At 37.0% G+C, this 64674-nt stretch overlaps 1 protein-coding gene and 1 non-coding gene across 2 annotated transcripts; both read right to left on the bottom strand.

Moving 5' to 3' along the window:
• Positions 1-8224: 8224 nt before the first annotated feature.
• Positions 8225-63163, bottom strand: LOC122690437 (fibronectin type III domain containing protein 3C1-like). Its single transcript, XM_043897416.1, has 26 exons — positions 63083-63163; positions 59895-60014; positions 59520-59595; positions 57238-57314; positions 53180-53777; positions 51766-52593; positions 51197-51249; positions 50717-50859; positions 48911-48970; positions 48417-48555; positions 47830-47883; positions 47602-47723; positions 47342-47516; positions 46618-46704; positions 46272-46410; positions 45603-45671; positions 45079-45197; positions 44849-44954; positions 42811-42917; positions 42493-42606; positions 41340-41489; positions 26636-26910; positions 25427-25639; positions 24815-24981; positions 9035-9156; positions 8225-8563 (listed from the first exon to the last, which is right to left on the bottom strand). The coding sequence occupies exons 1-26, from the start codon at positions 63161-63163 to the stop codon at positions 8225-8227; spliced, it is 4533 nt and encodes a 1510-aa protein (XP_043753351.1).
• On the bottom strand, positions 54103-54207 carry LOC122691129. The gene has a single exon (XR_006340364.1). It is a non-coding gene; the product is annotated as a small nucleolar RNA U13 (small nucleolar RNA).
• Positions 63164-64674: the final 1511 nt, after the last annotated feature.

Below are 64674 nucleotides of genomic sequence, written 5' to 3'. Positions count from 1 at the left end.
AGCGTCCCCTATTTTTATTTGCTAGATCTGGCAACTCTGACCTGGAGCCTGCTCTACACTCAGCAGGCATTTGGTCAGCTGTTCGCAGGCTCAAAGCCCTGTCATTTATTTTTTCTTTTTACTTTAAAAATTAATTTAATTGGCGTCTAATTACAATATTGTGGTGGTTTTTGCCATACATCGACATGAATCAGCCATGGGTGCACATGTCCCCCCATCCTGAACCTTCCTCCCACCTCCCTCCCCACCCCATCTCTCTGGGTTGTCCCAGAGCACCGGTTTTGAGTGCCCTCCTGCTTCATGCATTGAACTTGCACTGGTCATCTGTTTTACGTGTGATAATATACATGTTTCAATGCTATTCTTTCAAATCATCCCACCCTCGCCTTTTCCCACAGAGTCCTAAAGTCTCTTCTTTACATCTATGCCTCTTTTGCTGTCTTGCATCTAGGATTGTCATATAGGGTCATCATTGCCGTCTTTCTAAATTCCACATATATGCGTATTGGTGTTTTTTTTTTCCCTGACTTACTTCGCTCTGTATAATAGGTTCCAGTTTTATCCACATCATTAGAACTGATTCAAATGCATTCTTTTTAATTACTGAATAATATTCTATATTGTGTATACATACCACAGCTTTCTTATCCATTATCTGCCGGTGGACATCTAGGTTGCTTCCATGTCCTGGCTATTGTAAACGGTGCTGTGATGAACATTGGGGTACATGTGTCTCTTTCAGTTCTGGTTTCCTCTGTGTGTATGCCCAGCAGTGGGATTGCTGGGTCATATGGCAGTTCTATTTCCAGTTTTTTTTTTTTTTCATTTTTTTTTATTAGTTGGAGGCTAATTACTTTACAATATTGTAGTGGTTTTTGTCATACATTGACATGAATCAGCCATGGATTTACACGTATTCCCCATCCCGATCCCCCCCTCCCACCTCCCTCTCCACCCGATTCCTCTGGGTCTTCCCAGTGTACCAGCCCCGAGCACTTGTCTCATGCATCCAGCCTGGGCTGGTGATCTGTTTCACCCTAGATAATATACATGTTTCGATGCTGTTCTCTCAGATCATCCCACCCTCGCCTTCTCCCACAGAGTCCAAAATTCTGTTCTGTACATCTGTGCCTCTTTTTCTGTTTTGCGTATAGGGTTATCATTACCATCTTTCTAAATTCCATATATATGTGTTAGTATACTGTATTGGTGTTTATCTTTCTGGCTTACTTCACTCTGTATAATGGGCTCCAGTTTCATCCATCTCATTAGAACTGATTCAAATGAATTCTTTTTAATGGCTGAGTAATATTCCATGGTGTATGTGTACCACAGCTTCCTTATCCATTTGTCTGCTGATGGGCATCTAGGTTGCTTCCATGTCCTGGCTATTGTAAACTGTGCTGTGATGAACATTGGGGTACATGTGTCTCTTTCAGTTCTGGTTTCCTCTGTGTGTATGCCCAGGAGTGGGATTGCTGGGTCATATGGCAGTTCTGTTTCCAGTTTTTTGAGGAATCTCCACACTGTTCTCCATAGTGGCTGTACTAGTTTGCATTCCCACCAACAGTGTAAGAGGGTTCCCTTTTCTCCACACCCTCTCCAGCATTTATTGCTTGTAGACTTTTGGATAGCAGCCATTCTGACTAGCGTGTAATGGTACCTCATTGTGGTTTTGATTTGCATTTCTCTGATAATGAGTGCTGTTGAGCATCTTTTCATGTGTTTGTTAGCCATCTGTATGTCTTCTTTGGAGAAATGTCTCTTTAGTTCTTTGGCCCATTTTTTGATTGGGTCGCTTATTTTTCTGGAATTGAGTTGCAGGAGCTGCGTGCATATTTTTGAGATTAATTCTTTGTCAGTTGCTTCATTTGCTATTATTTTCCCCCATTTTGAAGGCTGTCTTTTCACTTTGCTTATAGTTTCCTTTGTTGTGCAAAAGCTTTTAAAAAAATGTTTATTTTTAATTTATTTATTTTAATTGGAGGCTAATTACAATATTGTAGTGGTTTTGCCATATAGAAATGCAAGAAATTTCTGTATTAATTTTATATCCTGCAAATTTACTATAGTGATTGATTAGCTCTAGTAATTTTCTGGTGGTATCTTTAGAGTTTTCTATGTAGAATGCATTTCTATGCAATGCAGGCAGATTCTTTACTGTCTGAGCCACCAGGGAAGCCCAGTGATATAGTAAGGTTGTTTGTAAATAACATTTTGAGGTGTAATTTACATAACATAAGATTAACTCATTTTAAGCATATAGTTCAATGTTTTTTAAAGTTTATTTTATTGAAGTATAGCTGATTTACAATGTTGTGTTAGTTTCTGATGTACATCAAAGTGATTCAATTATATATATATATATATATATATATATTCTTTTTCATATTCTTTTCCATTATGGTTTTTCACAGGATATTGAATCTAGTTCCATGTGCTATACAGTAAGACCTTGTTGCTTATTCATTCTGTATATAAGACTTTGCATCAGCTAATCTCAAACTCTCTTATTTTTTTTCATTAATTTATATTAGTTGGAAGCTAATTACTTTACAATATTGTAGTGGTTTTTGCCATACATTGATATGAAGCAGTCATGGATTTACATGTGTTCCCCATCCCGATCCCTCCTCCCACCTCCCTCCCCATGCCATCCCTCTGGGTCTTCCCAGTGCACCAGCCCTGAGCACTTGTCTCATGCATCCAACCTGGGCTGGTGATCTGTTTCACAATTGATATTATACATGTTTCAATGCTATTCTCTCAAATCATCCCACCCTTGCCTTCTCCCACAGAGTCCAAAAGACTGTTCTATACATCTGTGACTCTTTTTCTGTCTTGCATATAGGGTTATCGTTACCATCTTTCTAAATTCCATATATATGCGTTAGTATACTGTATTGGTGTTTTTCTTTCTGGCTTACTTCACTCTGTATAATGGGCTCCAGTTTCACCCACCTCATTAGAACTGATTCAGATGTATTCTTTTTAATGGCTGAGTAATATTCCATTGTGTATATGTACCACAGCTTTCTTATCCATTCGTCTGCTGATGGGCATCTAGGTTGCTTCCATGTCCTGGCTATTATAAACAGTGCTGCGATGAACATTGGGGTACACATGTCTCTTTCAGTTCTGGTTTTAATCTCAAACTCTCAATCCATCCCTACCCCATCCAATTCAGTAATTTTAAACAAACTTACCAAGTTATGCAGTTATCACCTTAATACAATTTTGGAACAGTTCCATCACCCTAGTAAGATCTGTTGTGCCTGTTTATAGTTAACCCAGAAAGGGGGTTTTAATCTAAATCTGGTACATGTATTAAAGGGGAAGCAGTGCATATCTTTGGGACAAACGTGGGAACCCCCAAGGGGCATGAACATATGCTTGAGTTGGTTGTTGACATCATCTGATTTCTACCAAGAACTACTTTTCATGAGCTTTTCTTTGCTCACATCTTGGGTGATTATGTGCTTTAAGAAGAAAGCCATTCACTGATGGGATTTCTTCACTTCTATTTTCTCAGGTAGTGAGCAGTAAACAGTTCTTAGACAATCAAGAAGCAGTTATAGGCTTGCTGCATGGATAAGAAAGTAGCTGAAATGTTATGGAGATTTTTGGTTTTTCAGTGGTGTAGAAGAAAAAAGAAAAAAATAGGCAAGGCAAATCTGGTGTCCCCTAAAGAATAGGGACTCCAGTGAATTGGACCCAAGATGGTACCTATTAGGTGTCTACTGTTCTTTGTGACTCTGCCTAATTGCTATTTGTCTACCTGTATGTGAAATTATTGACTTAATCTGCCTGAGTTTAGTATACTAGCATTATAGTTGATGTATCAGGATAGACTCTTGGATGTGAAAAGAACTTTAAAGATCATCTACCTGCAAGTTTTATTTATTAATATTTTACACAGTTGATGCCTATAGAGGGGAAAGGGTTTTCTTTTTTCCCTTTTTAAAATTCAATTATAGGGACTTCCCTGGTGGTCCAGTGGTTAAGACTTTGCCTTCCAATGGAGGGGGTGCAGGTTTGATCCCTGGTTAGGGAGCTAAGATACCACATGCCTTGTGGCCAAAACACCAAAACATAAAACAGAAGCAGTGTTGTAACAAATTCAATAGAAAGTTTAAAAATGGCCCACATCAAAAAACTTAAAAAAATATTCAATTATAGTTCCGTTGGATCACAAAGAGTCAGACACGACTGAAGTGACTTAGCATGCATGCATAGTTGAATTACAGTGTTGTGTTAATTACAACTGTACAGCAAAGTGACTCAGTTATACACATACATATGCATTATTTTTCATATTCTTTTCCATTATGGTTTATCAGAGGATATTGAATATAGTTCCCTGTGCTATATATACAGTAGGACCTTGTTGTTATTCTATTCTTTAAAAAATTTAATTGGAGGATAATTGCTTTACAATGTTATATTGGTTTCTGCTATACAACAGTGCAAATCAGCTATAAGTATATGTATATCCCCTCCATCTTGAGCCTTCCTCCCAACTCCCCATCCCACCCCTCTAGGTCATCACAGAGTACAAGCTGAGCTCCCCGTGTTATACAGAATCTTCTTACTAGTTACCTATTTTACACATGGTAGTGTATATATGTCAGTGCTACTCTTTCAATTTATCTCACCCTCTCTTTCCCCCACTGTATCCACAAGTCCATTCTCTATGTCTGTGATTCTATTCCTGCCATGCAAATAAGTTCATCAGTACCATTATTCTAGACTCCATATATATGCATTAATTTACAATATTTGTTTTTCTCTTTCTGACTTACTTCACTCTATAATATGCTCTAGGTTCATCCACCTCAGTTCAAGTGACTGAAATTCATTCCTTTTTATGGCTGAGTAATATTCCATTGTATATATGTACCATAACTTCTTTATCTATTCATCTGACGATGGACATCTAGGTTGCTTGCATGTCCTGGTTATTGTAAACAGTGATGCAGCGAACATTGGGATCCGCTCAGTTCAGTCACTCAGTCGTGTCTGACTCTTTGTGACCCCATGGACTGCAGCACACCAGGCTTCTCTGTCCATCACCAACTTCTGGAGCTTGCTTAAACTCATGTCCATCTACTTGGTGATGCCATCCAGCCATCTCATCCTCTGTCGTCCCCTTCTCCTCCTGCCTTCTATCTTTCCCAGCATCAGGGTCTTTTCCAAGGAGTCAGTTCTTCGCATCAGGTGGCCAAAGTATTGGAGTGTGTCAAAAAGACACATTGGGATGTATGTGTCTTTTTGAATTATGGTTTTCTCAGGGTGTGTGCCAAGGAGTGGAATTCCTGGTCATATGGTAGCTTTATTCCTATTTTTAAATTTTTTTAAATTGGAGGACAATTGCTTTACAATATTGTGTTGGTTTCTGCCATAATCAATATTCCTAGTTTTAGAAGGAATCTCCATAGTGGTTTTATCAGTTTACATTCCCACCAACAATGTAAGAGGGTTCCCTTTTTCCCACATCCTCTCCAGCATTTGTTATTTGTAGATATTTTGATGATGGCCATTCTGGCCTGTGTGAGGTGATACCTCATTGTAGTTTTTATTTGTGTTTCTCTAATGATGAGTGATGCTGAGCATCTTTTCAAGTGTTTATTAGCCATCAGCATGTCTTCTTTGGAGAAATGTCTGTTTAGGTCTTCGGCCCTCTTTTTTATTTAGTTGTTCTTTTTTTATATTAAGCTGCATGAGCTGCTTGTGTATTTTGCAGATTAATCCTTTGTCAGTTGCTTTATTTCCAATCATTTTATCCTATTCTGAGTGTTGTCTTCTCACCTTGTTTATAGTTTCCTTCACTGTGCAAAAGCTTTTAAATTTAATTAGTTCTCATTTGTTTATTTTTGTTTTTATTTCCATTCCTCTAGGAGGTAGGTTAAAGAGGATCTTGCTGCAATTTATGTTAAAAGTGTTCTGCCTATGTTTTCCTCTAAGAGTTTTATAGTTTCTGGCCTTACATTTAAGTTTTTAATCCATTTGAGTTTATTTTTGTGGGTTTTCTTGAGGTCACACGATTTGTTAGTAGCAGAGATGAGACTAGAACCTTATTCTCCTGATATTTAGAATATACAATGCCCTAGAATTAGAAATAAGTCAGAAACAGGATTTATAAAACAATGTTGTAACAGCCAGTTAAAGACATCTTGATATATATGAAATCTAGAAAGATAGTACTGATGAACCTATCTGAAGGGCAGCAATGGAGATGCAGACAAAGAGAACAGAGTTGTGGACACAAGGTGGGAAGGAGAGGGTGGGAAGACTTGAGAGAGTAGCATTGAACAATATACATTACCACATGTAAAATTAGATATCCAGTGGGATTTTGCTGTATGATGCAGGGAGCCCAAGTTCAATGATCTGTGACAACCCTGAGGGGTCAGATGGGGTGGGAGGTGGGAGGGAGGTTCGGGAGGGGACATATGCATACCTATGGCTGATTCGTATTGATATATGGCAGAAACCAACAGAATATTGTAAAGCAATTATCCTTCAATTAAAAATAAATAAATTTAAAAAAGACATCTTGAATTGGTTTTAATTTTTCTAGTTTCTTTGTGAGGAGATAAATATGTAGCATCAGGGGGATAATTATTCCAAATAAATAAACTTGTGCAAGTCCCATTTCAAAAATAACAGGGGAATATTTTTTTAATTTTTTATTGGTATTTAAAATGTTTCCTATGATAGTAATACTTTAGTAAGTGTAAATTTTAGGTTCTACATTAGTTTGATGAATGTAGGTATATGAAATATACAAGCTGCAAAACATTTACTTTTAGCAGATTAAAGTGTATTCAGTTTAATTATCAATCTCACAAGGTATTCTAAATTGAGAGAATTTTCCATTTTCCAATAAAAGCAAATTACTATATAGGTAAGATTTTAAATACACCTTTACAATATTTTCCAGTAGGTAAAATTTTAATGAAATGTTTGCTTGTAGGCAAAGAAAGACTGATAAGATATATTTTAAAAATAGGCTTTAAAATATTATTTCTGTGGTGTATATAACAAGTTATTACATTAAAACTTTCATTTTTGGTATTCTCTAAAGTTAAAATGTGAAGGTAATATTCTTTTAGAATGTGGATTAATATTGTATCACAATTTACTTTTGAAGAAAACTGTTTTATGTTTTTCATGTTTAAACAATACATCAAGCTCTAAACTGAACAGCAACCACCTAAATAAATTTTCTGTAACATACCACATATCAGTGCAATACCCAGTGAAATATAATATCATTGGGTATGCCAAAATTAGCCCATGTGAAAATGGGCCAACTTATGGTTTTCATTTTTGAAATACAAAGAACAAACTGAAATAGAGATAATATTTAAACATTTTCAATAAAGGTAAGAAATATTCTTTGGAGAGGGTGACATCTCCTTTGCAAGATGGCCAAAACAGCCCCTGAAAGATTGTGAGAATAGAGACAGATGCTTCATTTGTAACTAGAAATAAATATGAATGTATCAATTTTGAGAATAAATCATTTAAATATTCCATGTAAAATATGAATAATCATATGTATCATGTTAAATTATTCCAGTTACAGAATAATCAGCACTGGGTGTATTTGAAAGAGCTTAGAATGGTATAAAATGGCTTCCTACGTCCCTACTTCTACTCCCAAAGTGATGTAAATTACTACTTTCCCACTATCAAAGTAATTATCAGAGCACAAGCCAAACAGCTGAGTATGTTACCTTGAAAAAATTACAGTACAGAATATAAAGTTGGTAGATACTTTTTATTATTTCATATGAATGTAAGTTGACATGTAGAATTGATTTTTACCACTTTGTTCTGTATAAAATTCTGAAATGCTTTTATCCTCTCATAACTCTTAAAACTTTGCAAAATATTCATTTGAAAAATTAAGACAGGGAATAGTTTTCAAGAGAGGTTTTAGGTCATTTTACATAATAGTGGAGTGTTGCTAAAATTTTCAAATTTAAAATATACCTGTTTTCTAAAAAAATCTCTTCTACTGTCACAATGAATTTCTTTTTTTAAAAATTAACAATGAATTTCTTGAAGGCAGTTCTTTTGATGTCAGATAAAAGTTCATAAGGATTTCTACCCAATAAGATTTACTTTTAAGAACTGAGATGCATCTAGCAATTTCTTTATTTAATGTAATTTGTTTTAGAACTTCCTAAAAAAGTTAAAAATGTGTAAAAATAGATTAGTTGATAAGGAAGTACTGAATCATAGCAGCACATTGAATGGCAATTAGTGCAAATCCTATCACAAGGATCAGAACAAAGGTATCATCACTCATCTCTATCTTGAGTTTTTCATGTTTCCCTTCACTAGGGCTGCTTCCTCTCTTTCTTCTAACATCTTTGCCAGGCCCCAGCTGTTGCTTATAGGTTGAGAAAAGAGCACTCTGGCTACAATGTCCCCAGAGCTCTTGTATCCCAGCAGAATTCTGATATTGACGTCCAGCGCAGACTTTGAAGCGGTAATGTGAATTTGTGAGAAAGTTGGAAAAGGTGAACGATGTGTTCGGTCCTTTGTAAATCTAAAAGAAAAAGAGTCAAAATTAAAATTACCTTTTCTTACCAAAAAAAAAAAAAGGTTTTTGACAACAGGAAACATTGCATGAATATGTTCACAACAAAAATAAAAGTTTACTGTTACAGTCTCTAATATCTTGAGAACCCAGTACTATTTAGGTGTAATATTCTTCAATGTAACAAATAACAAAGACTTGTAACTGTTAAACTTTAAATTCCATTTGGTTTGGAATGGGTTGGGCATGTGGTCAGTGGAAACTAAAAACAACTACATCCAATAATATTAAGTTAAATACATAAACAAATTGTTCCCATGTAAGTATTATGTACATAAATATTTAAGACCAGATAGGATTTTTGGATAAAATTTAGTTACTTTCAATATCATAAAAGAATATTGTACTCTTTGACAAAAGCTCAGTCCCCAGCAGGATGTAAAACTGTAAATTACAATGACAAAATTTACAAGAATTTACCACGTCAGTTCCTTTTCCACTGATGAGCTGAAGACTGTAAACTATGGAATCTCCGTTTATTGGCTCCAAAGATTCCCATTTGACCTCACAAGTATTGTTATTCAACTGGTGCAATTTAGGTGCTAGAAAAAGAGAATTTCGGCTCAGATGGTTCCACTTTTCCTAGGTGGTCTTGAAAACATTGAAATCTCTCATACAGTTTTATATGGTCACTAAAAGGCAACCCATGTAAGATTAATCTAAATGATATATATTTATAGTTCTTACTGTAAAGACTTTTGCTGTACCACCAGCATCTTAATACTTGTAATAAAATTTTTAAGCACTTAAAATTGTCAATTAATAAAAATATTTTATTTTCTAGTAATATCTGTTACAACTTTAGAAGTGACAAACAGATTTAAGGGATTAGATCTGATAGAGTGCCTTGAAGAACTATGGATGGAAGTTTGTAACATTGTACAGGAGGAAGTGATCAAGACCATCCTCAAGGAAAAAAAATGTAAAAAGGCAAAAAGGTTGTCTGAGGAGACCTTACAAATAGCTGAGAAAAGAAGAGAAGCTGAAGGTAGGAGAAAAGGAAAGATATACCCATTTGAATGCAGAGTTCCAAAGAATAGCAAGGAGAGATAAGAAAGCCTTCCTCAGTGATCAATGCAAATAAATAGAGGAAAACAATAGATGGGAAAGATTAGAGATCTATTCAAGAAAATTAGAGATACCAAGGGAATATTTCATGCAAAGATGGGCACAATAAAGGGCAGAAATGGTATGGACCTAATAGAAGCAGAAGATATTAAGAAGAGGTGGCAACAACACATTGAAGAACTATACAAAAAAGATCTTCATGACCCAGAGAATCACGATGGTGTGATCACTCACCTAGAGCCAGACATCCTGGAATGTGAAGTCAAGTGGGCCTTAGGAAGCATCATTACGAACAAAGCTAGTGGAGGTGATGGAATTCCAGTTGAGCTATTTCAAATCCTGAAAGATGATGCTGTGGAAGTGCTGCACTCAATTTGCCAGCAAATTTGGAAAACTCAGCAGTGGCCACAAGACTGGAAAAAGATCAGTTTTCATTCCAATCCCAAAGAAAGGCAATGCCAAAGAAATGTTCAAACTACCACACAATTGCACTCATCTCACATGCTAGCAAAGTAACGCTCAAAATTCTCCAAGCCAGGCTTCAACAGTATGTAAACCGTGAGCCTCCAAATGTTCAAGCCAGATTTAGAAGGCAGAGGAACCAGAGATCAAATTGCCAACATCCATTGGATCATTGAAAAGCAAGAGAACTCCAGAAAAACAGCTACTTATGCTTTATTGACTATGCCAAAACCTTTGACTGTGTGGATCATAACAAACAGGAAAATTCTTAAAGAGATGGGAATACCAGACCACCTGACCTGTCTCCTGAGAAATCTGTATGCAGGTCAAGAAGCAACAGTTAGAACTGTACATGGAACAACAGACTGGTTCCAAATAGGAAAAGGAGTACGTCAAGGCTGTATATTGTCACCCTGCTTATTTCACTTATATGCAGAGTACATCATGAGAAACGCTGGGCTGGAAGAAGCACAAGCTGGAATCAAGATGGCTGGGAGAAATATCAATAACCTCAGATATGCAGATGACACCACCCTTATGGCAGAAAGCAAAGAACTAGAGCTTCTTGATGAAAGTGAAAGAGGAGAGTGAAAAAGTTGGCTTAAAACCCAACATTCAGAAAACTAAGGTCATGGCATCTGGTCCCATCACTTCATGGCAAATAGATGGGGAAACAGTGGAAACAGTGGCTGACTTTATTTTTCTGGGCTCCAAAATCACTGCAGATGGTGACTGCAGCCATGAAATTAAATGACGCTTGCTCCTTGGAAGAAAAGTTATGACCAACCTAGACAGCATATGAAAAAGCAGGGACATTACTTTGCCAACAAAAGTCCATCTAGTCAAAGCTATGGTTTTTCCAGTAGTCATGTATGGATGTGAGAGTTGGACTGTGAAGAAAGCTGAGCAATGAAGAATTGATGCTTTTGAACTGTGGTGTTGGCAAAGACTCTTGAGAGTTCCTTGGACTGCAAGGAGATCCAGCCAGTCAATCCTAAAGGAAATCAGTCCTGAATATTCATTGGAAGGATTGATTCTGAAGCTGAAGCTCCAATAGTTTCACCACCTGATATGAAGTGCTGACTCTTTGGAAAAGACCTTGATGCTGGGAAAGATTGAAGGCAGGAGGAGAAGGGATGACAGGATGAAATGGTTGGATGGCATCACCAACTCAATGGACATGAGTTTGAGTAAGCTCTGGGAGTTGGTGATGGACAGAGAAGCCTGGTGTGCTGCAGTTCATGGGGTCGCAAAGAGTTGGACATGACTGAGCAATTGAACTGAAGTTTACAACTTATTAGTCTGGTTGAATCCCTACTGATATCTCTTGCATTGTATTTATATGATGTATCATACATTTGGAAGAATCCTCACAGTCATTAATAATTTTATTTTAAGATCACAGAAAGTGTGTGAGGAAAGTAGGGTAGAAACTGACTGAGGAAAGAAAGACAGAAACTGAGTAGAAAAGTAGCATCTTTATTTCATGTTCTTAATCTTTGTAGTGTCAGACTTTATTTTTTTGGTCTACAAAATCACTGCAGATGGTGATTGCAGCCGTGAAATTAAAAGACACTTACTCCTTGGAAGGAAAGTTATGACCAACCTAGATAGCATATTAAAAAGCAGAGACATTACTTTGCCAACAAAGGTCTGTCTAGTCAAGGCTGTGGTTTTTCCAGTGGTCATGTATGGATGTGAGAGTTGGACTGTGAAGAAAGCTGAGTGCCGAAAAATTGGTGCTTTTGAACTGTGGTGTTGGAGAAGACTCTTGAGAGTCCCTTGGACTGCAAAGAGATCCAGCCAGTCCATCCTAAAGGAGATCAGTCCTGGGTGTTCATTGGAGGGACTGATGCTGAAGCTGAAACTCCAGTACTTTGGCCACCTCATGTGAAGAGTTGACTCATTGGAAAAGACCCTGATGCTGGGAGGACTGGGGGCAGGAGGAGAAGGGGACAACAGAGGATGAGATGGCTGGATGGCATCACCGACTCGATGGACATGAGTTTGAGTAGGGTCCGGGAGTTGATGATGGACAGGGAGGCCTGGCGTGCTGCGATTCATGGGTCGCAAAGAGTCGGACATGACTGAGCGACTGAACTGAACTGAATCTTTCTATGTTTGAGGAAAATGGGGCTTAAATACATAGGAAGAGAGCAAGGTATTGTGATCTAAATCATGTTTAATTGCAATATGTTCCAGTTAGTTTTACACTGAAAACCATTTCAGAACAGTGCTTGGACTCATGTGTGGATGGATTAAAGCAACTGAACTTCACAACTGGAAAGAAAAAGATCCTTAAAGCTTCAGCTTTCATGACTACTTGGCCTCGTTATGTATTACCAACAACACTTTATTTTACTCCTATAAAAAAAAAAGAAAGTGAAGTCGCTCAGTTGTGTCCAACTCTTTGTGACCCCATGGACTGTAGCCCACCAGGCTTCTCCATCTATGGAATTTTCCAGGCATGAGTACTGGAGTGGGTTGCCATTTCCTTTACTTTACTCCTATAAGGAGAACTAAATTCAGAGTTTGAGAAATTATCAAATATGTTGTTGTTAAGTTGTTGTGTTTGTTTAGTCATTAAGTTGTGTCTGACTCTTTTGCAAACCTGAGGATCATAGAACACCAGACTTCTCTGTCCATGGGATTCTCCAGGCAAGAATACTAGAGTGGGTTGCCATTTCTTTCTCCAGGGGATCCTCCTGTCCAGGGATCAAACCCAGGTCTCCTACAGTGGCAGGCAGATTCTTTGCCACTGATCCACCAGGGAAGCCCTATCAAATATGTACTAATTACCAAATATGAAGCTAAAAAATTTGTACTAAATGTGTACAAATACGTACCTAAATCTAAATTTATGTAGGCTTTTCTCAGCTTTAATCAGTATAATCACACCTATTAGTTGATGAAATTTGTGTACTAATCCATTTGAGAAAATATAGATAAAATGGAAAGGAAACTATGATGGGAATCAGGAGCCTACAGTACTAATCTTGCCTCTGCCACTGGTTCATCGTGTTCTTTAGCTAAGTTACCATTTTGGGGACTCAGCTTCTTCCTCTCAAAATGGCACTGGTTATAGTGTGATTGGCTGGATTAGTTTATCTCAAAATATTTAAAAAATATGATTCTGAAGAAGTAAAACTGTCACTGTTGGCAGATGACATGATACTATACATAAAAAATGCTGCTAGAAAACTACTAGAGGTCATCAATGTACTCAGTAAAGTCATAGGATATAAAATTAATACACAGGGGCGGTCCTAAGATGGTGAAGGAATACAACAGGGAGACCACTGTCTCCCCCACAAATTCATCTAAAGAACATCTGAACGCTGAGCAAATTCCACAAAACAACTTCTTAACACTGGCAGAAGACATCAGGCACCCAGAAAGGCAGCCCATTGTCTTCGAAAGGAGGTAGGACAAAATATAAAAGATAAAAAGAGAGACAGGAGAGTTAGGGTTGGAGATTCATCCCAGGAAGGGAGTCTTAAAAGAGGAGAAGTTTCCAAACATCAGGAAACCCTCTCATCGACGGGTCTGTGGGGAGTTTTGGACTCTTGGAGGGCAAAATAACCAGGAGGAAAAAATAAATAAATAAAACCCACAGATTACATACCTAATGGCAACTCCCAGCAGAGAAGTACCCCAGATGCTCGCATCTGCCACCAGCAAGTGGGGGCTGAACAGGGAGGAGCGGGCTGCACTGCTTAGGGTAAGGACCAGGCCTGGATGGCCTGAGGGCAATCTGAGGGAGCTAACATGAGATAGCAACCTAAACTGTGGGATAGCCAGAGAGAGAGGGAAAAGAGAGAGAGAGAGAGAGAGAGAGAGAGAGAGAGAGAGAGAGAGAGAGAGAGAGAGAGAACTATCTCACAAAAAGCCCTAACTTAAGGCACTGCCAGCCAGCTCACAGAACAAAGGACTGAGCGAATACCAAAGGAGAGGTGGCAGGCCTCAGACCGCCCAATCCCCCGCCGGAGGCAGGGGGCAGGCGGGTGCCAGCCAGAGCCTGAAAGGGGCAAATTTGGCCCCAGAGACAGCATCCCCTACCAAACTGTGAACAGGCTTGCAGTTTCTAACCAAGGCTTCCTGGGATTCTGGATGGTTGACATCCGCTGGGAGGGTCACAGCCAGAGATCAGCTTCCAGGAGGAGAAAAACGGCACACCGGAGACGGGCGCGCCTGCTGCAACCCAGGAATCCGACCGACTGGGACCCGAGAGGTGATAAGACGCACTCACTGCCTGCAGAAAGTGTGCTCGCCAAGCGCCTGGTTTCCTGAGCTGCTCTACCAGGGAAGGGCACAAAACGCAGGCCCAACGGAGTCTGTGCCTTTGTGGAGTACCCGAGAACCTGAACCTGAGCAGCTTAGACCTGGGAAGTGCATGCAACCCAGGGCCCGCTCCCTGCAGAGCAACCTGGAACCTGAGCGAAACACTGTGAGCACTCCCCACACAGGCCAGTGATATTTATTTGCAGTGTTCCTCCCTCCCCACGGCACGACTGAACAAGTGAGCCTAAACAAGAGACCATCTTTGCCCCCTTGTATCAGGGCAGAAATTAGACACTGAAGAGACTTGCAAACAGAGGAAGCCAAAATAGACAGAGGGAACCGCTTTGGAAGTGACAGGTGCAACAGGTTAAAATTTCTGTAGTTAACACCGACTACATTGGAAGGGACCTATAGATCTTGAGAAGTATAAGCTGGAACAAGGAACTATCTGAAACTGAACTTACCTCACACTGCCCGCAACAGCTCCAGAGAAATTCCTAGATATATTTTTACTATTACCATTTTTTAAATTAAAAAATATGTATTTTTTAAAGTCCTCTATTACTCCTTTAATTTTCATTTTTATAATCTACTATTACCTCGCAAAAGAATCCTATCTTTAAAGCAAACTTCACATATATTTCTTAAACTTTTTGTAATTTTTTTAATGTTGTATTTTTGAGAGTTTAACCTCTACTCTAGATTTTTAATCTTTGCTTTATGGTATTTGTTATCAATTTTGTACATTTAAGAATCCAAAATTCAGTACCCATTTTTACTTAGGAGTGTGATTACTGGCTTGATTACTCTCTCCCCCTTTTGACTCTCCTTATTCTCCCCCAGGCCACCTCTATCTCCTCCCTCCCCCTTCTCTTCTCTACCCAACTCTATGAATCTCTGTGTGTGTTATGGGCTGTGGAGAGAACACTTAGGGGACAGAGTATTGCCTAGATCTATCTCCTTTTGACCCCCCCCTCTTCTCCTCCTGCTCACCTCTATCTCCTTCCTCCCTCTTCTCTATGTAATTCCGTGAACCTCTCTGAGGGTTCCAGACTGTGCAGAGCACATAGGAAATTATTTACTGAGATAGGGAGGAGATAGCTAGATTGCTCTGTACACTTTTGATTCCCCCTCTTCTCCTCCTGGTCACCTCTATCTCCCTCCTCTCGCTTCTCTTCTCCATGTAATTCTGTGAACCTCTCTGACTGTTCCTCACTGTGGAGAATCTTTTCACCATCAACCTAGAAGTTATACAATCAGTGCTGTATGGATGGAGAAGTCTTGAGGCTACTGTAAGAATAAGACTGAAAACCAGAGGCAGGAGGCTTAAGCCCAAAACCTGAGAACACCAGAGAACTCCTGACTCCAGGGAACATTAACTAATAAAATATCATCCAAAAGCCTCGATACCTACACTGAAACCAACGACCACCCAAGAGCCAACAAGATCCAGAGCAAGACATACCACACAAATTCTCCAGTAACCCAGGAACATAGGCCCGAACGCCAACATACAGGCTGCCCAAAGTCACACCAAACCCATAGACATCTCAAAACTCACTACTGGACATTTCATTGCACTCTAGAGAGAAGAAATCCAGCTCCACCCACCAGAGCACCGACACAAGCTTCCCTAACCCGGAAACGTTGACAAGCCACTTGTCAAACCCCACCCACAGAGAGGGACCTCCACAATAAAGAGGAACCACAAACTGCCAGAATACAGAAAGGCTACCCCAAACACAGCAATATAAACAAGATGAAAAGGCAGAGAAATACTCAGCAGGTAAAGGAACATGATAAATGCCCACCAAACCAAACAAAAGAGGAGGAGATAGGGAGTCTACCTGAAAAAATTTAGAATAATGATAGTAAAAGTGATCCAAAATCTTGAAAACAAAATGGAGCTACAGAGAAATAGCCTGGAGACAAGGACTGAGAAGATGCAAGAAATGTTTAACAAGGACCTAGAAGAAAAAAAATAGTCAATCAATAATGAATAATGCAATAAATGAGATCAAAAACACTCTGGAGGGAACCAACAGTAGAATAATGGAAGCAGAAGATAGGATAAGTGAGGTAGAAGACAGATGGTAGAAATAAATGAAGCAGAGAGGAAAAAAGAATTAAAATAAATGACGACAACCTCAGGGACCTCTGGGACAATGTGAAATGTCCCAACATTCGAATCATAAGAGTCCCAGAAGAAGACAAAAAGAAAGGCCATGAGAAGACACTTGAGGAGATAATAGTTGAAAACTTCCCTAAAATGGGGAAGGAAACAGCCACCCAATCCAAGAAACCCAGAGAGTCCCAAACAGGATAAACCCAAGGTGAAACACCCCAAGACACATATTAATCAAATTAACAAAGATCAAACACAAAGAATAAATATTAAAAGCAGCAAGGGAGAAACAATGAATAACACACAAGGGGATTCCCATAAGGATAACAGCTGATCTTTCAATAGAAACTCTTCAGGCCAGAAGGGAATGGCAGGACATACTTAAAGTGATGAAAGAGAATAACCTACAACCCAGATTACTGTACCCAGCAAGGATCTCATTCAAACATGAAGGAGAAATCAAAAGCTTTACAGATAAGCAAAACTCAGAGATTTCAGCACCACCAAACCAGCTCTTCAGCAAATACTAAAGGATCTTCTCTAGACAGGAAACACAGAAAAGGTGTATAAACTCAAACCCCAAACAACAAAGTAAATGGCAACGGGACCATACTTACCAATAATTAACTTAAATGTAAATGGGTTGAATGCCCCAACCAAAAGACAAAGACTGGCTGAATGGATACAAAAACAAGACCCCTATATATGCTGTCTATAAGAGGCCGACCTCAAAACAAGGGACACATACAGACTGAAAGTGAAGGCCTGGAAAAAGATATTTCATGCAAATGGAGACCAAAAAAAGTCAGGAGTAGCTCATATCAGATAAAATAGAATTTAAAATAAAGGCTGTGAAAAGAGACAAAGAAGGACACTACATAATGATCAAAGATCAATCCAAGAAGAAGATATAACAATTATATACGCACCCAACATAGGAGCACCACAATATGTACGGCAAATGCTAACAAGTATGAAAGTGGAAATTAACAATAACACAATAATAGTGGGAGACTTTAATACCCCACTCACACCTATGGATAGATCAATTAACCAGAAAATTAACAAGGAAACACAAACTTTAAATGACACAATGGACCAGCTACATCTAATTGATATTCACAGGACATTTCACCCCAAAACAATGAATTTCACCTTTTCTCAAGTGCACACGGAACCTTCTCCAGAATAGATCACATCCTGGGCCATAAATCTAGCTTTGGTATATTCAAAAAAATTGAAATAATTCCAATCATCTTTTTTGACCACAATGCAGGAAGATTAGAGGTCAATTACAAGAAAAAAACATTTAAAAATTCCAACATATAGAGGCTAAACAACATGCTTCTTCATAACCAAGTCATAGAAGAAATAAAAAAAGAAATCAAAATATGCATAGAAACGAATGGAAATGAAAACACAACAACCCAAAACCTATGGGACACTGTCAAAGCAGTGCTAAGGGGAAGGTTCATAGCAATACAGGCTTACCTCAAGAAACAAAGAAAAAGTCAACAAAACCCACTGAAATGTTGTGAAGTAATTAGCCTCCAACTAATAAAAAAATTAAAATAAATAAATAAATAAATAAATAAAAGAATAAATAAAAGAATACATAAAGGAAAAAAAAAAAACCTAAACCTACACCTAAAGCAACTGGAAAAGGAAGAAATGAAGAACCCCAGGGTTAGTAGAAGGAAAGAAATCTTAAAAATTAGGGCAGAAATAAATGCAAAAGAAACTAAAGAGACCATAGCAAAAATCAACAAAGCTAAAAGCTGGTTTTTTGAAAAAAATAAACAAAATTGAGAAACCGTTAGCAAGACTCATTAAGAAACAAAGGGAGTAAAACCAAATTAATAAAATTAGAAATGAAAATGGAGAGATCACAACAGACAACACTGAAATACTAATGATCATAAGAGACTACTACCAGCAGCTCTATGCCAATAAAATGGACAACTTGGAAGAAATGGACAAATTCTTAGAAAAGTATAACTTTCCAAAACTGAACCAGGAAGAAATAGAAGATCTTAACAGAGCCATCACAAGCAAGGAAATCAAAACTGTAATCAGAAATCTTCTAGCAAACAAGCCCAGGACCAGACGGCTTCACAGCTGAATTCTACCAAAAATTTAGAGAAGAGTTGACACCTATCTTACTCAAACTCTTCCAGAAAATTGCAGAAGGTAAACTTCCAAACTCATTCTATGAGGCCACCATCACCCTAATTCCATAACCAGACAAAGATGCCACAAAAAAAGAAAACTACAGGCCAATATCACTGATGAACATAGATGCAAAAATCCTTAACAAAATTGTAGCAAACAGAATCCAGCAACATATTTAAAAAATCATACATCATGACCAAGTGGGCTTTATCCCAGGAATGCAAGGATTCTTTAATATCTGCAAATCAATCAATGTAATACACCACATTAACAAATTGAAAGATAAAAACCATATGATTATCTCAATAGATGCAGAGAAAGCCTTTGACAAAATTCAACACTCATTTATGATTAAAACTCTCCAGAAAGCAGGAATAGAAGGAACATACCTCAACATAATAAAAGCTGTATATGACAAACCCACAGCAAGCATTACCCTCAATGGTGAAAAATTGAAAGCATTTCCCCTAAAATCAGGAACAAGACAAGGGTGCCCACTCTTAACCCTATATGCAAAACAGAAAAAGAGACACAGAAATACAGAACAGACTTTTGAACTCTGTGGGAGAATGTGAGGGTGGGATATTTCAAAAGAACAGCATGTATACTATCTATGGTGAAACAGATCACCAGCCCAGGTGGGATGCCTGAGACAAGTGCTCGGGCCTGGTGCACTGGGAAGACCCAGAGGAATCGGGTGGAGAGGGAGGTGGGAGGGGGGATCAGGATGGGGAATACGTGTAAATCTATGGCTGATAAGAAAAAAAAAAAATTAACTCACAGAAATCCCTTGCATTCCTATACACTAACAATGAGAAAACAGAAAGAGAAATTAAAGAAACAATACCATTCACCATTGCAACAAAAAGAATAAAATACTTAGGAGTATATCTACCTAAAGAAACAAAAGACCTATACATAGAAAACTATGAAACACTGATGAAAGAAATCAAAGAGGACACAAACAGATGGAGAAATATACTGTCTTCATGGATTGGAAGAATCAATATTGTCAAAATGACTATACTACCCAAAGCATTCTATAGATTAAATGCAATCCCTATCAAGCTACCAACGGTATTCTTCACAAAAGTAGAACAAATAGTTTCACAATTTGTATGGAAATACAAAAAACCTCGAATAGCCAAAGCAATCTTGAGAAAGAAGAATGGAACTGGAGGAATCAACCTGCCTGACTTCAGGCTCTACTACAAAGCCACAGTCATCAAGACAGTATGGTACTGGCACAAAGACAGAAATATAGATCAATGGAACAAAATAGAAAGCCCAGAGATAAATCTACACACCTATGGACACCTTATCTTTGACAAAGGAGGCAAAAATATACAACGGAGAAAAGACAATCTCTTTAACAAGTGGTGCTGGGAAAACTTGTCAGGCACTTGTAAAAGAATGAAACTAGAACACTTTCTAACACCATACAGAAGAAAAACTCAAAATGGATTAATGATCTAAACCTAAGACCAGAAACTATAAAACTCCTAGAGGAAAACATAGGCAAAACACTCTCTGACATAAATCACAGCAGGCTTCTCCATGACCCACCTCCCAGAGTAACAGAAATAAAAATAAAAATAAACACATGGGACCTAATTAAACTTAAAGGCTTTTGCACAATGAAGGAAGGTATAAGCAAAGGGAAAAGACAGCCTTCAGAATGGGAGAAAATAATAGCAAACGAAGCAAGAGACAAAGAATTAATCTCAAAAATATACAAGCAACTCCTGCAGCTCAATTCCAGAGAAATAAATGACCCAATCAAAAAATGGGCCAGAGAACTAAACAGACATTTCTCCAAAGAAGACATACAGATGGCTAACAAACACATGAAAAGATGCTCAACATCACTCATTATCAGAGAAATGCAAATCAAAATCACAATGAGGTACCATCTCACGCTGGTCAGAATGGCTACTATCCAAAAATCTACAAACAATAAATGCTGGAGAGGGTGTGGAGAAAAGGGAACCTTCTTACACTATTGGTGGGAATGCAAACTAGTACATCCACTATGGAGAACAGTGTGGAGATTTCTTAAAAAACTGGAAATAAAACTGCCATATAACCCAGCAATCCCACTGCTGGGCATACACACTGAGGAAACCAGAATAGAAAGAGACACGTGTACCCCAATGTTCATTGCAGCACTGTTTATAATAGCCAGGACATGGAAGCAACCTAGATGTCCATAAGCAGACAAATGGATAAGAGCTGTGGTACATATACACAATGGAATATTCAGTTCAGTTCAGTCGCTCAGTCATGTCCGACTCTGCGACCCCATGAATCACAGCACGCCATGCCTCCCTGTCCATCACCAGCTCGCGGAATATTACTCAGTCTTTAAAACAAATACATTTGAATCAGTTCTAATGAGGTGGATGAAACTGGAGCCTATTATACAGAGTGAAATAAGCCAGAAAGAAAAACACCAATACAGTATACTAATGCGTATATATGGAATTTAGAAAGATGGTAATGATAACCTTATATGTGAGACAGCAAAAAAGACAGAGATGTATAGAACCATCTTCTGGACTCTGTGGGAGAAGGCGAGGGTGGGATGATCTTAGAGAATCGCATTGAAACATGTATATTATCATATGTGAAACAGTTCACCAGTCCAGGTTCGAGGCTTGAGACAGGGTGCTCAGGGCTGGTGCACTGGGATGACCCAGAGGGATGGGATGGGGAGGGGGGGTTCAGGATGGGGAGCACATGTACACCATGGCTGATTCATGTCAATGTATGGCAAAAACCACTACAATATTGTAAAGTATTTAGCCTCCAATTAAAATAAATAAATAAATAAAAAATTTAAAAAACTAACTCAAAACAGCTCATGGATTTAAATGTATAACCTATACCTATGAAACCTTGAGGAAACAACAAAACAAAACAACCTGGGAAAAATTCTTCAGGATTTAGGGTTTGGTAAAGAATTTCGACTTGACACCAAAGACAAAATAAAGAAAAACAACTTCATCAAAATCAAAGTCTTAAAAGACCCTGTGAAGAGAACGAAAAACTACAAAGTGAGAGAAAATATTAGTAAGCCACATATCCAAAAAAGGACTAATATCTAGAATGTAAGTCCTCTCAAAACTCAATAGTAAACAAAAAATCCAATTGGAAAATGGGAGAAATTATGAAGACATATCACCTAAGAAGTTACCCAGACGGTAAGTAAGCACATGAAAAGATGTTCAACATTGTTAGCCATGAGGGAAAGTCAAATTAAAATCACAATTGAATACCAATACACACTTATCCGGATGACTAAATAAAAAATAATGACAACACCAAATGCTGATGAGAAAGTGGAGAGACTGGCTTGCTCATATTTCGCTGGTGGGAATGTATAATAAATTGGCACAGCCTCCTTGAAAACAATTTGACAGTTTCTTAAAAAATTAAATATGCAACTTCCAGCAATTGCATTCCTAGGCATTTATCCCAGAGAAATGAAAACTTGTGCTCAGACAAAAACCTTTAAGTGAATATTTATAGAAGCTTTATTCATAATAGCTAATAACTGGAAACAACCAGGTATCTTTCTTTGGGTGAGTGTTTAAAAAATTTGTGGCTATTCTATATCATGGAATACTGCTCAGCTGCAGAAAGAAACAAATTACTGCTATATACACACCCAGCTGAATGAGTTTCCAAAGAATTATGCTGAGTAAAAAAATTTCCAAAGACTGAAAAAAACCCTCAAAATTAATACACAGAAATCTCTTGTATTTCTATACACTAACAATGAAAGATCAGGAAGAGAAATTAAGGAAGCAATCCCATTCACTCTTGCAACAAAAATAAAATACCTACTTAAGGAGACATAAAACCTGTACTCTGAAAACTATAAAATAAAAAAATCAAATTTTGATTTGAAAAAAATCAAAGATGACACAAACAGATGGAGAAATATACCACATTCTTGGATTTGAAGAATCAATATTATGAAAATGACTATACTACCCAAAGTAATTTACAGATTCAATGCAGCCTTGATCAAATTAAAATAGCATTTTCCACAGAATTAGAAGAAAAAAATTTACAACTTGTATGGAAATGCAAAAGACCCTGAATAGCCAAAGCAAGCTTGAGAAAGAAAAATAGAGCTGGAAGAATCAGGCTCCCTGACTTCAGATTATGCTACAAAGCAACAGTAATCAAAATAGTATGGTACAGGCACAAAAACAAATAGAGATCAATGGAACAGGATAGAAAGTCCAGAGATAAACCCATATTCCTATGGTCACCTAATCTATGACAAAGGAGGTAAGAATATATAATGGAGAAAAGACAGTCTCTTCAATAAGTGGTGTTGGGAAAACTGAACAGTTGCATGTAAAAGAATGAAATTAGAAATCCTCTAATACTAAACACACAAAAAAAACTCAAAATGGATTAAAGATCTAAATATAAGACTAGATATTATAAAACTCTTAGAGGAAAATATAGGCAGAATCTCTTGGATGCAAATGGCAGCAATATATTTTTCAATCTATCTCCTATAATAATGAAAATAAAAACAAAAATTAGCAAATGGGACCTCATTAAACTCAAAAGATTTTGCACAGCAAAGGAAACCTGTCAATATGAAAAGACTACCCACAGAATGGGAGAAAATATTTGCAAACAAAGCATCCAACAAGGACTTAATCTCCAAAATATACAAGCAGCTCATGCAGCTCAATTTCCAAAAAAACCAAACAACCCAATTAAAAAATGGGCAGAATATCTAAATACACATTTCTCTAAAGAAAACATACAGATGATCAAAAAGCACATGAAAAGATGCTCAACATCACTATTTATTAGAGAAATGCAAATCAAAATTACAATGAGGTATCATCTCACACCAGTCAGAATGGCCATCACCAAAAAGTGTACAAACAAATGTTGGAGAGAGTGTGGAGAAAAGGGAACCCTCCTACACTGTTGGTGGGGATGTAAATTGGTACATCCACTATGGAGAACAGTATGGAGATTCCTTTAAAAACTAAAAATACAGCTACCATATGTTCCAGCAATCCCACTCCTGGGCATATATCTGGAGAAAACCATAATTTGAAAAGATACATGCACCCCAATGTTCATGTCAGTGCTATTTACAGCAGTCAGGGCATGGAAGCAACGTAAAAGCCCATCAACAGAGAAATGGATAAAGATGTAGTACACAATGGAGTATTGTTTGTTGTTTAGTCACGAAGAGTTCTGTCACTAAGAGTTCTTTTGTGACCCCATGGAGTGTGGCCTGCCAGGCTTCTCTGTCCATGGAATTTCCCAGGCAAGAATACTGGAGTGGATTGCCATTTCCTTCTCTTCCTTCTCCAGGGGATCTTCCTGACCCAGGGATTGAACCTGCATCTCCTGCACTGGCAGGTGGGTTCTTTGACACTAAGCCATCATTGAAGCTCATTCAGTCATAAAAAGAATAAAATAATGCCATTTGCAGGAACATGGATGGACCTAGAGACTGTCATGCTAAGTGAAGTTAAGTCAGAAAGAGAAAGACAAATATTCTATGATATCACTTATATGTGCAATTTAATCTATAAAAGACACAAATGAATTTATTTCAAAAACAGAAACAGACTTACAGATATGGAAAGCAGGCTTATGGCTACCAAAGGGAAAACATGGGGCAAAGGGATAAATCAATAACTTGAGATGAATACACACACACTACTAAATATAAGATAGATACCCAACGAGGATCTGCGGAATAGCACAGGGAAATCTACTCAGTTTTCTGGGATAACCTATATGAGAAAAGAATCTTAAAAAAGAGTGGATATATGTATATGTTTAGCTGAATCACTTTGCTTTACACCTGAAACTAACACAACATTTTAAAAATCAACTATACTCCAATAAAATTAAAATATAAAAAATCATGATTCTGGGACATCATTAAATTTTATCTTGCCCTTTTAATTCATAATTAAGTAATTTTAGTGTTCTATTTTTGAATATTTAAAATAAACCTTACTGTGGAATTTTATATACGAGCTACTGGAACTCAAATTAACATAGTCTTCATTATCATGGCTTATAATACTTACCTTTAAGTGTGGCTGGTGGGGTTTTGGTTGTAGTGAAAGTATAGATACCAGACAGTGGCCCCTCACCAGCTTCATTACATGCTTGGATTTTAAATTTATATTGCGTGTGTTCACTCAATCTTTGTACCTTGTGACTCTGACAAGGTCCGTGATAAATAATAGAAAATCTGGAAGTGGGAATCGAGATGGAAGGAAGCAATATTATTAATCAACTGTCCTACAGGTACAAATAACTCTATATGACTGACTTAAAACTGTTTTTAAAACTATAATAAGCCCTAAATAAATAAACTTGAAGCCATAAAGGTAAAACACAAAAGAAAAAAAATCAAATTGTAAATATCACAATGTGAAGGTGCAGACTTTCATATTTCTTTGGTAACTCTATATTCCATAGTATTAATATCTGTTGTATAAGGGAAGAAATGTTTTGAAAGAGGAAAAAATGGAGAGCTGAATTATCAGTAAGAATTTAAGAAAGTATTGCTAGCATGTTAATGGGCCGCTTTAACATCTATTAGTTCATTGAAACCACTTTGGATTATGAATTAAAATAGGAAATTTTAAAATATTTTTATTATAATACATGCTAAATAGTAAAAAATAGTTTACCTTTCAGATCGATCTCCCATTAATAAATTATAGCTTGTAAGGTTAGAAAGTAATCTTTTGCTTGAAGAGTTACCCCATTTCAGTTTGAGGCTTTGGTGCCCATATACCACACAGTCAAGTCGTGGAGGCTCAGGTGGCAGTGGCTTGGTTTTGGTTCTTATTGGCTGGCTAAAAGGACTTAGTCCATAATGATTGATAGCTTGAATTCTGATTCTAGTGGTGAGGAAAAAAAGAAACTGTATTAATTTAGATTAGAAAAGAAAATACATTTCTACATTTAAGTTAACCCCCTAGTAACTCCATGTTGGATATTAACTATCATATTATACTAATTATTAGAGACAAATTTCTGAGACAAAAATCTTGAATTTGCATAGTCACTATTGACAATTCTTAATGAGGAGGAGAAACTGACACTTAGTAATGCCCAATTTTTCTAAAACAGTAGAAATCTGTTTCAAAGAAAATGCTATGTAGGTTGTTCAGTTCAGTTCAGTTCAGTCGCTCAGTCGTGTCCAACTATTTGCGACCCCATGAATCGCAGCACGCCAGGCCTCCCTGTCCATCACCAACTCCCAGAGTTTACTCAAACTCATGCCAATCGAGTCGGTGATACCATCCAGCCATCTCATCCTCTGTCGTCCCCTTCTCCTCCTGCCCCCAATTCCTCCCAGCATCAGGGTCTTTTCCAATGAGTCAACTCTTCACATGAGGTGGCCAAAGTATTGGAGTTTCAGCTTCAGCATCAGTCCTTCCAATGAACACCCAGGACTGATCTCCTTTAGGATGGACTGGCTGGATCTCCTTGCAGTCCAAGGGACTCTCAAGAGTCTTCTCCAACACCATAGTTCAAAAGCATGAATTTTTCAGCACTCAGCTTTCTTCACAGTCCAACTCTCACATCCATATATGACCACTGGAAAAACCATAGCCTTGACCAGACGGAACTTTGTTGGCAAAGTAATGTCTCTACTTTTTAATATGGTATCTAGGTTGATCATAACTTTCCTTCCAAGGAGCAAGCATCTTTTAATTTCATGGCTGCAGTCACCATCTGCAGTGATTTTGGAGCCCAAAAAAATAAAGTCTGACACTGTTTCCACTGTCTCCCCATCTATTTCCCATAGATTGTATAAACCTACAAATGTAGAACTGCTCAAAAGTCTCAAAAAGCTTTCCACCTACCTAAGTAAGATATAAGTGACTTACTTGTATGTTGTATCAGGCTGTAGATTTTTCAGAAGACATTCTGTTACTCTATTAACAGTCAAAATTTTTCTGTCTCCATATTCAATGTTATAGCCAGTGATTGCAGAACCATGGCAATCTGGTTCCTCCCATTGAATAGCAATGCAAGATGATGCCAATTTGGCAGGAACTTTGTTTTCAAATTCTTGTAACACTGTTACTACTGCTGGTACAGTTGCTGGTGTGGTTACTATGCCAGTTTCTCCAAACATTCCAACTCCAACTATATTTACGGCCTGAAAAAGAATATTCTGTTAGAGATTCATTATTACTTGGTTTTTGTACATAAACCATTTTGTTGCATAGAAACAAATTTTCTTGTGTGTATGTGGTTTGGATTTTGCTTGTGGCTTTATTTTCACATGTTAGATCTTCTCATACCCAAGAAACCAGGCCTTGCCTAAGTGACATCACATTTGCAAGAATGCATGCCATCTTGCCCTTCTTTACAATTTTCATGGATCTCTCTTAAGAGGAAGCAGAGAGAACGTTGGGAATGGGAATCACAGGTGATTAGTTTTTTCCTTTCTTTGTATATACAAATTCACAAAATAAACTTTCTTAAACTCTAATTCTAACAATACGGAATAAAAATTTTAGATATAATTGACACGTAACATTGTGTAAGTTTAAGGTGTATAACATTGATTTGAAACATTTATATATTGCAATATGAAACAATATGGTTCTAAGATGCTGACATATACACGGAAGTCTGTAGGTTGCATATTTAAGAAGGTGAAGAGTCTAAAACTGCGAAGGTAAATGAAGAGTGCTAATATGGACAGTTCAGGAAAAATATACCCAAACCGAACTCATTTATCCCATCAAACTTTCTTCCTTTTCTTCAACTTGTAGTTTCTATCTCTGGTGGTGGTAGCCCAAAATTCACATCTTTTCATCAAGTTTCACCAACTTTGTAAAATTTTTTATTTTGAGATCATTGTAGATTCTAGTGTATCGTTCACCCACTTTCCCCAAAGGTAATATTTTGCATAACTATAGTACAATATTATAATCAGGAAATTAACATTAATACATTCCATCGATGTTACTCAGATTTCACCAATTTTACATGTGCTCATTTGTGTGTATATTTATTTCTATTACATTTTATCACATGTGTAGCTTCATGTAATCACCAATCCAGTTAGGATAGAAGCTCCATCACAATTTACCCTTTTATAGCCTCAGTGATTTTTTCTCCCTCCCCCTTTTTTCTAATCCCTGACAACCAGTAATTTGTTCTTCATAACTATAATTATGTTTTTTTAAAAAATATTATTTATAAAAATGTAAATAGAATAAAGCAGTATGTGAATTTTTCAGATAGGTATTTTTAGTCAGCATAATTCTGTGATCCATCAAAGCTGTTGTGTGCATCAATAGTTTGATTCCTTTTATTTTCAAATAGTTAGCCATGGTATGGATGTAGTACAGTTACTTTAATCATTTACCTGTTGAAGGACATCTGACCCGTTTCTAATTTTTGGTCCTTACAAATAAAAGTGCTATGAACATCCATGTACAGGTTTTTATTGTGGATATATGTTTTTATTTGTTTAAGTGCCCAAGAATGTTGGAATATAGTTAAGTGTATGTTTAGTTTTGTGAGAAACTGCCTTACTCTTTTACAGAGTGGATGTAATTCCCATCAGAAATGTATGAGTAATTCAGTTTCTCCATGTCTTTGCCAGCATTTAGTGTTATCACTATTTTTATTTATTTGTTTATTTTACTATTATTTCAACCATTCTGATAGGTGGGTCATGATATCTCATCATGCATTTCCCTAATGGCTAATGATGTTGAAAATCTTTTCATGTGCTTATTTACCATCTGTATATTCTTTTCTGTGAATTGTATTTTCTAACTAGGTTGTTTGGGTTTAAAACTGTTGAGGTTTGAGAGTTCTTTATATATTCTAGATATTGCTCCTTTGCTGGATATGTTTTGTCAAGATTCTCTTCCAGCCTGTAGCATAGCTTTATTTCCTCTCCACAGGGGATTATGCAGAGTAAGTTTTTAAGTTTAAGGAGCTCAAATTTATCAAATTTTCATTTTATGGCTTGTGCTTTTGATATTAAATTTGAGAACTCTTTTCCTAGCTTCAGGAAATCCTGAAGATTTCCTCCTGTAATTTTTTCTAAAAGTTTTGTGTTTTATTTTTCAGTTTTCTATGGTCCATTCTGAGTTAGGTTTTATAAATATAAGGTGAGAGATTTGTGTTTTTTGGGCTATATATTCAATTTGTCCAGCATAATTTGTTGAAAAGGGCATTCTTAACTTATTTGCATCTTGCCAAAAATCAGTTGGGCATATTTGTGTAGGTTGATTTCTCGGTTCTCTATTCTGTTCCATTGACTTATGTGTCTGTCCCTTCACTAATACTACACTGTCTTTATTACTATATCCATACAGTAAATTTTTGACATTAGATAGAGTGGTTTCTTTCACCTTAGTTTTGTTTTTCAAGATTGATTGATCTATTTTAGATGCTGTGAATGTCCACATAAATTTTAGAATGAGATTGTATGTATCTATTAGTAATTTTGCTTAGATTTTGATAAGATTTATATTAAACCTATAAATCATTTTGGGGAAATTAAACATTAAACATGTATTCCAATTTTTTAACACAATATGTCTCTCTAGTTATTTGGGTCTTTGATTAATTAGCATTTTGTAAAGTTCAGCACATATGTACAGAACATGTTTTGTTGGAATTATACCTACATGTTTCATTTTCTCTAGAGTTATTGTAAACATTATTGTGCTTTAAATTTCTGTTTTTACATATTTGTTGTTAGTATATAGAAATGTGATTGATTTGGGGGTATTGATCTTGTGTCATGAAGACCTTGCTTACTTCACATATTGGTTTTACAAGATTTTTTGGGTACATTCCTTGGTATGGTCTGTGTAGATAAACATGTTATCTGCAGAATGTGATGGTTTTATTTATTCCTTTATAGCATGTATGCCTTTTATTTTCTTTACTCACCTTGTTTCAGTGTCTGAAATTTCTGATTTTATGTTGGGTAAGAGTGGTGAGAACATCTTTGTCTTGTTCTTAATCTTAGGGGAATCACCTTTCACCATTAACTATGTTAGCTGTAAGTTTTTTGTAGATGGTCTTTATCAAGTTGAGGAAGCCCCCATCCATTCCTAATTTTGAGATTTAAAAAAAGCATGAATGGTTGTTGGATTTTGTCAAACATACTTTTGGTCAATTGATGTGATCATACGATTTTTTTTCTTCTTCAACTTGTTTGTATAGTACGTCATGTTGGTTGATTACCCAATTTTGAACCAGGCTTGCATACCTGAAATAAATTCCACTTGGTCAAAGTATATAATTCTTTTTATACAATGTCAGATTTGAAATGCCAACATTTTTTAAGGGTTTTTTTTTAAATGTGTTTCTAAATTAACAGTCTATTAATAATCTATTTGTCTGCAGATTTCTTTTTTTGTATTATTTTTGATTTTGGTTTTGGGGTAATACTGTCCTCATAAAATGAAGTGGGAGCTCTCTCATTTTCCATTTTCTGTGAGAGATTTAAAATTAATGTTAATTTTTCTTTAAATGCTTTGTGGAATTCTCCAGTGGAACCATCTGGGCCTGGATATTTCTTTTCCAGGGCCTCTTTATTTATGAATATTTCTTTGATGACAACCTATAGGGGTATTCACATGGTCCATTTCATCTTGGCTCAGTTTTAGCAGATTGTGGTTTTCAAGAAATTGGTCCATTTCTTCTATATTGTTGCACTTATGAGTGTAGAGTTGCTCAGTCATCCCTAATTATGCTTTTCAGTTCAGTTCAGTTCAGTTGCTCAGTTGTGTCCGACTCTTTGCGACCCCATGAATCGCAGTATGCCAGGCCCAATGACTGACAAATCTGTAGTGATATCTGATGTTTTGTTCTTTTAGTGGTTTGTATCTGCTCTTTTTATCTTTGTCTTGCAAGTTGTTTATCAATTTTATTGATTTTTTTTTCAAAAACCAACTTTTTCTTTCACTGACTTTTCTCTATTGTTCTGTTTTTTATTTCATTGATTTCTGCTCATTTCCTTCCTCCTGGTTGCTTTTGGTTCATTTTACTCTTCTGTCTACTAATTAAGGTAGGAATTTAGATTATTGATTTGAGTCTTTTTTTTCTTTTGCAAGATAAGTGTATAATGCTATAAATTTCTCTGTTGGCACTGCTTTACGTGCATCCCACCTATTTTGGTATGCTGTATTTTCACTTTCATTCAATTCTATGTATTAAATTTTTTGCTTCTGATAGTTCCTCTTTGGCAAATGGATTATTTAGAAGTGTATTGTTTAACTTCTGCCTGTTTTCAGTGACATTCTTGTTGTTTTTCTGTTGTTGAGTTCTAGTTTGATTTCATTATGGTCAGAACACACACTTTGTATGATTTCAATTATTTTACATTGTTATGGCTTAGGATATGGCCTATTTTGGGGAATGTGCTATGGATACTTGAAAAGAGTATGTAATCTGATGTTGGGTGGTGTGCTAAATATGTCTATTAGATCTTGTTGGTTGATCATGTTGTTCAGTTGTTCACTATCCTTGATCATTTTCTACTTAGTAGTTTTATCAGTTGCTGAGAGGGGTGTTGAAATTCCCTACTGTAAGTGTGTATTTGCCTAATTTCTCCTTTCTGGTTATCACTTTGTGCTTCATATATTTTAAGGTTCTGTTGCTTGATACATACACATTTAGGATGCTTATGTGTTTTGGTGCATTGATCATTGATCCTTTTAGCATTACTAATGTCTCTTTTTGTTTCCAGTAATTCCTTTGTTTTGAAGTCTTCATTATCTATATACATGTAATCACTCCTGCTTTTTTATTAATGTTTACATGATATATCTTATTCCCTTTTACTTCCAACTTTCTTATGTTATTGTATTTGAAGTAAGTTTCTTGTAGACAGAATATTGGTCTGTGATTTTTTTGAGTCACTATGCCATTTCTGCTTTTTATAAGTATAATTAGGCTGTTTTACATTTAAGTTAATAATTAGTATGCTAGAGCTTAAGTCTGCCTTTAATTTTCCTGTTTGTTACTTCTATTTCTCTTTCCTCTATTTCTTACTTGGCAGGTGGTGACCTAATTCCTCAAGGGGCACCTCCCCCTAGGCTGGGGGCATTTCAGCTCACTGTGTCTCTGGCCTCAGCAGATTTTGTAATGGCAAGGAGTGGGGATAGGGACCTGTGAAACTGAAGCCTGGTCAACAGACCACTTCCTTCTTCCCTGAACATTTCTGGGGTTCAAATCACAAGTTCCTTGGTTAATTTCTTACCTTTATATGGGATAACTTGAATACTTTTTGGAAAACTAATGTGATTTCACTTATTTACACTATTTTTGTGTATATTACTCTATGACATTTTCCTAGTTTTCCCAGGTATTAAAATATACATATGTAAGTTATTAAAGTCTGGTGGTATCAATGTTTTACCACTTTGAGTGAGGCCCGGAAACATTACTTCAACTTAGGTACCTTTACTTTCCTCATTTAAAAAATATGATTTTCATAAGTATTTCCTCCTTGTTTATTGAGCACCACAACAGATGGTGTTATAATTTTTGCTTCAAACATCAAATATATTTTAAGAATCTGTGAGGAAGGGTATTCTACTATATTTATGCCTGTTTTTAACCCATTACAACTTTACGTTTCAGGTTTATTTCGATATAAATGACAAATAAAATTATTACAGTATTTAGATGGTACATTGTGGTGACTTGATAAATATACATTATGAGAGGATTCCTACACCTGCCACCTCACACTTTTTTCTTCTTTTCTGGAAAGGACATTTAAATTATACTTTCTTTGCAAATTTCAATTATATGATAGTGTTATCAAATATAGTCTTTTTCTTTTACATTCAGTTCAGTTCAGTCAGAATCAGTTCAGTCACTCAGTCGTGTCCGACTCTTTGTGACCCCATGAACCGTAGCACTCCAGGCCTCCCTGTCCATCACCATCTCCGGGAGTTTACCTAAACTCATGTCCATTGAGTCGGTGATGCCATCCACCATCTCATCCTCTGTTGTCCCCTTCTCCTCCTGCCTCCAAACTTTCCCAACATCAGGGTCTTTTCAAATGAGTCAGCTCTTTGCATCAGGTGGCCAAACTATTGGAGTTTAAACTTCAACATCAGTCCTCACAATGAACACCCAGGACTGGTCTCTTTTAGGATGGACTGGTTGGATCTCCTTGCAGTCCAAGGGACTCTCAGGTGTCTTCTCCAACACCACAGTTCAAAGGCATCAATTTTTCGGCACTCAGCTTTCTTCACAGTCCAACTCTCACATCCATATATGACCACTGGAAAAACCATAGCCTTGACCAGACGGACCTCTGTTGGCAAAGTAATGTCTCTGCTTTTTAATATGCTATCTAGGTTGGTCATAACTTTCCTTCCAAGGAGTAAGCGTCTTTTAATTTCATGGCTGCAGTCACGATCTGCAGTGATTTTGGAGCCCTAAAAAATGAAGTCTGACACTGTTTCCACTGTCTCCCCATCTATTTCCCAAGAGGTGATAGGACCAGATGCCATGATCTTAGTTTTCTGAATGTTGAGTTTTAAGCCAGCTTTTTCACTCTCCTCTTTCACTCTCATCAAAAGGCTTTTTAGTTCCTCTTCACTTTCTGCCATAAGGGTGGTGTCATCTGCATATCTGAGGTTATTGATATTTCTCCCAGCAATCTTGATTCCAGCTTGTGCTTCTTCCAGCCCAGCGTTTCTCATGATGTACTCTGCATATAAGTGAAATAAGCAGGGTGACAATATACAGCCTTGACATACTCCTTTTCCTATTTGGAACCAGTCTGTTGTCCCATGTCCAGTTCTAACTGTTGCTTCCTGACCCGCATACAGGTTTCTCAAGAGGCAGGTCAATTGGTCTGGTATTCCCATCTCCTTCAGAATTTTCCACAGTTTATTGTGATCCACACAGTCAAAGGCTTTGGCATAGTCAATAAAGCAGAAATAGATGTTTTTCTGGAACTCTCTTGCTTTTTCGATGATCCAGTGGATATTGGCAATTTGATCTCTGGTTTCTCTGCCTTTTCTAAAACCAGCTTGAACATCTGGAAGTTCTCGGTTCACGTATTGCTGAAGCCTGGCTTGGAGAATTGTGAGCATTACTTTACTAGCATGTGAGATGAGTGCAATTGTGCAGTAGTTTGAGCATTCTTTGGCATTGCTTTTCTTAAGGATTGGAATGAAAACTGACCTTTTCCAGTCTTGTGGCCACTGCTGAGTTTTCCAAATTTGCTGGCATATTGGGCGCAGCACTTTCACAGCATCTTTCAGGATTTGACATAACTCAACTGGAACTCCATCACATCCACTAGCTTTGTTCATAGTGATGCTTCCTAAGGCTCACTTGACTTCACATTCCAGGATGTCTGGCTCTAGTTGAGTGATCACACCATTGTGATTATCTGGGTCGTGAAGATCTTTTTTGTACAGTTCTGTGTATTCTTGCCTCCTCTTCTTAATATCTTCTGCTGCTGTTAGGTCCATACCATTTCTGTCCTTTATTGAGCCCACCTTTGCATGAAATGTTCCCTTGGTGTCTCTAATTTTCTTGAAGAGATCTCTAGTCTTTCCCATTCTGTTGTTTTCCTCTGTTTCTTTGCATTGATCGCTGAGGAAGGCTTTTTTTTATCTTGCTTGGCTATTCTTTGTAACTCTGCATTCAAATAGGTATATCTTTCCTTTTCTCCTTTGCTTTTAGCTTCTTTTCATTTCACAGCTATTTGTAAGTCCTCCTCAGACAACCGTTTTGCCTTTTTGCATTTATTTTCAATGGGGATGGTCTTGATCCCTGTCTCCTGTGCAATGCCACGAACCTCCGTCCATAGTTCATCAGGCACTCTGTCTACCAGATCTAGTCCCTTAAATCTATTTCTCACTTCCACTGTATATTCATAAGGGATTTGATTTAGGTCATACCTGAATGGTCTAGTGGTTATCCCTACCTTCTTCAGTTTAAGTCTGATTTTGGCAATAAGGAGTTCATGATCTGAGCCACAGTCAGCTCCTGGTCTTGTTTTTGCTGACTGTATAGAGCTTCTCCATTTTTGGCTGCAAAGTATATAATCAATCTGAGTTTGGTGTTGACCATCTGGTGATGTCCATGTGTAGAGTCTTCTCTTGTGTTGTTGGAAGAGGGTGTTTGCTATGACCAGTGTGTTCTCTTGGCAAAACTCTATTAGCCTTTGCCCTGCTTCATTCTGTACTCCAAGGCCAAATTTGACTGTTACTCCAGGTGTTTCTTGACTTCCTACTTTTGCATTCCAGTCCCCTATAATGAAAAGGACATCTTTTTTGGGTGTTCTAGAAGGTCTTGTAAGTCTTCATAGAACCGTTCAACTTCGGCTTCTTCAGCGTTACTGGTTGAGGCATAGGCTTGGATTACCGTGATATTGAATGGTTTGCCTTGGAAACGAACAGAGATCATTCTGTCACTTTTGAGATTGCATCCAAGTACTGCATTTCAGATTCTTTTGTTGATCATGATGGCTACTCCATTTCTTCTAAGGGATTCCTGCCCACAATAGTAGATATAATATTCATCTGAGTTAAATTCACCCATTCCAGTCCATTTTAGTTGAGATTTAGAGAAATGCAAATCAAAACTACAATGAGGTATCACCTCACATCAGTCAGAATGGCCATCACCAAAAAATCTACAAACAATAAATGCTGGAGAGGATTTGGAGAAAAGGGGATCCTGTTGCACTGTTAGTAGGTATGTAAATTGATATAGTCACTTTGGAGAACAGTATAGAGATTCCTTAAATAACTAGCAATAAAGCTATCATATGACCCAGCAATCCCTCTCCTCAGCATATACCCTGAGAAAACCATAATTCAATAAGACACATGGACACGAATGTTCACTGCAGGACTATTTACAATAGCCAGGACATGGAAGCTACCCATATGTCTATTGACAGATGAACAGATAAAGAAGATGTGGTACATATATAGAATGAAATATTAGCCATAAAAGGAATGAATCTGAGTCAGTTGAACTGAGGCTCCTGAACCTAGAGACTGTTATACAGAGTGAAGTAAGTCAGAAAGAGAAAAACAAATATTGTATATTAACACGTGTATATAGAATCCAGAAAGTGGTACTGATGAACATATTTGTAGGGCAAGAATAGAGACACAGATGTAGAGAGTGGACTTGTGGACACTGTGGGGAAGCGGGAGAGTGGGATGAATTGAGAGAGTATCATTGAAACATATATGTTATTATGCATAAAATAGATACCTAGTGGGAAGTTGCTGTGTAACACAGGAAGCTCAGCCAGGTGATCTTTGATAACCTAGAGGAGTGGGATGAGGGGATGGGAGGGAAGTTCAAGAGGGTGAGGATATATGTATACTTATGACTGATTCATGTTGTTGTGTGGCAGAAGCCAACATAACACCATAAAGCAATTATCCTCCAAATAAAAATAAAATAAAAACAAAATAAATTATTGGAGTGTAACTGATTTATAATGTTGTGTGTTAGTTTCAGGTGTACAGCAGAGTGATGCAATTATGCATATACTTAAATTCATTGTTTTCCAGATTCTTTATCCATATAGGTTATTACAGAATATTGAGTAGAGTTCCCTATGCTATATAGTAGGTACTTGTTGGTTATCTATTTTAAATATAGTAGTATGTATATGTTAATCCCAACCTCCTAATTTATCCTTCTCTGCTTTCTTTCCCCTTTGGTACATGTAGGTTTGTTTTCAGAATTTGTGAGTCTGTCTGTTTCTGTTTTGTAAATAAGGTCATTTGTATCATTTTTTTAGATGGCACATGTAGCTGTTATCATATGATATTTGTCTTTGTCTGACTTACTTTACTGTATGATAACTTCTAGGTCCATCCATGTTGTACAAATGTCATTACTTCATTTGTTTTGATGACTCAGTGTTAATAATGCTCCACTTTATCTATATCTATATCTATCTACCACATCTTGTGTATCTTGTTCATTTGTTGACAGACATTTAGGTTGCTTCCATGTCTTGGCTATTGCAGTGAACACTGGTATCCACGTATCCTTTTGAACTATGGTTTTCTCTGGATATATGTCCAGAAATGGGATTGCTGGATCATATGGTAGCTCTGTCTTTAGTTTTTAAAGGAACCTCCATACTGTTCTCTGTAGTGATTGTACCAGTTTGCATTCCCACCAGCAGTGTAGGGGGATTCCCTCTTCTTCACACCCTCTCCAGCATTTATTGTTTGTAGACTTTTTGACGATGGCTATTCTGACCAGTGTGAGCTGATACCTCATTGTGGTTTTGATGTGCATGTCTCTAAGAATGAGCCACATTGAGCACCTTTTCAAGGGCTTGTTGGCTATCGGTATGTCTTCTTTGGAGAAATGTCTATTGAGATCTTCTGCCCATTTTTTTGATTGCATTGTTTGCTTTTTTTTTGATATTGAGCTGCATGAGCTGTTTGTATTTTTTTGAGATTAATCCCTTGTCAGTCACTTGATTTACAAACATTTTCTCCCATCCTGTGAGTATTTTTTTCCCCATGGAAAACTCTTGATAATGCCTTCAGTTCTGAAGGAAAACTTTACTGGATAGAATATTCCTGGACTTCTTTCAGAGGGGGTTGTTACTGTATAGTTACAGTTTTGGTGTGCCTGTGGGAGGAGGTGAGCTCAGGACTCATATGTCACCATCTTGAGTCAAAATCCCAATGTTATTTATTTCCTGAAGTTACAAACCTTCTTCTGTTATCTTTTCCTTTTTATTTAGAGTACTTTCTGTAGATATTTTTTAGGGTAGTTTTGCTGGCAACAAATTCTTAGTTTTTCTTCATCTGAGAATGTCTTTATTTTCTTTTCATTCCTGAAGAATATTTTTTTACTGGATATAGTTCGCAGTTGCCATTTCCTATCTACTTGAAAAATGTGCCACTTCTTGCTGGTCTCCATGGTTTCAGATGAGGTAACTTTTGTCATCTGGATTGATGTTCACCTATAAGTAGTGTACCATTTCTCTCTGGATACTTTTAAGATATTTTTCTTTCTTTTTTGTCTCCAGAATTTAGTTAAGATGTGACTTAGTGGGTTTATTCAGGTTTATATTATTTTGGATTTGTCCAGCTTTTAAAATCTTTTGGATTATATTTTTCCCCAAATTAGAATGGTTTTTATTGTTTTTTGAATAATTTTTCATTCCTACTCTTTCTCTTCTCTCCTGCTGGGGTTTAATGATATGAACATTAGTTATTTTGTTATTTCATATATCTCTGAAATCATTAACTTTTTCTTTTTTTCTAAATCCTTCCTGGTGTTCAGAGTGGGTAAATTCTATTATCTGTGCTCGAGTTCACTGACTATATCTTTCGTCATCTCCACTCTACTATTAAACCCATCCAATAAAGCTTTTATTTTATTATTGTATTGTCAAGTTCTGTAATTTCCATTTGGTTTTCTTCTATGACTTCTATTTCTTTGTTTAGATTTTTAATATTTTTTCATTTGTTTCAGGATAACTCACAATTACTGGTCAGAATATTTTTTGATGGCTGCTTAAGTCCTTTTCAGATAACTCAAACCTCTGTCTTACTTCACAGAGCCTGTTGTGTTTTTTTGCCATTGAAGTTGTGATTTTCCTGGTTCTTGTATGACAAATGATTATTTATTCTGGACATTTTGAATATTATACTATGAGACCTGGATCTTATTTAATCATATTTTAGTAGACTGTTTAAAAAAAACAACAAAAAACAGATGGTGACTGCAGCCATGAAATTAAAAGAAGAAAAGCTATGACCACCATAGACAGCATATTAAAAAGCAAAAACATTACCAACAAAGGTCCATCTAGTCAAAAACTATGGTTTTTCCAGTAGTCATGTATGGATGTGAGAGTTGGACTAGAAAGAAAGCTGAGTGCTGAAGAATTGATGCTTTTGAACTGTGGTGTTGGAGAATACTCTTGAGAGTCCCTTGGACTGCAAGGAGATCAAACCTGTCAATTCTAAAGGAAATCAGTCCTGAATATTCATTGGAAGGACTGATGCTGAAAGCTGAAACTCTAATACTTTGACCACCTAATGCGAGAAACCGACTAATTGGAAAAGACCCTGATGCTCAGAAAGATTGAAAGCGGGAGGAGAAGGGGACAACAGAGGATGAGATGGTTGGATGGCATCACCAACCCAATGGATATTAGTTTGAGTAAACTCCGGGAGTTGGTGATGGACAGGGAAGCCTGGCGTGCTGCAGTCCATGGGGTTGCAAAGAGTCAGACATGACTGAGTGACTGAATTGAACTGAATTTAGTAGACTGTATCCCTCCAGAGGTATAGTGCAAATGTTGAGTAGGGTGGAAGTTCAGCTTTTGTCTAGGCCCCTTTGATTTCTTTCCAGAAAAAGTAGGGCAACTATTTATACTGCATTGCTGTCTCTGAGTGTGGGTATAAGCTCAACTCCTCACTGGGTTGTGCTGATACCATGGAGAAGGGAAGTGCAGGACTAACACCTCTATTTATTCAGGGTGGAAGTGTAAACTTAGCTCCCAGCTGGGTCTTAATGACACCAAGGGAAGAGAATGGGGTAGCTTAGCTTTCTCAACACCTAGATCCCTCTCTAATGGCTGAGAAGATATGGAGACTGAGCTCTCCACTGGACCCTACTGACAGCAGGTGAAGGCGGATGGGCCTGAGTGCTGACTAGCTATGCTTCCCATATTGTCTTTCAGTCTCAGTGCTGGTAGGTGGACATGTAAGTTCAGCTTCACTCTGGGTCTCACTGATACAGGAGCAGGAGGAAAGTAGAGAGCTAACTAGCCTGAATCATACCACTTTGTTCAGTATGTTGCTGCTGGGTGGGGGTGGAGGCTGAGCTTGCCAACACTACCCTTACAACGGAATTAGAGAGCTGCTGCCTGCTTCCATGAGAGAGGTATGGAAGACTGGAAGCTCCCTGCTTGGCCATACTGACACCAGTTAGCAGGGGAATGGAAGCAGAGTACTGCCTGCTTCTGCCAGGCAGAGGATGGAAGATTAATTACCTGCTTGGCCCTGCCAAAACTGATACCTCTGGCTATGGAAATCAGAGCATGTTGCTTGCTTCTGGGGTAAATTGGATAGTCAGCTTCCTACTTGGCCTGTTGAAATTTCATGGGTGGGGAAGGACAGGGATATGTGTAATTTTTCTGTTGATGTTTGCGTGGGGTAAAGTGGGTATTGCCAACAATATTTTCTTTTGTTAGGCTACCTTATTGCCAGTCATTTTGCTGGGGCTGGGGTGGAACAGGCTTTTCTTGGAGTTTTTGTTCGGTTTGTCCCTTTTGGAAATTTTGAGTTGGAGACTTCTCTCACACCCTTTTTGGGCTGTATGGGAGATGTTAAGGAAGTCTAGGGGCTCACCACTGTGTTATTCAAGTTGTGAGTCCCCCAGGATTTTTTTCCTTCCACATTTTTCTTTCTTTCCACCATTCAGAGTTTTCCTATGTTTGCTTGTTGCATTATGCTCAGGATTTTTTGGTTGTAAGAGGGAAGACCTGGGAATTATGGGGGTACTCTGTCTTGGCTAGAAGCTAGTCCATTGATTTTTACCTCTCTAATATCTTTTAAATTAATTAATGTCTCACCATTAATGTCTGACCCACTACAGCAAACTTAATGTTCATTAACTCCCCTATTCTTTGAACTATTGTGGTGGCTGTCTAATAAATATATATTGTGAGAGCATTTTTCTAGTACAAAAATAGGGGTATCCAAAAATATTACAAAGGATTCTTTTCTTTAAAAAAACTTAAAAAACCCTCCAACTTCCAGTTATGAAAGGCAATCTGGAACATGCAGCTCAGGTGCCAGTATTAGGGTTCCTAGAATTTGATGGCTTAACACTATATGGACAACATATCAGGTAATTCTAAATGTAGGCTGCTTCCCCAAACCTTAAAGTTATAAATTTTCTAATTCTAGTAGAAGATGAAGGGATCACTTCCACCTAAGGTATTCAGGGAAACATTCTTGCAGAAGCTTGGCTTTATGGAACAAGATAGAAGACAACCAGTATGAACAAATGTACAAAACATACTTGGGGTGGCAGTAGACTTGTTTGTTTGGTATGGTTTATGCAGTTTTTCCTAATTAATGACAATTATCACTTTGGGTGCTTCTATAATATACAGATTAGTAGATCTCTGGATTAGAAAATTTGATTCAGTAGGTCTGAGTGGAGGTGCAGAATTCAGTGTTTTATAAAAGCATTTCAAGTGAGTGTTAGTTCAGGGAAATTTGGGAAATATAGAACTGAAGAGAAAATAATGTCAGATCAAGTTGGAATAGAAAATAGGTGCCATCATGTTGATGTTTGAAAGAAAACAACAAAATTCTGTAAAGCAATTATCCTTCAATTAAAAAATAAATAAATTTAAAAAGAGAAAGTAGGTGCCAGATTATGTGAGGCTTTAAAAGCAAGGTAAAGGAACCCAGAATGTTGTTGCTGGATATGATGAATATTTAAGATTTGGAAGTCTGTGACTTCCTTCTGGTCTTTACACTAGAAATGGTATATTATGAATGTGAATAGCATAGCTTAATACTTTCTTTACATTGGAAGAACTGTTAGGATTACCTGAACTCTGCAAAAATACGTAGTGGCAGGAATGAGACCTTTAACTTCATAGCTCAGACAAGGGCCAGTGTATATCAAGTGCATCGAATCTTCAGTTTGTCCCCACTCTAGTCTGTAATCAGTGATTTCAGCAACATTACATACAGGAATCTGAAAAATGCAACAAAAACAAGAAATTTATCTCTTTCTATAAGGATTCACTATACTCAATACTATGGAAAGTAACAATATGATCCTTTCAGGGTCAAAGCCTATAATCTATTAAATGGAATGAAATATAGACAACTACAGAAATAAACATCATGTTGAACACTAAAATTAACATTAAATGGCTCAAATAAAATTAAGAGAAAGGATTGGATAATCCAACATACTAGTGGGATCAAACACAAAGCCCAATACTCTCTGGCTTTTATACAATGGTATGAACAGATGAATCACTTTTTATTATATTTAAAAATTTTTATTGTAATATAGTTGATTTAAAATGTGTTCATTTCAGGTGTACAGTAAAGTGATTCATATCTCTCTCTCTCTATATATATTTTTCTCTATATTTTTACATTCTCTTTCATTATAGATAATCATTTATTATTATCAGACTAAAGGTTTTTTGTTAATTTAAAAATTCTCTGCTAGAATTTGGGAAAAAGGGAAGAAAAAAATCAAAGATACCTAGGCAAATTCTTTTTGAGTTTGATTAGTTTGAAGGGGAAGACATTCAAATGGATGTAAATTTTAAAAAAATCTTCATTTCTTCACAGTCACATTTCTTATGTGTCATACAGTGGTTATATGCAAGCAAACTACCAGAGGTTTCCTAATGAAACTTTAAAAAAACTATAAATAGATTTAATTTTATTATCTCTTATTTTAGTTTAAAAAATTCAATTGGTTGCATATTGATTGTCTCTTTGGTTTTCTAAATTTATTATCCTTCAAAAATATAAGATTTGGAAGGCAGGATTACCATAGCCTTAGCCTTTCTGATAGCACTAGCAACAGGTCTTAGGTGTGTTCTAAAACCATGGTCCAAAATTTATGGAACCCTAATCTAGACTCTGACTCCTTAGGGAGTTATAGACTTTAAAAGAAATTTCTAAACCAATTACTGTGCTTTCATATCACCAAAATTAATAAACTGATAACGTACTTCCCAACTAACAACAACACAGGTTGGACTCTTGCAGGTTAGCACAGGTATACCACATTGAGTAGGAGGGCTTGGGACTGGAGCAGTTTCACATGTCACTGAATGAGATCCAGACTGCAAATAAACACAAAGAAACAAATAAGCAGACATACAAATGACTGTACAGGCATGTTCACTCCCCACCTTGATAAGAAGTAGAAGCATGTTTTCATCCAAAGTGAAATGAACAACAAATGGTCAGCTGAACAATTTAGTTTTCCCAGATTTATTTGTTGCTTTTAACCAGAAACTGAATTCTCTAGGAATGAATTTACTCACTGTGCATCTCACTTCTGAGCCAGAGTGCCCTTGTGCATCATGTTGGTTACCATTTGCCTTTTTGACATTTATAAGTACTTCAGAGTTTCCTTTTGTAGGAGAATTGTCTGTAAAAATATACAATTTTTTTATTTTTCTTTTTTAATTGATGAAAAAGCATAATTTTGTGTTGATTTCTGCCATGTAACAATGCAAATCAGTCATAGTTATATGTTTTTCAGTTGCCAAGTCATGTCCAACTCTTTACAACCCCATGGACTGCAGCATGACAGGCTTCAGCATAATTATGCATGCACACACACATATATATGTATATATATACACACACGTATATATACCTTCCTGCTCTCTCCCCTCCCTCCTTTCCCCTCATCCCATCTCTCTGGGTCATCACAGAGTGCCAGACTAGGCTTCCTGTGTTATTTAGCAACTTCCTACTATCTGAAAAATATGCAAAATTAACTTAAAAATTGCAAATTTTAAGGATGGTACTTAAAAACACAATATAATTTAAGAAGATATGTTATAATAGTTACTTTATGCTAAAGTAACAAAAAGCTCAAATTATACCAGTTTGTGTTAGTTAGCTTTTTAATTCCCAGACATTTAAATTTTTTTCTGATTTTAGTTACCAAGAAATAACTTTCTAGACATTATTTGATTTTGCACTAAAAGAAAACAATTTATTCTGTTTTAGTAGATTTAATATTGAGTTGGCCAAAATGTTCATTTATTTTCTGTAAGATGACTCTAGTGGAGCTTAGTTGCCTTTAACTTCATTGAAAACAATTTTGTAAGCTTGTATTGTAACAGCTATATCAGCATGCATTTAAAAAGACTTAATGAAGTTGGTGAGTTTTTGTAGCTATTTTAGTGTTGAAGATGGAAGAAAAAAAGCAACATTTCAGCATATTATGATTTATTATTTCAAAAAAGGTAAAAACACCAAAATAGATTTGTGAAGTATATGGAGAAGATGCTGTGGCTGATTGTATCAAATGTGGTTTGTGAAGTTTCTTGCTTGAGATTTCTTCCTCGATGATGCTCCACAGTTGGTAGACCAGCTGAAGTTGATAGGGATCAAATTGAAACATTAACTGAGAACAATCAATGTTATACCATGTAGGAGATAGCTGACATACTCCAAATATCCAAATCAAGTGTTGAAAATCATTCACATAAAGCTTGGTTATGTTAATCGCTTTGATGTTTGGGGTCCACAAAAGTTAAGTGGAAAAAAATCTTCTTGATCATAATTCCTCACATGATTTTGTATTTAAACATAATGAAAACATTCCATTTTAAAAAGAGATTGTGATGGGTGATGAAAAGTGGATACTGTACAATAATGTGGAATGGAAGAGATCATGAGGTAAGTGAAACGAACCACCACCAACCACACCAAAAGCCAGTCTTTATCCAAAGAAGGTGATGTTGTGTACATGATGGGATTGGAAGGGAGTCCTGTATTATGAGCTCCTTCTGGAAAGCCAAACGATTAATTCCAATAAGTACTGCTCCCAATTAGACCAACTAAAAGCCACACTTGATGAAAAACACCAGAATTAATCAACAGAAAACATATAATCTTCCATCAGTATAACACAAAACTGCACGTTTCTTTGATGACCAGGCAAAAACAGTTACAGCTTGTCTGGGAAGTCCTAATTCTTCTGCTATATTTACCAGACATTTCACCTTCAGATTTCCATTTATTTCATTTTTTTATAAAATTCTCTTAATGGAAAATATTTCATTCCCTGGAATACTGTAAAAGGCACCTGGAACAGTCTTTTGCTCAAAAAGAAAGTTTTGGGAAGATGGAATTATGAAGTTTCCTGAAAAATGGCAGAAGGCAGTGGAACAAAACGGTGAACATGTTGTTCAATAAAGCTCTTGGTAAAAATGAAAAATGTGTCTTTAATTTTTACTTAAAACCAAAGAAACTTTTTGGCCAACTGAATATATCAATATAAAAATCAGAAGTTACAAAACAGGAAATTTAGGTCAGTAATTAAAATCACAGAAGAAGCCTTACTGCATAAGATGTTGGTTTCTTTGGACTGCACTTTACCATTCAAGGGTGGAGGACAGCAAGATGCAGGAGAAAGATTAGGTGTCTGAACAGTCAATATATCTGAAGGCTAAGAAAAATACAAGGTACCTTATGGCTACTGAATTCAAGTTTAGTTTTGTAAAACATTTAGTAATATTATACAGTTCATTTCAATCCTCAATTTAAAAACTTTTCTTTCTCTCTTTTCTCACCTGGCTATGGCCTATAGGTGAAGTGCAAAAGACTCTTAATTTATATGTAGTACCAGGTTGCAGGTGATTGTACAGAAATTCCCTTGTGGTTCCATTGTAGATTATGTTCCAGAAATTCACTGAAGGGATAGAAGCAAATTTGTCCAATTTTTATAGGTAGCTTATAAATCTGATCTCATGTATATACCATTTTGGAAGTTAACTACTGTCTAATAACCTATTTACAGTAATTAATTATATTCCCCATAGAATTAACCATAAAATCATACTAGATCAGTTAGTAAATATGATTTGTTATAAAAAACTGGAGAAATCCAAGTAAGTTCTAGGGTTTAGCTAATAGTATTATACCAGTGGCAATTTCCTGGCTTTGATAATTGCTCTATGATATTGCATTAAGATATTAATATTAGGAGAAGCTAAGTGAAGGTTGCACATGGGAATTCTCTATACTATTTTTGCAGCTTCTAGGCAAGTCTAAAATTATTTCAGAACAAAACCTTAAAAAAATCATGATGCCTTACCATCCAAATTCTCCCTAACTTCTAAACTGTAACTTGAAATGTTTGTCCCACCATTATCTTCGGGTGGTTCTGAAAAAGAGAAATAAAATTAAAATTATTCTTGAGTAAACTTAAAAGTCTTTCATTGCAATGTTATTTCATAAATTAAGATTTTTCATGGAAGAAAAATGCAAACATGAAACTTAACAGGATATTAATATTCAGATATTAATAAAGATCATAAGAACATAATCAAATTACATTATTAAAATGTTACTTAAGTAACATTTTAAAGTTCTTTGGAGGAGACTGAAATGCTAATTGTATGTACCTTAAAGTGGATTTTCCCAGTTTAGAGGCAAAATAATTTGTATAATATCTTGTCAAGTTGATATTTATCATCAGTGTGTCCTAATTAAAGCCTCTATATTAAATATAATCTTACTTGTAACAACCATAATTTTAAAGGCTCATATAAGGTTCAGTAATTTGTTCATATGTGAATTAATGAGATAGCAATAGAGAACTAGAAAAAAGAACATAGTTTATAATGGAACATTTATATGGTAAAGTATTTAATATACAAATGATTAAGAGACTACTTTGTAAAGCTGAGGGCAATTAGAGGAAGATTTTTTTCTCAATAGTTAATATTTAGAGTGAGTTTTATTTAAGAAAAACATTACTTACCCCATCCAATTTTTACTCTGTGTGCATGGACCTTTCCCTTTATATATGGTTTTTTAGGGGATCCAGGCTTATCTGGACAGGTAGCATATTCTACTTCTCTACTGGGGTTGCTTCTTCCTTCTGTATTGCAGGCAAAGATCTGTTTGAGTGAAAGAGAATACTTTGGTTGACCATTGGGAATAAATGTGTGATTTGAAAATGTGCAGTTTGCAAATAACACTGTAAAGCAAGTTATTTGACTGAAAAAGGTTTCATTTCAACCCCAAAAGACACTCATTTTTATCTTTAGTGAAGTGTATACTTTTATATTAATATATGATACAGGTTATAAATTATAGCCACATACCCTGAACTTGTATGTGGTACTTCTCTGAAGATTTCTTATAGTGCATGAAAGATCTTCTCCATTGTATTGAGGTTTAAAACCCAACCCCTGGAAACAAAAGACAATGAATTTAGGAATGAGATAGGCCTGGGTTCAAGTTCCAACTTCAATTTATTTTCCATCTGGGTGGTCCTGAGAAAGGCCCTTACTATTACTTACACAAAAAATCTAAATATTAGTTGTTTTATTTAAAATGTGGTAAAATATACATAACATAAAAGTTACAGTTGCTTTTTAAGTTGACTAGTCTATTCAGTATAGACTTGAAAGTTCAGAATGGAATGAAACAATTTGCCCTCCACCCACATCAGGGATTCAGGGAGATGAGGAAATGGCTTGCCCTGGTGAAGTATGTAGGAGAGCTGTGTGACCATGCAAGTTTGTCCAGGATAGGCGCAAAGTTGAAGAACTAACACACTTCTCTGAGTCTCTGTTCTGTTGTTACGGCTGTTGCTGCTTCGAACTTATTTGTAGGGACTTGGGTACCTTAAGATCTCCCTGTATAGGCTTGCTTAACCTTGGCTCTGCACTGGTCCCATCCAGAACACTGAGACTCAGGAATCATATACTTTGATCAAAGTAAGTTAATTAAATTAATAAAATCCTATTTTTTTCAGAGTAAAATGCATATAAAAGATACCTAAGACTGAAGTTGAAGACTAAAGGATATGAAAGAAAAACTTACAGATCCTGCTTCCTCCATTTCTAGTACATAAGTAAGACTGTCATTTGGATTTGTGTTAGTTGGGACACTCCATTCTAGTGACAAATTACAGATTCCTGCTTCTTTCAGCTTAGGGGGTGAAGGTGTTGGAGGCATAGTTCCTGATGTATGGAAGACTGCTATTTCACTGAAATCACTGAAAAAATAAATGAAGATGGAAAAATTAGTTTCAAGTTCTTATTGAAGTATAGACTTTTAAATATTGTAGTAGTTCAATGTACCTCAAGCCGAACTTATTTTTGGCAGCTAATCTGAATGAATATTTTGTAGAAGCATTCAGTTTAAGGATCTTGTGCTGTTTCATGGTACCTATATAGCAATTTTTGAAGTCTTCACCTTTGCCCTTAATAATATACATAAAATATTAGAAAATTATAAAATGTTTCAAATAAAAATTCATAATATTAATAATTTACAAATAAGTGCTTTAAAAAAACAAAACTGCTTACCTCATCCCATTCCAAAAAGAAGCTGTTTATTTTAGAACCATTACCATTGGAACCCTAAAAATATCAGAAAGATAAAATAATAATGAGCTATTTTTATACAGTATACCCACCCAACCACACACATGTATATACGACCAAAGTAAAAGAAACCACTGTAAAATTAATCTGTTTGCATTTTATTTTTGAGGTAATTCAGATATTAAAGTTAAAATGTACTTTTTACAGTCTATAGGACATGCCAAATTTTATGTTTTGTTGTGCTCCTTAAATTTTATGCAAGGAAGAAAGTTAGTACTTAAAGTAAATTGAGAGGTAGACTTATTGGTAGTCACAATTACAAATGTATTTGGGTTATAGAAATTGACATTTCAACTTTCATTAGTTATTGAAATTTTGATTGACATTTATCATTTACTTGATGCTCTATATAGACAGAAAGAGAAAGATGATTATGGAGATGGAAAAGTGCTAGGGGAATAGGTCAGATGAAGCAAGCAAAATTTCACATTTAACATTCAAGACAAAGTGGAAAGAATGTTTTTAAATTAAAAAACATTTTGAAGTACTTTTGGCAGTAAAATCCTTACTTTCCACTGTAAATTCAGGCTGCTCTTGGATCGATTAATCAGTTTGGGTGCAAGCGGACGGTCTGGTTTGCAACCTGGAGTTGTGAAGCTAACCACTTCAGACACAGTTCTGTGTGCTGAGCCTCTTTCAGTTGTAATTCTAAAAATGTAATGACAATTGTTGTAAGCATTCAAGTATTTATCCTAACAAATGTACTAAATTGCATACTTGAGTTTCCAGATACATTTCTTAGGAGCTAATTATAAAAATTTTTCCAATTGAACAAAGCTGTATCCTCGCAAATAATGGCTCCCAAACCACCCTCTTGCCTGTTTTAAATGAAAGAAAGTGAACTAATGCTGGATTTGTAGGGGTTTGTTTTGAAACTTGAACGAAAGACCACTCTTGTTAGCAAGTAGCAAGGCTGACAATAAGAATCATAGTGAACTGATACAGACTCAGGAGTGGGGCTGGCTATATGATGGAGGGAGGTTATGTAGGACGGAGTACTTACCTTACAAAATAGACCATGAATGGCTGTAGATCAAGTAGAGTAAATGTAAATTCATCACCACTGTGGAGATAACCTTTGATTATAACAGATCTCACATATATTTAAAAGCTAAGTAAAATCTTAATCTTATATATTCAACTGATAAAGAAGCACAATTCTCCTTGAAGTTTAGATAACTTGAACAGATTTTATCAGAATGCAAAATATGTGATATTAATAATTCAAAATTCTTTAGTTGCATGCCAAGTTAATATACCTTTAGGAAGTGGAATTTTATTTTATTGCTACAGCTTCTTCACACTGTAATAATACAGATTTGTCTATAACTAGCTTATTTTAAATTGTGTTCATATGAAAAGCCTCAAAAATACCATGCATCATGCAATTTATTTGTTCACACAGAGCAGTCTTTTGGGGGTGGCCACCTATCTGCTACAGTGGATTGAGTGGCTGTGCTCCTATACCTACATCTTCCTGAGCAAATACTCATAAGTACTTTGGTGTATTCTACCACCTCAAGGAGCTCCCTGAGCTTCTAAACCCTGAAATAGCCTCGGAAAAGAGCTAGAAGATTGTTACTTCTAAGCAAAGACCTATGCTTCTAAGTGAAGGTCTCTCAAGGTTGTAGGGTGATAAGAGGAATAGACAAAAGTATATTTTTATAAAAAAACAATGACTTTTGTGGAATACATAATACCAGAAAAAGACTATTATGTAAATTCATGCAAAACTTAATTTTATACATAGCTTTTCATCACATTTTACATCTTTTCATCACTCTACTCAATATAGAAGATTGTGTGTTATAATTTTTAAATTAAAATTTCTAGTTGGTAATTATAAAAGAAATAAAACTTTACATAATCAATTACATTTAAATTTTCACTTCGAGTCTCTGAATAAAGATGACAAATTCTAGCAAATAAAATTTAAGATGTTTATGATTTTTAAAGTGCTGTAAGACAGCTCGAGATCTCTGACTTATTTCTTGCCTAGTTGTTTAGTGGGCAAAAGAACTTCTCTTTCTTTCCTGTCTAAGATTTCCTTTCCGTTGTGCCTCTCTCAGCTTGTTCTCTTTCAGATTGCATGTCCCTATCCAGTTGAGAAGGTGTTGGAAGTGTTTGGTTATGCTCTTACTGTGTTCTCCATTGTATTCTCTCTAGTTCTGGTTCTATCTTCTAAGCACATTCCTAAACTCATTCTCCTGCTATCATATGCCGAGTGCTCAGTCGCTCAGTCATATCTGACTCTTTGCGACCCCATGGACTGTAGCCCACCAGGCTCCTCTGTCCAAGGGATTTCCCATGAGAGAAGACTGGAGTGGGTTGCCATTTCCTTCTCCTTCTGCTATCATAGTTCCGCATTACAATGAGCTCCTGTAATGAAATTCCTGGGAAAGCCCGAGTCTTATATTTCCATTGCAATGCAAATACCTCCCTTGTGTACACAAAGGCTTAAATTACCATCATGTTTCCTTAAGTGAAAAAAGAGAAGGGAGAATTAGAGGAAATCTTTTCTTCCTCAAGTCTAAACCTGTCATATAAGACATCTGTAAACTGAAGAGAATGGAGCAGTTGATATGTAAGGTTCCCTTCAGCTCTAAAATACCTATGATTCAATGAATTTTGTGAACCGACCCGGCAACCTACCACCACTTATAAAACTATTTCTGTAGAAAATTACACCCAAAGCTTGAAAAAAAAACTGCAGAAAATCTTTAGTACTTAGCCTAAATATAAGCTAAGGTTTAAAGAGCATATTTGAATTGAATTATGAGAAATGAGAGATGATTAAAAAGAGACTTACATATATACATTTATATATTTTCCATTTTTACCACTGTTAGATATTGCTAATTCAAATGTTACAGGAGATTGAGTATGATTGCATTTTTCAGAACCATGTGTCTTCCATGAAATAACAGCAGAGCTTGTCTGAATATCAGAAACCTAAAACAAATGACAAGAATTCAAGTAGGATACTTAAAAATTATAATCTGTAATTTATGGTGTAATCTTTCCCTAAGCCTTGTTTCATGTTAAGTATATCATTCTTTTCATATTAGGTGCTTAAATACTGTGGCTAAACAATGGGCCATTAATATTATCTTTAACAATGCCACATTGGATCTTTATGTACTTAACAGCTAAAGAAGATTATGAAATTTTATCCAGGTAAAGGCTTCAAATTAAAATTGTGCTGGGGAAGAATATCAGTGAATTTTCATGTTTTACAGTGACAAGGCAAATGAAAAGAAATACTTAAATATTCTCTTTAGTCACTTACCACAGGTTTCTCAATGCTGAAACAGCAAGACTTTCCATGTTCTGTTCTGCATTCTAAAAGTAGAAAAGCAACCCAAAACAAAATATTACATTGGCAAAAACAAGATAAATGTAGATGCCCATTACCCAACTACAAATATATCATCACCAAGAGATCTACTAACACCTATTAGCAATTTACATTAAAAGTTTTAAAATAAGAAAGCAGTCTAAAATGTATGCCATTAAATGAACTCTAACAAAAGGTGAACTAAAGTCCTCAATTTAAATAAAATCATGTGAACTTTTTAGGATGATAGAGTAATTTTCAATGTTTTACTGGCAGAAAACTAGAAAAAATTATGTGATATGTATATAAGATACCTGACATGTTTTACATGAAGATGGTCATTTCTCCATAATTTAAAAAGGCAGCCTAATTGTGGTTTTATTGAGAATTGGTAAGTAAGGGTACAAAAAAGGCAACAGGAAATGGAAGCAGAAAATGGCACCTAGATATTTAAAATGCACTGAGACTCCTAACATTAGGATGTCTGTTCATTGGCAACAAAACCAAAATCCTCACTTTACCTTTTTCTGCAGTATTTGATGATGGACTCTTGCTTCGTTTTCCATCTGGTTTCCACTTGATGTCTTCGCTTCCTGGGTTGATGCATTTGTTTCCATGACTAGTTTCAACGTGAGCACTAGCAGCATTGGAAGTGCTGGTCACATTGGCTGTATTGAGAGCAACATCGGTGGCAGAAGTACTTGGAGCACTTTCAGAGATGGGAGGGTTGGGAGCACTGTCAGGGATGGAAGAGCTTGGAGTACTGTCAATAGGTGGTGGTGTGGGAGTACTGTCAGAGATGGAAGTCTTGGAGGCATGATTAGTGCTGGAAGGGCTCTGAACACTATTTTCACTGGTGGAAGGGTGCAGATCAGTGTCTGTGGTGGAAGTATTAAAAGCATGGTCAATGGAAGAATTCCAGGGAGTATTGTCAGTAATATAAGTGCTTGGAGGATGGTCAACAGTGTGAGTACTGGGAGTATTGTCAGCAGTGTAAATGTTCAGAGTATTGTTCACAGTGCAGGTACTCAAAGTGTCTTTGGTAGTGTAGGTGCATGGAACATTGTCTACAGTGTAAGTGCTGGAAGTATTGTCCACAGTGTAGGTGCTTGAAGTACTGTCAACAGTGCAGGTGCTTGGAGCATAGTCCACAGTGTAAGTGCTCAGAGTACCAGGAATACTGGGAAAATCATTGGCTTGGTTCAAAAGCAGTGAGGTGTTGGTAATCATACAGCTATTTTTGTGTCCATCAATCTGGCTTTCTTGCATTTCTTTCTTCATATATTCTTCCATTTTACCAGTCCTTTCATCAAGTTGGTTATAATTTGCTCTTCCATGGGAATAGGTTTCTAAAAGAAATAACAAACACTGCTTAATAATTACAATAATTACATATCTCAAAATCTTTTAAATCTTTTTCAAACCACCAAAAGCACTCATAAACCATGTTTTACTTTAAAAAAAGCCTACTTTGCTTTAATACAGATGTTAGGTTAATGTGTGTATTTGTTATGTACTGAAATATACAGAAAGAAAAACATGAGCAAATACAGGTAGTGTTTTCCTAGGGAGTAACACTACTTCCAATTTGTAAGGTTTAAAGATGATTATAATGTGTCTTTTATAATACCACTGTATGCCGTTAATAATGAAAACATTCTTTTATGATTTTTCAATATGATTCTATAGATCCAGTCAGTAAAATAAATATCATAAATCACAGGCTATGTCAAAGTACAAAAAATTCATAGAAAATTCTGTTTATGGGCATTTTGCATAAGACATAAACCAATGCCTCTTATTATCCATCAAAATATATATGCATGAAATGCAATCATTTGTTGAATCATATGTCTTCTGCTTTTCAAATAGTTGCCCACAGCTGTTAATTTTAACAAACTAAAAAATCTCCTGTTTAAGAATATTATATACTACCATGCTGCTCATGATATATAAATGCTGCTGGTGGTGGCGGCAGTGGTGGTGGTGGCGGCATTGGTGGTGGTGGTGGCAACGGCGGTGGATGCGGCAGCAGTGGTGGTGGTGGTGGTGGCAACGGCGGTGGATGCTGCAGCAGTGGTGGTGGTGGCGGCAACGGCGGTGGATGCGGCAGCAGTGGTGGTGGTGGTGGTGGCAACGGCGGTGGATGCGGCAGCAGTGGTGGTGGTGGCGGCAACGGCGGTGGATGCGGCAGCAGTGGTGGTGGTGGTGGTGGCAACGGCGGTGGATGCGGCAGCAGTGGTGGTGGTGGTGGCAACGGTGGTGGATGCGGCAGCAGTGGGGGTGGTGGTGGCAACGGCGGTGGATATGGCAGCAGTGGTGGTGGTGGTAGCTGCTGCGGCACAGGCTCTTGAATGTAAGGTGGCAGAAATTCCCCTTGAGATGTGGGATATATCAGTTGAGTGGCTTGTGGATACATAAAAGTTGGTGCCATGCAGTGTGATACTTGTTGTATAGGAGCAGACATGGTCGTGTAGTAGTCGGTTGTCTGAGGCACAATGATAATTTTTCGAATTCCATTTTCTTCCACCACCTAAGATGGAAAACAGAGTCATAAACATATTAGAATCCATAAAAATCAGCCTTTTCCTACTATGATTTAGATTTATATTCTGTGCTCTAAAACCATAAAGGATCAAACACCAATAATGAAGTAAAACAATGTCAAGTGGGAGGCAAGATATTTCTTCCTTTCCCATACATTTTTTAAAAATGTAACTTTTGACAATAGATAATATATTGTCATGGTTCAAAACTATAATGTATAAAAAATACATGAAAAATTTCCCTCCCAAACCTTATTTCCTTATTTCCCTCTAGTTGATTACTACTGTTTTTGGTTTTTTTTTTTTTTTTCACGTCAGACAGGTAATGTGCCAATGTCGTAACAAGGTTTGGAGGGAGACACATGTCACGCAGCAGCGTGAACACCCAATCATCATGCTCATGAACTACAAAAGGATCTGTTCTTGGTTTCTTATGAAAACTTCCAGAATTTCTTTATGCCTTGCAAGCAAATAAGAATACAGATTCTTGCTTTTCCTCATTTTAAATTACATACAGGTAGCATTATTTGCACATTCTGTAGTTTGTTTTTTACACACAGAAATATATCTTGAAGATCTTTCTATATCATACATAGGGCTTCCCCCCCCCCTTTCTTGCATTGCTGCTTATTTGCTTAGTGCTCCATTATCTCATTAAATGGATATACTTCAACAGTCTTCCATTGACAGGCTTGTGGGTGGTTTCCAGGCTTTTGTGATTACAAACAATATTATAAAAAATAATTCTTGTACATTTATTATTCGACATTTATAAAAATACATCTTTGGATAAATTCCTCAATGTAGAACTGCTGGATGAAAGGGTACATGCATTTATATTTTTGTTAGACATTGCCTAAATAGATAATTCCACTTAGAATTAAACCATATTATATTGACTTTCGGGCTTCCCTGGTAGCTCAGCTGGTAAAGAATCTGCTTGCAATGCAGGAGACCCCCAGTTCGATTACTGGGTAGGGAAGTTCCCTTGGAGAAGGGATAGGCTAACCACTCCAGTCAGTATTCTTGGGCTTCCCTGGTGGCTCAGATGGTAAAGAATCCATCTGCAATGTGGGAAACCTGGGTTCGATCACTGGGTTGGGAGGATCCCCTGGAGGAGGGCATGCAACCCACTCCAGTATTCTTGCCTGGAGAATCCCCATGGACAGAGGAGCCTGCAAAGCTATAGTCCATGGGGTTGCAAAGAGTCGGACATGACTGAGTGACTAAGGACACACACACATATTGACTTTACTATGTTCTTGATCTCCACAGCCAAGCAATAGAAAAAGACATATTCTCAACTATAAAATTTCTGAGGCAGTGTAATATCTTATTAATCTCTATAGGAGCCAAAGCTCTCTGCCCATTTTCAGTTCAGTTCAGTTCAGCCACTCAGTCGTATCCAAATCTTTGCGACCCCATGAATCACAGCATGCAAGGCCTCCCTGTCCATCACCAACTCCCGGAGTTTATTCAAACTCATTTTAGGTACTTGATAAACATTTGAGGAAGTTTTAAAAAGTGCCCATTGTAGGCTGCCATCAAAAAGTTTACAAGCAATAAATTCTGGAGAGGGTGTGGAGAAAAGGGAACCCTCTTACACTGTTGGTGGGGATGAAAACTAGTACAGGCACTATGGAGAACAGTGTGGAGATTTCTTAAAAAAACTGGAAATAGAACTGCCATATGACCCAGCAATCCCACTGCTGGGCATACACACCAAGGAAATCAGAACTGAAAGAGACACATGTACCCCAGTGTTCATTGAAGTACTGTTTACAATAGCTAGGATATGGAAGCAACTAGATGTTCATTGGCAGACTAATGGATAAGGAAGATGTAGTACATATACACAATGGACTATTACTCAGCTATAAAAAAGAATTCATTTGAGTCAGTTCTAATAAGGTGGATGAAATTGGAGCCTATTATACAGAGTGAAATAAGTAAGAAAGAAAAACACCAATGCAGTGTATTAATGAATATATGTGGAAATTAGACAGATGGCAATGACGACCCTATACAGTTCAGTTCAGTTCATTTCAGTTCAGTCACTCAGTCGTGCCCGACTCTTTGCAACCCCATGAATCGCAGCACGCCAGGCCTCCCTGTCCATCACCAACTCCTGTAGTTTACTCAAACTCATGTCCATCGAGTCGGTGATGCCATCCAGTCATCTCATCCTCTGTCGTCCCCTTCTCCTCCTGCCCCCAATCCCTCCCAGCATCAGGGTCTTTTCCAATGAGTCAACTCTTTGCATGAAGTGGCCAAAGTATTGGAGTTTCAGCTTCAGCATCAGTCCTTCCAATGAACACCCAGGACTGATCTCCCTTAGGATGGACTGGTTGGATCTCCTTGCAGTCCCAGGGACTCTCAAGAGTCTTCTCCAACACCACAGTTCAAAAGCATCAATTTTTCGGTGCTCATGAGAAATGCTGGGCTGGAAGAAGCACAAGCTGGAATCAAGATTGCCGGGAGAAATATCAATAGCCTCAGATATGCAGATGACACCACCCTTATGGCAGAAAGTGAAGAGGAACTAAAAAGCCTCTTGATGAAAGTGAAAGAGGAGAGTGAAAAAGTTGGCTTAAAGCTCAACATTCAGAAAACCAAGATCATGGCATCTGGTCCCATCGCTTCATGGGAAATAGATGGGGAAACGGTGGAAACAGTGTCAGACTTTATTTTTTGGGCTCCAAAATCACAGATGGTGATTGCAACCATGAAATTAAAAGACACTTACTCCTTGGAAGGAAAGTTATGACCAACCTAGATAGCGTATTAAAAAGCAGAGACATTACTTTGCCAACAAATGTCCACATAGTCAAGGCTATGGTTTTTCCAGTGGTCATGTATGGATGTGAGAGTTGGACTGTGAAGAAAGCTGAGCACTGAAAAATTGATGCTTTTGAGCTGTGGTGTTGGAGAAGCCTCTTGAGAGTCCCTTGGACTGCAAGGAGATCCAACCAGTCCATCCTAAAGGAGATCAGTCCTGAATGTTCATTGGAAGGACTGATGCTGAAGCTGAAACTCCAATACTTTGGCCACCTGATGTGAAGATCTGACTCATTTGAAAAGACCCTGATGCTGGGAAAGATTGAGAGCCAGAGAAGAAGGGGATGACAGAGGATGAGATAGTTGGATGGCATCACTGACTTGATGGACATGAATTTGGGTAAGCTCCGGGAGTTGGTGATGGACAGGGAGGCCCGGTGTGCTGTGGTTCATGGGGTCGCAATGAGTCGGACAGGACTGAGCCAGTGAACTGAACTGAACTAGGGAGGTTTGATTAAACATCACTGCAATTGCCTTTTAGCATTCATGATAACAATAAAGTGAATAAATAAATGGTATTCTAGAATTTCTCTTATCATCCTGTAATGTAAAAAGAACTGTTAAATGGTGACTTAGTGCTAAATACCAAAGAAAACCACAGTAGTATACCTGAGACATGTAACCAGGAGGAAGATATATTGGTGGTAAAGTACCACTTGGTGACATCAAAGGTACATCAGCGGGTCCTAAAGGAGAATTATTATTAATAAAATTTTGAATAAGTTTAAAAAAATCCATTTAACTTTGCAGAGTGAAAACTAGTCCCAAGTCTTAACAAGTCACCCATTTTGAAAGTGTATTTTGTTTACTTACATAGGAGACTAGGTAGGAATGTAGATAAATCAATACAAATTCATCACAAGTGATGAAAAATAAGCAAGGTATGTAACGGGGATTAGGTGAAATTTATATCATAAAAATTTTGGCCAAATACACAGCTAGTGTATTTACTTCAAGTATAATTGTTTTTGGGCTTTCTAGGTGGTGCTAGTGGTAAAGAATCTGCCTGCCAATGTACGAGATACAGGGGACGTGGGTTTGATTCCTGGGTCGGGAAGATCCCATGGAGAAGGGCATGGCAATCCACTCCAGTATTCTTGCCTAGAGAAACCCATGGACAGAAGAGCCTGGTGGGCTACAGTCAATAGGGTCGTAAAAAGTCCGACATGACTGAAGTGACTTAGTACATACACATAATTGTCTTTTACTTACTCATTTTATTCACCTATCATAGTTGTATGTTGAATAATAGAAGTTTTACTCTGTATCATAAAATATATTTTATAGTGATATTATATAAAAAACTTAAATCAATTTTCACATGAAGGCTTTTAACTAATATTAGCAAAGTGAGATAATTTGGGAGGAACAACATAACATAAAGGACCCAATGCTACTCATGTGATGCCTTATTTTTATACTTGGTATACTTACTATCTTAAACACACATAGCATAGGAAATAAAAATACAGCACAGAATAGAGACATTTGTATATCACCATTCTTTTGTTTATCTGAAATTATTATAATTAGTGCTTAGTTGTAAAAGTATATCTGGCTTCAAAGCCTAGAATGGTAATTTGCTCTTAATAAGGGGGAAAGTAATAAAGATGAGTTTATGGTAAACTGTATATAGCAGCCATATGGAACCCAATGCTAAATGATGTTTCAAAGCAATTTGAGACATACCTCAAAATCACCTTCAGATGCAAAATAATTGGCATAAAAACAGAAAAAATCACTGCACTTTGAAATAATAGTAAATCTTTAAAAAATTTATTGTTATTATTTATGTATTTATTTTAGCTGTGCTGGGTCTTTGTTGCTGTGTGGGGTTTTCTCAAGTTGTAGCAAGCAAGGACTACTCTCTACTTGTGGTGTGTGGGCTTCTCATTGTGGTCGCTTCTCTTGAGCACAAGGTCTAGGGTGTGCAGACTTCAGTAGTTGCAGCACACTAGCTCTAGAGCACAGGTTCAGTAGTTATGGTGCATGGGCTTAGTTGCACTATGGCATGTGGGATCCTCTGGGACCAGGGATCAAACCCATCTCCTGCACTGGCAGATGGATTCATTACCACTGATCCACTAGGGAAGCCCCGGTAATAAATCTTAAATGAAGTAAATATTTATTAACTTTGTACTACTACTGAAATAATTATGTATGCTGCACATTTGCTATATACACATGTATATAGATAGATATCAAACTTTTAATAGTTATATATAAATAATTTCCCCCATCTTATACATTTTTCTATCTTAAATGTTTAGTGTAGTGCTGGAATGGGCTTCCTAGGTGGCTCAGTGGTGAAGAATCTGCCTGCAATGCAGGAGTCGCAGAGGCAGGTTCGATCCCTGGATAGGGAAGATCCCCTGGAAGAGGGTATGGCAACCCATTCCAGTACTGTTGCCTGGAGAATCTCATGGACAGAGGAGCCTGGTGGGCTACAATCCATAAGGTCACAAAGAGTAGAACATGACTGAAGCAACTTAGCTTAGTGCTGGAATAGGCTAGGCATTAATGAGATACTTGTTGAATATATGAATGAATGAGTTGTCTGGAGTGCTCACCAGTTTCCTATCAGAGGATAGTCTAAAACTATCAGTGGTTGTGAATAGTTTCAAAATCTGGACTTTTTCAAATGGAATTCTTCAATTAATTGTTAATTTTTATAAGTGCTTTACATGAAGGTCATTAGTAACACTAGCAAGATGAGTCCTGGTTGCTCTGTTGACATTATGCTCCTATGAGGAGTATATAAACTTAAGAGCATTCAATATGGCTCAAACAAGAAAGGATATTAGGGGATTAGATTACTAGTAAAATCATCTCACACTAATATTTAAATTCACCTCTATTTGATATCAAACAACATACATACTTTTACTGACCTTGAATATTTTGAATGCTCCCATCATCGGACTTGATGGTGAGGGTCTCCCCAGGGTTAACATGCACCAATATAATCTAGAAACAAACCATTCTTTAGTGGCATATTTTCCATTAATCTATGAAAAAATCATCATTGTCTTTTTGAAAAAATGTCCAAAATCACTAACTGGGGTCTCAAAATGCTCAAGGAGTAGAGTACAACTAGGCACTAAGTAAAAGCAGGTCCCCCCTCACCCAAGTAAAACTTAATATAATAAGATCATAGGAAATAGGTGTATTGAGATGGAGGAACCAAATTCCACCCCTCCAAAAAAAATCTGCAAAAAAAGAAAAACAGAAAACCAAACTTATCTGAAGGAAAAATTCAAACATACTTGTTGTACCCAGTATTGAGGGCAAGAAGGCCATCTGGTATATCTCTTGGGATGAGTCATCATTTGTGAATAATTAGCAGTACACTGTGTTCCAACAGTGGTATCCAGATAACTCTCCATCTAGTAAAAAGTAATTTTAACTTTAATAAGGTCATTTTTATACTGGCTGCTTTTGACATGGTGATGTCAAAATGATAAGCTAGAAGTACAATATTTGCTCATTTTTTTAAGCTCTGAAGAAAAACAGAGACCTTTTCGCATTTAGTTCAGTTCAGTTCAGTCGCTCAATCGTGTCCGACTCTGCGACCCCATGGACTGCAGCACGCCAGACTTCCCTGTCCATCACCTACTCCCGGAGTTTACTCAAATTCATGTTCATCGGGTCAGTGATGCCATCCAACCATCTTATCCTCTGTCATCCCCTTCTCCTCCCACCTTCAATCTTTCCCTGTATCAGGGTCTTTTCCAGTGAGTCAGTTCTTCCCATCACGTGGCCAAAGTACTGGAGTTTCAGCTTCAGCATCAGTCCTTCTAATGAATAGTTAGGACTGATTTCCTTTAGAATTGACAGGTTTGATCTCCTTGCAGTCCAAGGGACTCTCAAGAGTATTCTCCAACACCACAGTTCAAAAGTATCAATTCTTCAGCACTCAGCTTTCTTCACAGTCCAGCTCTCACATCCATACATGAATACTGGAAAAACCATAGGTTTGACTAGACAGACCTTTGTTGGCAAAGTAATGTCTCTGCTTTTTAATATGCTGTGTAGGTTGGTCATAATCTTCCTTCCAAGGAGTAAGCGTCTTTTAATTTCATGGCTGCAGTCATCATATACAGTGATTTTGGAGCCCCCCAAAATAAAATCAACCACTGTTTCCACTATTTCCCTATCTATTTGCCATGAAGTAATGGAACTGGATGGAGAAGGCAATGGCACCCCACTCCAGTACTCTTACCTGGAAAATCCCGTGGATGGAGGAGCCTGGTAGGCTGCAGTCCATGGGGTTGCTAAGAGTTGGGCACGACTAAGTGACTTCACTTTCACTTGTCACTTCCACTCATTGCAGAAGGAAATGGCAACCCACTCCACTGTTCTTGCCTGGAGAATCCCAGAGATGGGGGAACCTGGTGGGCTGATGTCTATGGGGTCACAAAGAGTCAGACACGACTGAAGTGACTTAGCAACAGCAGCAGCAGCAATGGGACCAGATGCCATGATCTTAGTTTTCTGAATGTTGAGCTTTAAGCCAACGTTTTCACTCTCCTCTTTCACTTTCATCAAGAGGCTTTTTAGTTCCTCTTCACTTTCTGCCATAAGGGTGGTGTCATCTGCATACCTGAGGTTGTTGACATTTCTCCAGGCAATCTTGATTCCAGCTTGTGCTTCTTCCAGCCCAGCGTTTCTCATGATGTACTCTGCATATAAGTTAAATAAGCAGAGTGACAATATACAACCTTGACGTACTCCTTTTCCTATTTGGAATCAGTCTGTTGCTCCATGTCCAGTTCTAACTGTTGCTTCCTGAACTGCATACAGGTTTCTCAAGAGGCAGGTCAGGTGGTCTGGTATTCCCAGCTCTTTCAGAATTTTCCACTATTTATTGTGATCCACACAGTCAAAGGCTTTGGCATAGTCAATAAAGCGGAAATAGATGTATTTTGGAACTCTCTTGCTTTTTTGATGATCCAGCAGATGTTGGCAATTTGATCTCTGGTTCCTCTGCCTTTCCTAAAACCAGCTTGAAGTTCACAGTTCACGTATTGCTGAAGCCTGGCTTGGAGAATTTTGAGCATTACTTTGCTAGCATGTGAGATGAGTTCAACTGTGCGGTAGTTTGAGCATTCTTTGGCATTGCCTTTCTTTAGGATTGGAATGAAAACTGACCTTTTCCAGTCCTGTGGCCACTGCTGAGTTTTCCAAGTTTGCTGACATATTGAGTACAGCACTTTCACAGCATCATCTTTTAGGATTTGAAATAGCTCAACTGGAATTCCATCACCTCCACTAGCTTTGTTCGTAGTGATGCTTCCAGAGGCCCACTTGACTTCACATTCTGGGATGTCTGGCTCTAGGTGAGTGATCACACCATCGTGATTATCTGGGTCATGAAGATCTTTCTTGTACAGTTCTTCTGTGTATTCTTGCCGTCTCTTCTCAATATCTTCTGCTGCTGTTAGGTGCATACCATTTCTGTCCTTTATTGAGCCCATCTTTGCATGAAATGTTCCCTTGGTATCTCTAATTTTCTTGAAGAGATCTCTAGTCTTTCCTATTCTATTGTTTTCCTCTATTTCTTTGCACTGATCACTGAGGAAAGCTTTCTTATCTCTCCTTGCTATTCTCTGGAACTCTGCATTCAAATGGGTATATCTTTCCTTTTCTCCTTTGCTTTTTGCTTCTCTTCTTTTCACAGCTATTTGTAAGGCCTCCTTAGACAGCCGTTTTGCTTTTTTGCATTTCTTTTTCTTGGGGATGATCTTGATCCCAGTCTCCTGTACAATGTCACGAACCTCTGTCTATAGTTCATCAGGCACTCTGTCTATCAGATCTAGTCCCTTAAATCTCTTTCTCACTTCCACTGTATAATCAAAAGGGATTTGATTTAGGTCATGCCTGAATGGTGTAGTGGTTTTCCCTATTTTCTTAAATTTAAGTCTGAAATTACATTACATTTGTAGATAAGACTTCTTCAATAGATTATCTTAAATGGGTAAATGCTAAATCTGAATCACACCCTCTTTCTTTCTGGAGACCAAGTCTGTGGGTAGATGTCACTGCTGCTCAAAATGATACTTTTAAATATTAGAAAGTTGAACTTACAGCTATGAATGGGTATAAAGGAACTTGAATCTGCTTTAGAGTCATATTTAAAATCATTCAACAGAATAGACTCTGGGTAGTATAACTTTAAGACAGATTGCCAGAACTTCTGAGCCTGCCAGTGGAGGCTGCAAAAGAATCTAAATCCACCCAAAAGGAGGTTATATGGGACCTAAGGTAGTGTTAAATATCACTCAAGCAATTTTAAGAAGAAGATAAGTAGATGTTGATAGAGACTACAAACTTACAAAGTAAGTGACCAATCATTAAAAGTTACAGTTTTTCTAAATAAAAGGTAATAATGAATTCAATAAAAATTTGACCAGTTTTAATGGGGGGGGGGGGGGGGAAGCAAAACTGCCCTTACCCGATGTATAGGATCTCCGTTGACCAGTGGAGTTATAAGAGGCATTTCAGTAAGAGTAGATGCAAGCCCATGTTCAGTCATGTCTAAAAAGTTTGGCTTTCACAAAAAGTGATGTTTCTAAACAGAGAGTGAAAACTTAGATTAATCAAATTAAATCACAGTAATTTAAAATGACAATACCTGATGAAATATTCCTAGGAAGATCCATCGATTAATTTTTCTTTCCAGAAATATTTACTTAACTGAAATTGTTTTATGGCAACAATTCAAAATAATCATTTGTCTTCATAAATGAAAAAATGAAAAGTTCCGAGTCAAGTTTTGAGTTGTTCACTCTTCACTCATCAAATAAAGATAGCTGCATTTTACAGTGTGAAGAATGGTTTAAACAAGTTATTGGTCATTTGATTCACTCAGACCAAGTTCAGTTAATTTCCGATCTATGATAACTGCCAAATAAGACTTCATATTGCTTAGAAGGCTTTAAAAATTAACTAAATCCCTTTTAAAATGATAGGACCACAGATACTTATCTTAACTGTTTCAGATACTAAAATCAAGTATCTTAAACATAACTAAAAGCTTTAAATCCAAACCTTTATACTTAGAATACTTTCCAGGTTCAAATATTGCATGTGTAGATGGAACCAAGTGATAAAATATGGTGTAACAGTCCAGATATTTGGGTCCATATACACCTGGACAAAAATCAGAAAGAAAAATATGATATTTTTGAAGGTGGAGAAAGAGGATAGTCAAGAAGAAACCTCTTGGAGCTAGGCAAGTTCTCCAAATGAAGTGTGTTGCTGTGATTCTACATCTCCGTGGTAACTACTGATGCAAAAGAATTTTCACTATGTCATAATTCTAGTCACTCCTTACATCATTTCCTTACCAAGTTTTTTTTTTTTTTTTTAAATGCAGTCTTTGGAGACTTTTTACTTGTGAATATAGCTTTTCAATAATGAAAGATTTAAAGAAGTATGAAATACATCTAGCAGGAAAATGCATATATTCTCTTAGCTTAGGATTATAAGAGTTACAAACTTAATGTTCTAAATACTACTTAACAGTGAAAATCACCTTAGATGAATTTATTGGTTTTTTTTTTTTTTCCATGTTAGCTATGATATCATTGTATTCATGTAACATGTCAAAATCTGGATCGGTTTGACTTTAAAACACTTTATTTATTTATTTTTTTGAGTTTCTTTTTTTTCCCATTTATTTTTATCAGTTGGAGGCTCATTACTTTACAATATTGTAGTGGTTTTTGCAACACATTGACATGAATCAGCCATGGATTTACATGTATTCCCCATCCTGAGCCCCCCTCCCACCTCCCTCTCCACCTGATCCCTCTGGGTCTTCCCAGTGCACCAGCCCCGAGCACTTGTCTCATGCATCCAACCTGGGCTGGTGATCTGTTTCACCCTTGATAACATACATGTTTCGATGCTGTTCTCTCGAAACATCCCACCCTCGCCTTCTCCCACAGAGTTCAAAAGTCTGTTCTGTACATCTGTGTCTCTTTTTCTGTTTTGCATATAGGGTTATCGTTACCATCTTTCTAAATTCCATATATATGCGTT

Source organism: Cervus elaphus, chromosome X (genome assembly GCF_910594005.1).
Source record: "Cervus elaphus chromosome X, mCerEla1.1, whole genome shotgun sequence".
Classification (NCBI taxonomy): Eukaryota; Metazoa; Chordata; class Mammalia; order Artiodactyla; family Cervidae; genus Cervus; species Cervus elaphus.
This window is presented reverse-complemented; position numbering and strand designations above follow the sequence as displayed.

Excerpts from the sequence above, each read along its gene's own strand:
- LOC122690437 (XM_043897416.1), bottom strand. The coding sequence starts at position 63,163 with ATGACTGAACATGGGCTTGCATCTACTCTTACTGAAATGCCTCTTATA. Across the intron at positions 44,955-45,078 it reads CACCTATAGGCCATAGCCAG|CCTTCAGATATATTGACTGT; the intron begins GTGAGAAAAGAG and ends TATTTTTCTTAG. Across the intron at positions 9,157-24,814 it reads CCCACCAGCCACACTTAAAG|CACCTAAATTGCACCAGTTG; the intron begins GTAAGTATTATA and ends CTCTTTTTCTAG.